The sequence below is a fragment of the Crocodylus siamensis genome, chromosome 2, assembly GCF_052110815.1.
Source record: "Crocodylus siamensis isolate JL-2025a chromosome 2, ASM5211081v1, whole genome shotgun sequence".
NCBI classification, from domain to species: Eukaryota; Metazoa; Chordata; order Crocodylia; family Crocodylidae; genus Crocodylus; species Crocodylus siamensis.
In genome coordinates, this window is record NC_143396.1 from 163,945,055 (window position 1) to 164,016,101 (window position 71,047).

General features: G+C 46.9%; 2 protein-coding genes across 2 annotated transcripts; one reads left to right on the forward strand and one right to left on the reverse strand.

Annotated features, from left to right (window-relative positions):
• Positions 1-8,683: 8,683 nt before the first annotated feature.
• Positions 8,684-39,131, forward strand: LOC149871030 (low-density lipoprotein receptor-related protein 2-like). Its single transcript, XM_090034543.1, has 33 exons — positions 8,684-8,822; positions 10,975-11,088; positions 12,538-12,657; positions 13,756-13,983; positions 14,841-14,954; positions 15,077-15,196; positions 15,661-15,786; positions 17,002-17,208; positions 17,681-17,849; positions 18,195-18,363; positions 19,002-19,227; positions 19,975-20,100; positions 21,869-22,093; positions 22,510-22,821; positions 23,701-23,913; positions 24,798-25,124; positions 25,915-26,130; positions 26,705-26,943; positions 27,365-27,494; positions 28,293-28,471; positions 29,436-29,622; positions 30,527-30,745; positions 31,778-31,961; positions 32,798-32,999; positions 33,092-33,256; positions 33,998-34,195; positions 34,650-35,196; positions 35,573-35,701; positions 35,960-36,064; positions 36,317-36,553; positions 37,099-37,594; positions 38,416-38,536; positions 39,102-39,131. Exons 1-33 carry the CDS (start codon positions 8,735-8,737, stop codon positions 39,129-39,131), a joined length of 6,468 nt encoding a protein of 2,155 aa, XP_089890669.1. The 5' UTR covers positions 8,684-8,734.
• A 17,890-nt stretch (positions 39,132-57,021) lies between these two features.
• Positions 57,022-61,907, reverse strand: CLDN23 (claudin 23). The gene has a single exon (XM_090032025.1). It carries the CDS (start codon positions 61,737-61,739, stop codon positions 61,083-61,085), a length of 657 nt encoding a protein of 218 aa, XP_089888151.1. The 5' UTR covers positions 61,740-61,907; the 3' UTR covers positions 57,022-61,082.
• Between the last annotated feature and the right edge of the window lie 9,140 nt (positions 61,908-71,047).

Below are 71,047 nucleotides of genomic sequence, written 5' to 3' on the forward strand. Positions count from 1 at the left end.
ATCTGGTCTCATTCCAAAAAACACCTGGAGGTGTGGAACTCCTGCCTTCAGGGCTAATTACGTGGAGTCATACCATCCTTACATGCCCATGCCTCATAGATTTCAGATCTTTAGTCAGATGAAACACTTGTCCCAGCATGTCCAGGTCACTCTAGACCATTCCTATTCTCTTTTGTTAGGGCTTTAGCCTTCCCAGCTTCCACCCCTCCATTCTGGCTGGCCCCTCAGCCCAAGCTCACTGCTATAGGCCTGGTTTCTTGGGCCTAGCCCCTGCCTCTCACTGCACCTTGTCCTCTCTGTCCATTCCAGTCTCAGTAACCACCCAGGCTTTGAGACTGCCCCTGGCAGGCTTCAAAGCTATCACATGCCCCACAGGCACTAATGGGACCTCCTTATACCACCCCTCACAATCCCAGCCCAAACCACCAGCATTCCCTCTAAACCATGCAGCATGCATAGCCACACATGTACACCTGGCAGCACAGCATGAGCACACCTGCACAGCCACACACATCACACAGCTTAGAGGGAACACTGCAAGCCACCAATTTAAAATGCAACATAAATGCTAAGCCCCTGGGCTTTAACATAAAGAAGAAAAACAATAAAGGCAGCATGCCTGTTTACCAAGCATCTTTTTCTCTCTGAACCACTCTATCCTGTTCCCCAGCTTGTTTTCTTTCACTCTCCTGGGCACCCAGCAACCCTTTACTCCACCATAAACAAGACAGACCTCTATCTCAACCAGCTCAACCCAGGGCTTACATAGCTCTAGCCTGAATTCTTTCCTGGTCATGTTATGGCCTGAGTCAGCTGATGGGCCCCCAGGCCTACCCTTTAACCCCTGTTCTGCTGGCAGGCTGTGGTCTGGAAACTCTGTCCTTAAAGGGGCCGCCCTGCTTTCTAGTAACCCTGTTACATGCCCCTTAGTACCTGGAAAGGTCGGGTGTGAAATGCCTTGTCCCCATCTGCAGCCACTGATGATCAGACAGGCTGAAGGGTTCCTCTTGAGTTTCACAAAGTATAATTGCAAATGGAAGCTGAATGAAAACAAGGTGGGGTCAAGGAAGGGAGAGGGGAAATGGGCAGGGAGAAGAGAAAGCTAGAAGTGGGGTGCCTTTTCTGCTGGGGCAGAGGGAGTCACCAGGCAACTGGAGAGTCCTGAATCACAGTTGTGTCTCCACCCAGTCCCTTCCTCTGACTGCTTTCTGTCCCCTTCATTGGCTTCCTATTCCCACTCCCTCTTGTGATTTCAAGAACCATTCTACACCCTGGTCTCCTCCGGTGCCCAGACCCCAAATCATGTAACAGCTGTAACATTAGCTGTAGACTACTGGCTTCATGACAACCCATCTCATTACTTTCAAAGAAAAGCCTAGTTCCTTGAAGACACATGGACAAAAATCTCCTCACTAATTAGAGAAAAACATGTGCAACTGGTACCTAGGCAGAGGCATTAAAGGGAAGACAAAATTATTTAGGGGAAAAGGATCTGTAGTTTATATGAATGAACAGCCATCAACACTAAGGCAGACTACCCACCATTTATATATCATAGCTCTATTTCATTTTGTATACTGTTATATGACAATAAGTGGGGCATAACATGATCTCTGTCTTCACTGCTGGCTAATCTGGAGGTAGGGGTGGTTATAAACTCTGCTCTTTGTGTCCTGCTCACTAGAATGTGATGACACTGTCTAATTCCACCTGCTGCTATTGCCCATCATCCACAATAACACCATAACTGGTCACAAGGCACAACGCAGCTACCTAGTTCCTTGTCACAGTGGCACCTTGTCCAGCATCCATCTGTGCTCAGTGTTAGAGGGTAATGGAGAATGATTTTGCCTGCCAACCTTGGGAACCATGAATAGAAATGATCTAGGACTAGGAAATTTGTTTCGTGGATAAACTTATGAGGCATGCTTCTGTGCTGAAGGTATAGATCCCGCTGGGACTAGCCTAGCGGGTTTTGACTTTTTTTGGTTACAAAGAAAAGGTGCCAAGTCCTTCAGAGTTGGCTTTTTTCACAGAGAAGATAGAGGCAGCAACCTGCAGTTAAAGGCAGAACAGGCAGCACCACATGGAGGTGGAGAAATGGACTCAGTTGCTGGTGTATTTCATGACAGAACCTCCTACTCTGTACAGCCCATTTCTTCTGGATCTGTACCACAGGCACGGAATGGTAGCACTACATTGTCCTGCACATATACAATTTGCCCCAAACTTTCCTGGCTTACTGCCAGAGCTGACCCTAGCAGGGTGCAAGGTCCGGAGCAAATCAGCCTGTGTGCGACCCCTTTAACACTGTGTGGGGCCCCTTTAACTCTGTGTGGAGCCATGGGACCCCCACAAAGGCAGGGCACGGCAGTGCCATAGCAATGAAAATTGGTGCCTGGGGCCAAGCAGATCCTGTGCACCCTGGATGAGCTGCTCTTTAGTGGATGCAAAACCAGGGGGGAGGGTGTGAGCAACCAGATGCCTCTTCCACAGCATGGGGCTGAACCACCAGCTCCAGGTGGCCCATGGGATGGGCCACGGCCACTCCATCCAGCTCCACAGGTCCCCACAAAGCATAGGGCCCAGGGCAGTCACCCCGATTCGCCCTACCCAAGGGACAGCTCTGCCTACTGCTGTTTGAGGCACTCACCCTGGCCCTTTGAGTAACTGGACACAACAAAACAAGGAGCAATGGTCTCAAGTTGCAGCAAGGTCCTCACTAGGAGGGTAGTAAGACAGAAACAGTCAGTTGCATAAGCACCCATGTCATGAGCTTTGTCTGTCTGCAGCTAGGGGTGCAGGGCCCCAGAGCCCAGAAGCCCCTGCACCTATTTCCTTGACAGCTGGCAGGCTTTGTGGCCACAGCAGGGGCTACCATCCCTGCAGCTTTCACCCTTCTGTGCCTTAACACACACAGTGTCACCCATGTCACAAGTTTTGCTTGTCCACAGCTTGAGGTGCAGTTCCCCCCAAACCCATGCACTTATCTCCTTGAAACTTGGCAGGCTTTGTGGCCTCAGCAGGGGCCACTACCCCTGCAGTTTTCACCCCACTGTGCCTTAACACACACAGTGTCACCTATGTCATGAATTTTGCTTGTGAGCAGTTTGAGGTGCAGTTTCCCAGAAACCCCTCCACCTAGCTCCTTGAAACTTGGCAGGCTTTGTGGCCTCATCAGGGGTGACCACCCCTGCAGTTTTTACCCTACTGTGGTATAACATGTACCTGTGATATGAGTTTTGCTTTCAAGAACTTGGGGTGCAGTTTTGCCCAACCCCTGCATCTATGTCCTTGAAACTTGGCAGACTTTGTGGCCTCCACAGGGGCTACCATCTGTTCAGTTTTCACCCCACTGTGGCTTAACACACACACGTGACACGAGTTTTGCTTTCAGGACTTTGAGGTGCAGTTTCCCAGAAACCCCTGAACTTATCACCTTGAAATGTGGCACATATCATGCTCTCAGCAGAGGCTACCACCCTTACAAGTTTCAATCTAAATCAGCCAAAAGGCATCAAAGTTATAGATTTTTCATTGATTCCCCATTATACTGAATCTACGAATATTTTCCGAATCTTTTCCAAATCAATTCAGAAGCTCCAAATCGATTTGGTAAGCCTAAAGCTTCCAGCAATTCAATTTGGATTCATAGATTCAGCCTCCAAATTATCCAAATTATCTCCGAATCCAAATCATGATCCAAAGCTTTGCACAGCCCTATCAGTCATGATCCCCACCTCACTACGAGGAGCTGAGACATAAACAACATACTAGAGACATCTACAATTGTTGGAGAAGTATCATCAATGCTGCCTGCGGAAGATCCTGCAAATCCTAAACACACCAACGTTAGCATTCTCCTGCAAGCAAACAGCATGAGTATTGAGGTGATGATCATCCAACATCAACTCTTGGTGAAGTTGGATCGGTTGCGTTCCTTCCCGACCTCCATTAAGAGCTTTTCTGATTCAGGAGGTGTACATTCCAACCAGAGGAAATGTTCTTCTAGACTTGGTCCTGGCCAAAGGAAACCATCTGGTGACTGACTTAAACATACAGGGCAGCCTGCGTGATAGTGACCATGAAACCATTATATTCATGGTCCATTGCAAGGCAGACAAATCGGATAGCAGGCTTGAAGTTTTGGACTTCAAAAATGCAAACTTCAACAAGCTCAGGTCACTAGTAGGGAATGTGCTGAGGGACAAGGGACTGAAGGTGAAAGGAGTGCATAAAGAGTGGTCATTCCTAAAGGACATGATCCTAGAAGTGCAAAGGAAGGCCATTCCCATGCAGAGGAAAGGTAGCATAAGGTCTGGAAAGCCCTCTTGGCTAAACAGGGAAATCACGGTCCTCTTAAGAAAGAAGAAGAGGCGTACAATCAATGGAAGCTAGGGACAGCCCCCAAGGAGGACTATATAGCAATGGCCCATACTTGTAGAAATCAGATCAGAAAAGCTAAGGCAGTGACTGAACTAAAATTAGCAACGGGAATCAAGGGCAACAAGAAGTCCTTTAGGTATGTAAGGAGTGGGAGGAAAATGATTGGGAGTGTGGGGTCATTGCTCAACAACTCAGGACTGCTAGTCACCAGCACTCAAGAGAAAATTGAACTCCTGAATGACTACTTTGCTTCAGTCTTTCACCAGGCCAAGGGGAAAAGCATGCCAGCTAGGGTAGAGAATGAGCAAGGTGTAAATGACAGCCTTCCTATTGTAGCAGAAGCTCTGTTATCCGGCACCCAAGGGGAATAGGAGGTACCAGATAACCAAATTTGCCTGGTTGAACAAAGATGCCCCTCCCACTGCATCTGGGGCGTCCACATCTCAGATTAACTGCGTCGCTCCTCCTGCCCTTTCCCTGGTGTCACTGTGCCAGAGGACAGGGAGGGGGGCTCCATGCAGGCTGCTTTACCCAGCGCAGGCTGCTTTGCCATGGGCTGTGGCCTGAAGTGGGACTCGGCGAAACCAGAATTTCCACTTTTGGTTTTGCTTTTGCTTTTGCTGCGTCGACCGGTGTCAACCGGCATGCTGGTTAATAGAGCATGCCGGTTAATGAAGTGCGGGATAACGAGGCTTTTACTGTATTGCTGTAGAACACATGTGTGATCAATTAAAGAAATTGCATGTATGTAAGTCAGCAGGAGAGGATGAACTTCATCTGAGAGTGCTGAAGGAGCTGGGTGATGTTGTTGCAAAACCTCTGGCGAATCTCTTTCAAAACTCATGGCACTACGGGGAGGCCCCCAAGGACTGGAAGAAGGACAATGTTATGCCCATCTTCAAGAAGGGGAGGAAGGAGGACCCAGGTAACTATAGGCCAGTTAGCCTAACTTTTATCCCAGGGAAAATCCTGGAAAAATTCATTAAGGAGTCTATGTGTGATAGGCTTGTAGAAGGTAGGACTCTGAATGACAGCCAGCATGGCTTCATTGTGGAAAGGTCTGGTCTTACCGACCTTGTCTCCTTTTACAATCAGGTGACTTACCACTTGGATAACAGAGAGGAGGTTGGTAGTATATACCTTGACATCCAAAAAGCTTTCTATCTGGTCTCCCATGATGTACTCACGAGAAAATTGGAGACTGTGACCTTAACTGCGAGACAGTCAGGTGAGTAGGAAACTGGTTGCAGGGCAGGACCCAGAGAGTTCTAATGAACGGATCTGTGTCATCTTGGTGGGAAATGGCAAGGGGTGTCCCACAGGGGTCAGCGCTTGGTGCAGTGCTATTCAACATCTTCATCAATGATTTAGATGTGGGGGTGAAGAGCCCACTGGCCAAGTTAGCAGATGATACCAAGTTATGGGGAAATGTGGTCACGCTTGAAGATAGACTGCAGATACAGGCAGACCTAGACAGGCTTGCAAGGTGGGTGGACCAGAACCAGATTAAGTTCAACGCTGAGAAATGTAAAGTGCTCTACCTAGGGACAAACAATCCCCTGCACACCGAGAGGCTTGGCAATGCCAACCTGACCAGCATTATGAGTGAAAGGGACCTGGGGGTAATAATAGACAACAGTATGAACACGAGTTGGCAGTGCGATGCTGTGTAGCCAGCAAGGCTAACAATACTCTGGCTTGCATCAATCGATGCATCTCCAGAAAAAGAAGTGATTCTCCCACTCTACTTGGCATTGGTGAGACCACAGCCAGAGTACTGTGTCCAGTTCTGGGCCCTGCAGTTTACCAAGGATATGGTAAAGCTTGAGAGAGTCCACCATCAGAGACTTGCACAGCAAGCCATACAAGGAAAGGCTGAGGGATCTGGGACTCTTCAGCCTGAAAAAAAGAAGGCTGAGAGGGGACTTGGTGGCAGCTTACTGCTACATCAGAGGCATACATCAAGGGCTTGGTGAACAACTGTTCACCAGGCCACCCTTAGGGAAAACTAGGAGTAATGGTCACAAACTCTTGGAAGACCATTTCAGGCTCAACATTAGGAAAAACTACTTCACAACTAAGATGTCTGGACTGTGGAATAAACTCCCTCCAAAGGTGGTGCAATCGTCTACCCTGGAAATCATCAAGAGGAGACCGGACAGTAACCTGACCCAGCTGTCTTTCCTGCTTGGTGCAGGGGGCTGGACCCGATGATCTTCGCTGGTCCCTTCCAGCCTTACTATCTATGAATCTATGAGCATCAACTTCACTAGACCAGCCATGTCATCTGGATGTCCAACTCCAGACTCCCAAAGCAAGTTTTATTCTCTGAGCTCAGCCCAGATGGCAAGAGGAGGGCAAAGAAAGCTCTTTAGGGACATCCTCAAGGCCAGCTTAAAAAAATGCACATGGATGTCACCTCATGGGAGACAATTGTCCAGGACAACCCCAAATGGAGGAAAAGCCTGCTGCAGGGATCTCAGTATTTTGAAACTTCATGACAAGAGGAGGTGAAAAAGTGGGAGCAGCAGAAACAGCATGTTATGGACCAAATCAAGAATCCAGCTCCACCCACCCCACACAGAATAATATGGCCGAGCTGCAGTAGAGTCTGTTGATCCTGGGCTCATCAGCCATCTTTGGACACACAGATAGGAGAATCATGGAAGACAATCATCCTGGACTGTGAAGAACTGCTGAAGAAGAAGACTGTCCACCAGGGTTACTAAAACAGAAAATAGCCAGAAAATAAATGTGGAGAGGAATGGATGGGTCTGCTGGTCTGCACAGGTGTAATTGACTGTGCATACTCATCCTGTATCCAAAATAGTTAGGATTTTAAGATTCTGAGCCATGACCATTTCCTCCTTAGCTGCACGTTTTCAGAAAACCAATGGCACTGTACAACTGTAGCATATTTCTGTCAAGCCTAGCAGATGTTTCTAAATCTTCTAATGCAGGGGTGCCAAAGATATGGCCTGTGGACTAGATGTGGCCCATAGAGCCCTGTCATTTCAGGGCTGGGGTCAGCACTCACCGCATGCAGCATGTGGGTCCAGTCCAAGACCCACAGTCACCATGGCTGGCTGGATGCTCAAATGGTCCAGTCTCAGACTGGACCCACATGCTGCATGTGGGGTGCCCTGCCCCCAGCCCTGAATACTGTATGTGGTATGTGGAGCCATTCTGGCCAGACTGGAGTGAAACCCAGCATGTGCAAAAGCAGAACACTGCGGGCCAGGGGAACAAGTCACAGGAGGAGCGCATGAACGTCGTGTGTCCCCCCCGTAGGCGGGGGGGGGGGGGGGGCTGGGTGAGCTCCTGCAGGTAGCAGCAGTGCTGTTGGCAGCAGGAGCATGGCAGTGGCAAGCAGGGAGCTGCCACAGGCAGTCACGGTGGTGTCGGCGGTGGGAGCGGGGGCAGTGGCGAGTGCTGACGGGCAGTTGGCAACCATCTGCAGAGGCTGCTAGCAGTGGCAATCATAGACCGCCCACAGATGCCGCTGGTGGTGTTGGCGGCAAGGGGGTGGTGGCAAGCAGCGACAGCCCGCAGGCGCTGGTGGCAGTGTTGGCAGCACCTTTTTGCAAGGGGTGCATTGCCACACTCAGCGGGTACACATGCACCCACGTGCAACCCTATGCATTGCCAATGTTAGGAGGCCCCTATGAGACTGAGGCACCTGCAGCTTGCAGCAGCAGAATGGGTTGTATGAGTGCAAGTCTGGACACAAGTACCTAACTTCTATCTTAGGCCCATCAGAGGGCCCTCGAGCGAGTATTGGCTCTGGCTATCCATCCTTTCTGGGCATTAGGTGTGGAGGATCTGGCATGGCAACGGGAGCAGGTGCCCTGCAGGACATCGTGGCGGCAGGGCTCCGGACACCAAGCATTAAGAATGCAGGAGCTGTCTTTCTCTGAGCATCATTCGGGGAGGAAGCGCTTCATTCCTTCAGTGCCCTCCTAGGCGCCTTTGCCGCAGGAGGGGCTGGCCAGGGCTGGGATGGTATGGCCGGTGTCCGGGCGCCCCTAGCGCAGCGGGGGAGCCCCCAGGGGCGGCCCGGGCAGGACTGAGCCCCGGCACAGCGGCGCGCCAGACGTGCGCAGCGCCGGCTCCAGCCACAGCTGCAGCCAGGCCGGACAGGGGCAGAGGCCCCAACACCCCCGCAGCCCGCCTGATTGACTCCCCTCTGCTCCCGGCCGCCGCCCAATGGGGGCCCGCGGGCGGGGATATAAGCCCTCCCCGGGTCCCTTTTCGCTAGCGCTTCCTCCGTCTGCTCCACCGCCGCCGCCGTCCCGCTCCCGGCTGCTGACCCCGCCTGCGCCACGCGCTGCCGCGCCGCTCCCGCACCATGGGGCGCCCCGCGCTCCGGCCGCGGCTCCTGCTGCTCCTGCTCCTGGCGGCGGCTCGTGCCTGGGGCCGCCTTCTGCCCAGCGCGGGTGAGCGGGGCTGGGCTGCGCGGGCTCCGGGGCGGGTCCTGCCCTGGCGCTGGGTGCGGGAGGTAGCGGGGCGAGGGCTCCCGCCCTTCTCCTCAGGCTCCGTCCCGGGGGAGCGGTCCCTCTCCCTACCCCAGGCAGGGGAGCAACAGGTCTTGCCCTCAAGCTCTCTTTAGTCACGCCAAGCTGCCGGATGCCTGTTAAGTGTGGGAGCCTCACTGAGGTGGGCTTTGAAAGGCACCAGTGGTGGCTGGCTGGGCACTGGTGTGCCCATGCAGCATAGTTAGCCTGTGTAGGGCCTCCTGCATGAAGCCTTCTGGGGCTGATCATGTCAAGCTAGATACCTGCTTAGCTTGATGGCCTCAATTTTTTTGAAGTAGAAAATCCTCAGATGCCCTCTCAGTCAAAAGTGCCTTGGGGGGGTCACTCATGCCAGTTTTGCTGTGTTTGGCTTTTACTATGACTTAAAGCTGGTGATGGACTACTATGTGGGTGCAGGGTGCAGAACAAGGAGTAACTGCAGTAAGGAAACTTTGGGTTGGATGTCTGTAAGAGCTTCTTCTTTAAGTGGTTAGTTGGGCACTGTAACAAGCTAGCCAGAGAGGTGGTGGAACCTCTTTTGAAAGACCAGTTGAAGAGCAGGTTAGGTAAGTACTTGTGTGCAGGGGTTGAACTAGATGACTACCTGAGGTTGCTTCCAGCCCTATTTTAATGGGTCTATAGTGCCTAGTGTTATGCAACTGCAAGGCAAGTATTACTAACTCCCAGGCACCTGTTCTGGGAAAACTGTAGCTGAAGGTGGGCATGCTGTTCTCTGCTGCTTAATGAGGTATTGGTGCAGCTAGGTAACTTGTCTTGGTACAGGAAAGTCAAGAGAAGCTTCTTCTTAAAGAGTAAAGACCTGAATTTGGGTGTCCCATCAGTCTCATTACACACCTTCAGTCAGTCCCCAGGGGAAGACCAAGTTGGACTGTGCTGCAGTAGTTGCCCTTGCTGGGTGAGTGCTGAAACCAGTAATATGGATTTGAGAAGCCATGTTCATGCAGGCTGTCCAATACTTGAGCCAAATCAGCCACAGCTGTTGGCTGTAACAAACTACTGACCAGAAGTAGCTGTTTTTCCATAACACTGCCTTGCTGTATGTCTGATCAGTAACCATAGGCAGCTCATTGATGACTCTCCTACTGACCAGGGTGCAATGGTCTAGCAGTTGCCAAAGCTCTGCTTGATCACTAGTAACTTGGAACTGGAGACACCCACCAGAGCCTCAGACCTCTCTACCATCCTGGAGCACACAGTATACAAAGTTCAAATGTAATGGAATCGGGTGAGTATGGGGGCTCTTCTTGATGGGGAAAAACTAGCATGGGCCTTAACTTCCAGTAATGCCCTAGCATTGTGTTTGTGCACATTGAACCTCCATTACTTGGTGTTAACATGGAATTGGTATAAATGTGGGACTCTGCCATTCATTCGGAGTTCAACAACCTCTGGTTTCGATCAAGAAGTAATTGGGCATATGCTTGGCTTCTGAGCATATACTGATTGCTAGTGTGACATATTCTAGAACTCTCTCTAGCTTCAAAGTCTACCTACTAGGAGTGATTTAAGCATATAACAAACTGGAGTGGCTTTGTGACTTCTGATTGCATACAGGAGTGTGAAAAGCAGTTGGTCTAGCCTAATTCCCTTCCCTCATTGTGACCAAATAAGATGCTCATAAGGCAATGGAGACTTCTAATGGCTTTGTGTAGAAAACAATGATTTGTGCTATACCTGCACTTCAAATGTGAGGCTTGTTCTTTTATAGAATGCATGTGGTGTACCTGCCACTGCACCAAAGAGAAGGGTGGGGTGGGGGGGAAGGACATCCTGTAATCAAAAGCACTGAATTCCCCTGCAGGAACAAAGGGTTAGTATCAGGCAGAGTTATCAGTCCTTCCCTGCCATGATCCTTGCTACCTCATGTTGTTGTCATTAAAAATTTACCATACTGGTGGCATTCCAGAATGGAGACTATCTGGAAAGCAAGTGTGACCAAGCCTGATTCACTTAGGTGATCCAGCAATAATGGTACTGGCCAAAGCAAGCACTTGCCTGGCAGGTGTTCACACTTGGTGATGCAGCCTTTAACTTTTGCCTCCTTCATTGGCAGATGAGCAAGCTTGTGGTGCTGCACAGCAGGCTGCATGTGGAGAAAAGTGTATTCCTCTAACATGGCTATGTAATGGGGAACATGATTGCACTAATGGGATTGATGAAGATTGTGGTAAGTTCTCTGTCTACTTGAGTGGCTTGCTCCTATAAGTAAACTTTTTTTTTTTTTTTTCAATGGCCTTCTTTCTTCAGGGTGGTATGGCTGAAAGAGGGAGAAGGCAGGACCAGGAACCTGGCTGTTGCTTCAGGATTACCTGACAACGAAGCTTCTGGCTTGCTTGCAACACAAGTTCTAATATCCCTTTATTCTATGGAAGTGCTCTATAAAAATCTTTTTTTTGGGACTGCTGACAGAACTGAATCCTAAATGCCCACTCCAATATGGAGAACAAATACCTATCTACACTAATGTATCTACAGTAGCATGTGCCAACCTCTCTTCCCTGCCTCCACTCTTCTCTTCTCTTTCCCCCCCCCCCCTTTTTTTTTTAATTTAACAAGGTCTCTTTCTTGGGGTGGGGGAAATGCTATTCACTCCTTCAGGTAGGAGAACAAGCAGCTAGCTGGAGAAACAAATGCATGCTGTCATCTAATTACTTCCCACTAAAACAGATCTGCTGTACATAACCCCCATAGCAGCTTTGCTGGCTTCTAGCTGTACTTCTGAAGGGAAGTTTTTTTTGTTTTTAACTGGCAAAAACCTGGAGGATGATGGGACTTCTTAGAGAAACTAAGCAAACCCAGAGCTTGAAGCTTCTTGACAACTTCAAGCCTTGGTTTTACAGAATACTGCAGGTAGAAAGAATTTTATCCCCTATTGCCTACATCTTAACTAGGATTGTGTGTGGTGTGTTTTAAAACCCACTAAAGTGACTCTAGCCTCTGGCACCCACTGTAATAGAGCTGAGATGGAGGAAGATCTATAGAACACAGCTTTTGGCAATCTTGTTTGGTCTTGGATGCTAGCTTGCTTTTTAGGAGAACAAATGGGACTTAGGTTGCAGTGAAGCAAAGACTTAAGTGCAGTTCCACCTTCCACAGAAGCTGCTTATCTGGCTTTTTAAGACCTAGGATGTAGCTGCCATTTGCAGAGCAGGATGGCTACTGCAGCCAAAAAGTCTTACTGCAGCAATAATGGGAATCCATAAATCTGAGGTCAGGAATTCCCCTAAACAAACTGACTTTTAGATTAGTGAACAGCTTCAAAAAATATAGAACTTGAGCACTTTTTTTTTGATAAGTACTAGTTACTACTTGACTTGTGCTTTTCTATGCCATTTAACCTTTCCTTATAAAGTGAAGTAAACACTGGAAAAACAAACTTGCTGTTTTAAAGCTTCTATTACCTCTCCTTGCTCAAGCCAATCTTGTAGCTGGGCAACTAGATCATAGCATTAAACTGCTACTAGTGGTGGTCTTGTAAGTAAATGAATTGGTTGCCTTCTAGCAGAACCATTCTTATCCAAAGGATACCAACACTACACTGAAGTAGCAGTAATAGCTTGTGTATTACTAACAGCTGTGACAACTTAACTTCTATCTTTTCTTGCTGTTTTTGCAGAAGTGGCATGTCATGGTGACCCAAATGCATGGCAATGTGACAATGGAAGATGCATTTCTAGTAGCTGGCTCTGTGATGGTGTCAGTGATTGCATGGATGGCTCGGATGAGAGAAACTGTGGTATGTAAGATATCAAGCTAATTCCAAAAACCCCCAACTATCTAGAAGCAGAATATCTCTAGAGATGTGTACCCAAGTACTCTACTGGCTAACCTAACGATAGGCTGACCAATTGCATGCGCTACAGATGAGAAATCTAGTAGTTCAACTAAATAAACTACTATTGTGGATCATGCACTCAGTTGAGATTAGGAACAGCCCTGGTATTCAATGACAGAAGCTGAGATACTGGGAGTCCAGTTCTCTGCCTATTTCTTTGTGTTCTATAAATTCTAAGTTGACTTCCTGGACAAAAGACATGGCATATTGTGCATGGATCTTCCATACCCACCATGACAGATCTTCTGTCAGAACGCCAACTGATGGAAGATCCCATCACTTTATGGGAGTGTGTGCAGCAGCAGCTTCAGATGGTACCAGCACTGTCTCATAAGCCTTGACAATATATTGCGCTTAAGAACTGAAGTTGGTTTCAGGAGAAGGAATAGATGCATGCTGAGGCAAGTAACTTTGATTTGACACCTAGGCCATGGCTTGCCAGCCAAGTTGGATGCTTCTCTGTCCTGCAGCCTACAGCAGAAATGGCCAACTCCAAACTGGACTTCACATAGCCCAGATAGGTTCTTTGAATGCATTGATTCTCTGAAACTACCTAGTGACAATTTTTTTTTCCCCACTTTATTCCTAAGTAAACATGGCTTACCACAGTCATTTGAACATGCACACACTAAATTAACATGTACCAGTTAGACTACACCTAATTTTTTTTTCCCCCCCTTTCCCTATAAATGGGATGCTGTTCAAGTAAGAGTTGGGTGGTTAAATTACCCTGTATGGCTTGGACACTTAGTAGCTAGATGTGAACACTTAAGTGCCTTTCAAAGGTAGTCTGTAATAGCTTTTTTAAAAGGGCTAATTGGGCTTAGTTGTATCAAGGTAGGCTCAAGTGAAGGGTTCTTTCTGACTGGGTAGTGCTCAGGAAGTGGCGCTCATGACCAAAGAGAACCCTGCATCAGACAAGCCTATAACACTCACTCCTTTAGGCTTTACCTTTTAGTCTACAGACTGTTCCTATAATGCACGTTTATTTTGCCACAGTATGTGGAGAGAAGAAAATTCGTTGTCAGGGAACTTCTCACTGCATTGATACTTGGGAAGTCTGTGACCTCCATGAAGACTGTGAAGATGGCTCAGATGAAGCGGATTGTCCCAAGAGCCACTGTCTGCCAGGACAATGGCAATGTAAGAACAAAGTGTGCATCATGGAGGACTGGAAGTGCAATGGCATCAACAACTGTGGAGATTCTTCAGATGAAGAAATCTGTGGTATGTTACTAGTAACACCTATGATGAGCTTTTTGTGCCCTGCTCTTCCAAGGATAAGCAATTTGTCAGTTGTATGACAACTGAAATTGGGCTGGATCTATCCAGCAAACTAAAATCTGGCAATAAAAACTGTACTAGACACTTAATCTTGCTTGGTGATTTTAATACCTTCAAAAAGGAAACCCAGCTTCTTGATGCTATGGGAACTGGGAGACCATCTTAGCATTTACTTCAATGCCTTGTCACCTATGCCTAAAACTGTTCAGACTGATATTGTTTCACTTCAGTCCTCACTAGAGGAGAATCCAAACAAGCTCCAAAATAAACTGGTATATGTCTGAAGGCGAAACCTGTAGAGTAACATCACACATGTCCTTTTAATAATATCTGATGTGGTACCTGGCCCCTCTCCAAGCTGCACTTTCTAGCTATTGGATGAAAAGCTAACTTGAGGTGAAATGACACTACTTTTCAGCTGTGCTACATCATAGCCAAGTCGAGAAACTTCCATGTGTCAAGTCTCCATGAAACTCAAACCCTCTAACATAGCTTTTTAAGCTCTGTCTTGCATCTGACATCTGGTAAGAATGTAGATGCCTGATGTGCAAGTTGCTGGTTTGTGTGTCTTTTGATAGATGTGTTTTTTTTGTTTTTTTTGGGGGGGGGGTAGGGAGGAAGGAGGCTTGTTTGTGAGGGGTTTTCTTAGGCTGTTTCTCTGTAACAATGCAGACCCCCAGAGTTGTGGGGAGAAAGAGAGGGATAGCTTATGGCCTCCAATACATTGATGTACTTAATCTGCTCTGTGGCTAGTGTCCTATCCAGCTCTGGAGTAAACTGACTTTTTTCCTCTGACACAGCATCCTGTCCAGAAGGCATGATCCAATGTGATGAGGGGAAGTGCATTATGGAGTCACTTATGTGCAATGATGAGAGAGACTGTCTAGATGGAACAGATGAGATCACTACCTGTGGTATGTAATCATGCCTGTCTCTTTAAATGGAGATGACATGCTAGTTACCCATACACCATATAGTATGAACCTCAAACAACTTAAACTATCAAGATTTCTTATTCCTTTTTCTCTCCCCCCAGGCAAAAACTGCTTTGTAAATAATGGAGGCTGTGAGGGAAAATGTACTGGAACTCACTGGGGTGTAAAATGCTCATGTGGTGCTGGCTGGGAGCTTCATGTTAATGGACAGAACTGTACTGGTATGACTGCATCTGGATCTTAATATCCCCTTTTTTTTTTCTCTCTCTCTCCTCTCTTAAGAAGGAAGCCTGTGTGTGGTGTGTGGTTTTTGTTTTTATCCCATTTTGCAGTAATGGGAAGATTCCAAGTTGGTCCATATAGCTTGTGTAGAACTTGTCTAGCCATCCTGAGGCATGGGCCTTCTGGCTGAACTGCAGTAGGCTTGAGGTATGAGGGTGGAGGTGAGGTGTACAAACATAAGAACTAACTAACCACCTCCATATAATAAGCCTAAACCTACCTGAGTTCCAGCCCACTGAGCTCGGCATTCTGGCTAAAGAGGGGGTGGGGGGGTGTGTTTTGTCTGTGTTGGGTGTTTTTTCTTTTAAAAAAGAAACTATTTACAGTAGATTATCTTGAGGCTGTAAAGTGTGCTTAGAATAACTACTATTCAGCTGCTTGGCCTTTTTGTGTCTCCTTACAGATGTGGATGAATGTGCCCTGGAATATAATCCCTGCAGCCAGCTGTGTCAGAATACCATTGGCTCTTTTACATGTGGCTGTATGCAGGGCTACTGGCTCCACAGTGGGACTACATGCAAGGCTGCTGGTATGTATGGTAACCCACATGCAAATAGGGCTGTATTCCTTTCAGCACTAACTGCTGGAGTCCAGCTCTAATGAGACTTCCTATAGGAAATGAACCAAGAGACCCTAACTTACTAGATGACAGTAATGGCACGATGGCTTGGTAGCTGTTGCTGACATTGCCAGCATCATTATGGAGGCTGACAACTAGAGTACTTTTAATCTTTCATAGATGGACAACTACAGATGTCCAAACAAGTGCACTTCTTCCTATGGGGAAGGGGAGGGATACTTCTGGACTAGCTAGTGCTGAACTTCCATCTAGGACTAGATGGACAATCTCTTCCTTCTATCCCCTTGCCAAAAAGGCTGAATCCTTAAGCTAGAGTAACAATTGGTATCCAAGGCCAACTTGTCTCCTGACATAATGGAGGTGCTGAAAGGCTGTGAGCTCAATCTCTGCCATCTGCATTTGTGGTAATGCAGAAACTACTATCCTGAGCCTGTCTAACAAGGCTGGCTTTTAATGCCTTAGCCTTGAGTTGGAAGTGCTTGTGCTCCCAGGACTAGACCTTGCCCCTGGGAATGCCAACTATCAAACTGGTGAGGAGAGAGACTCTCTCTAATCTTGCTTTTCAAGAAGGCTTTGTCAAAGTTGCTGATCTTTGCATGGCTTTTAAAACTTTGAACATGTTAATCTCTGTGCAAACTGCTGCAGCTCTAGTGAATGTACACTGTCTCTGCATTACTGCTTTTAAATAACACTCTTGTGGTCACTAGAACTTGGACTCCTAGCTGGTACTAACCACTGCTCTAGTTGCAAATATATAGTAGTGTAGTGACTACTGAGAGTAACTAATTCCAAGCCCCACTGAGTAGCTAAGGGGATGGGTCCATAGCATAAACACCAGCAGTGCTGCTGCTGATCATGCAGTAGCTTCTAGCACACTCACTACTAAACTCTTCCCCTCTTACTATGCCAATCAACAGCCAACTCTGGTATTAAACCAAACCTGCTCCAGGGATGGGCTTCTTTCCATCTATCCACTCAGCCTCTGGCCTATTTCATGTATGTCTCTAGCCTAAGGCTACTGAAGCTAGAAGGCTCCAGCCACCACAATGTCAGGTTGAAGTGGGTGGCACCATACTTCTTCCATGTCCTTTATACTCTTGGAGGGAGCTGCCCATAGCTATATCAATAGAATTGTAATTGTATTAACTTCATCTTCTATTGTAGACAATGCCACACAAATCTTGCTAGCTGCAGGCCATGGCCTTGCTGTGCTGAATGTGAGAACTCATAACTATCAAACCCTCATCTCCACAAAGACTACACTTGAAGCTATTGCTTATGACTGGTTGAGAGAAACTTATTACTGGGTGGATGAAAAGAGAAAAATGTATATCTATATGCCTGGGAAGAACAGTACACTATTCTACCCAGGTAAATGCCTCTATAACATGGTACTTTTGGCCTGTTGTGTGGTGGTGTTTGTGTTTTTTGTGTGAAGTGATAATGGGGATCTTTCTCTGAAGAGAAGAAGCTAGGACACTAAGATCTCTGGGGTGGTCCTTTTTCTTTGTTTTGGTTTTTAATTGGATAAGACCAATGAATTGTACAGGGGTTTACCCACTAAGAGCTGAAGAAAGCCATTCCAGATTAAGGGCCCTTTAGTTGCACTTGGCAGCTTCATTGCATCTCTAGTAACACTCCTAGTACTAACTCCACTACAGCAAACTTAGCCAAGCAAGGTTTAAGACTTTTCAGACCAATAAGGACAAGTGGGTATAACTGGCATCATTTTCATAAATACCTATTCAAATGAGCCTCTCCCTGAGCTGAGCAACCTTTATTTTTTTTATCCATGGGGACAGGGCTCACATGCAAGTCCTAACAACCCTCTTATGTCTCCTAGATGTTGGAGAAGTGAACAGCATAGCAGTGGATTGGCTTACAGGACAGCTATACTGGGCCAGCAGCCACCCTCACATGATCTGTACTGGCTTAAGTGATAATCGGGGATATGTGAAAGTCTTGGAAAAGAAGCTGGTACCAGAGCAACTGACTCTGCATCCAGAGAAAAGGTGAACTAAATCATAGGCACAACTGCCAGAAGTGTTTACCACTAGCCTTGGATGTTTTCTAAAAGCACTTGTAGTAACTTGGGTCCTTCTGGCTAGATGTAGCAAGCAGAATCTATCATCTAAATCATCTTTTTAGACTGAATTACCACTTGCAGTCATGCACAGAATGCATTTTGGAGAGAGGTTCTGGGGCTGAGTTGCTTGGTAAGACCTACCCCACTCTAGTAGGGGTGGCAGCTGAATTAGTCCTGACTTGTTCTTTTCACTCATACACAATAAGCTGGAAGTAGCTGCAGAAGTACATGTTATGTGGCTTTCTAGCATCTCTTGTAACTGCCCTTGCAGGTACATGTACTGGGTGAATCGTGGTGACAAGGGCAGGACTCTGATAGAAGCAGCAGGAATGGATGGCTCTGACAGACGAGTGCTTGCTGCTGTCCCCATGGAAGAACCATTGGGCCTGACTCTCGATCCAGTAACTGGCAGACTATACTGGATCAGTGAATACAAAGAGGTATAGTGAAAACCATAGGCAGTCTCCCACATGATGTGGGAGGCTTACTTTTAACTAGCAAGCTATGCTAATTAAAAACACCTGATCACATGTATGGGTATCCTCTGCACTAAAAAAAATGGTGGCAGGGCACTTTGAACTAAAGCATGCTGCTGCTACTTCTGAACATGGGGATGCTGATGCACATGATGCATGGTTTTTATTTTTGTGTTCCCAGCAGACCCTAATTATGCAGGGAGCTTGCTCTGACATCCAATTTTATAGGAGTCTCATATTTCCAATAGCAAAAATGTTAAGCTGTCTTGTCCAATCTGCCCTTGTTACATGGCATAAAGCCTATAGTCTTGGAGATGGAGGGGATAAAAACAACTTGCCAATTGGTATCAGTCTTCCAAAAGCTCATACAGGCTGTCCTTCCAAAGCTACTTTCCAAGGCACTCTGCCTTGCTGCTTTGGTCTGGTGCCTCTCTATACAATGTGACCAAATCAAAGCAAAAACACACTTACTCTGAAATGGCAAGTAAGATCCCTTGCCTCCCAAATCAATCCTTCCTCCTATACTACCCATTCTGCCTCCCCAAACATGCCAGATCCCCAAACATACCAGATCTTCTAACCTTTTTTTCCCCTCCTTTCAGTCTATTGAAACCATAAAAATTGATGGCAGTGGGAGACACACTTTTCCAGAGATGCTCACGAGTCATCAAGACCCTGTGGGACTTGCTGTATTTGAAAGCACCTTCTTCTGGGCAAATGAAGACCATCTTGTGTCTGTTTCTTGGGACTCCCTAGAGAAAATGGAAGTGCTGCTGAATGCCTCCATCTCTGCCTTCACAGTGCTGCATGAGTTGCAACAGTCTCCACGTGAGTTGCCTTGCTTTCTTAAGTATGTCCTTGCATCCTGAGAGCAAGAATCCCAAATGGGAGGGAACAACTTATTGTAGCTGCTGTGGCACTTGATGTGCAGCTGCACCCAGTCCCTATACACTGTCACCTTGAGCAATGTTGCTCCAACTCGCTTCCATGGCTAGTTAAGTGTTACTCCATACAGTGCCTCTAAGCAAATAGTACTTGAAAATACTAACTAGTAGCTCCAGTCCTAGGTCACTTCTTTCTCTTTCCTAGTGGATGACACTGAATCTTCCATCCTCCAGCTAAGCAAAAATTGCCTCTTGCCCACTTTTTAGCTAATATTAACTTAATCTTGGATTGCTTGGTTTTTAAACAATTAAGTCTCCAAGAGCTTTATCTTACTCTAAAGCCCTTTTATGCAGCTAGAGGAGCTGCCTTTGGTAGAAATAATACCAAAGATGGTCAGCATTGGGTCTCTTACTAGCCTAACATCTTGTGTATAGATGGCATAAGATGCACACTATTATGATAAAGGCAAGAGCCTGAGTGACCCAAGGGGCAGGGAGAGCTTTTTGGATTAAATAGGGAGAGCCTAGCTCCAGAAAAGGCTGGGCATCCTTGGAACAAGAAGTTGGCATGCTCTGGTTGGCACCAGCAGAGTACAGAACCAATTTAACAAGAGTTTCTCATGTCTGTTCACCAACATTTATGATAGTTCATGACTCATGAACTGCTACCCCTAACCTCTTCTCTTACTAGGGAACACTACTACGTGTACTCCAGGATCTTGCAGTCACATCTGCCTCCTGTCACCTGTCCATCCAAAAGGCTACAAGTGTGCTTGTCCAGAAGGCATGTTCCTCCTACCTTCTGGAAAATGTACAGGTAAGCCTAGATGCATGTCTTGAGGCTGAGGTGTGTGGCTTTTTTGTTTTTAAGCAGTTTAACCTGCCAAATCCCTTGGAATAGGAACAGTATCCTGTGGATAATGGAGCATATCCCCTCTGCATTCTGGATAGGCTATAGGAGTCCTGATATTCAAAGGTGAATGTAGGATTAGATGAGGCTATGCACAGTGGCTCTTACTCCACAGGCACAAATGAATGTCCTTGACTCTCTGAAGTAGGCCACTTAATACATGGAGTGGGGGTTTTAAACATGCCTCATCCTGAAACCAGCCACTATCTGTTACTAGAATATGGCCAAATCTGTCCCAATTTTAAGAGCTAACAGTTGGGTGATTTGGCTTTCATACTTCAATGACCACATACCTAGCAGCTGGGCATCCATTCACTTGCAGGATTATTGTAACTTCCATTTTGAGACTACTAGATGGAAAGTGCCTTCTAAAGTGTAGCCCTGAATGGACTTTTCGGCTAGGAAGCCTGAGCAGCTGCTGCTCATGAAGCCAGTATCACTGCACTCATATTTGAATCATGGGCCAGAAGGCCAGCAACAGGTAGAGTAGTCAATGTCTAACTCCTAGAGTGCCTAAAGGAGGGCCATAAAGGCCATTGTGGATGATGTGGTGGTTGACTGTCTGACCTTGAGCACCACAGCTGCAGGCAGTATGAGATGCCCCCTCCCTGAGTGCTTGCCTTAGCCATTTCAGAATGGGTGTGGCCTGGCTTAAGAGCAGTCCAGGCTCCACAAGGCAGCTGCTGTCCTGAGGGGTGGAAGCTGGTATTGGGGAATCTAGCTGCAGTTTTTCAGCCTACTTACTGTTCCAAAGACGGAGTAGGAAGCCTAAGCTGTGCTACATAGACTAGCAACCACAATAAGCTCTTTTTTTTTTTTTTTTGTTTTCACATGTCTGGCTCTAAGCTGAGTTAGCTGTTGGGAGGTTTAGCAAATTCTGCTAAGCAGCTGTGCTAAACACTACTACTGCCTGAGAGCTACAGGTAGTTTCAGGATCTCTCCTTCCTGATCTGAAGGACTAGATAGTCCTGGGAGAGGCTTCAGGAGGCTGTTTTGTCACAATCTCTAAGCACTATAAGGCTACAGGCCACTAGCTCTGTAAAAGACTGATTTGTCTTAAAAACCTAGACTTTATATCCACTAGAAAACACTACTGCAGGCTGCTACAGTCTTATAAGATGTGGGTCTTAGGTGTGTGCAACACCTGCACATGGCTTGATGGGTCAAGGACTCTAACAGCTGATCATGCCATACTCAAGTGGACCCAGAGGTTATTTTGATGCTATACACAAACAGCCAGCAGAAACTTTGTTCTACTTGTTTGTCTATAAACAATAAGATCTTGCTGTCAGCCTGAAGTATCCCCATCCCATGTGACAACTGCATCTAGAAGCAAGTGAGTGACCTAGCCAAGTAAGCAGGCCTCTCTTTCTTGAGTCCATGTTCACTTTCTCTCCTCAAAGGCAAACTCCAGTTTCACATGCACTGTTGCCCTAGTCCTTTCTGAAATCGCATCTTGCCTTGGTCTGATGTCCAGATTAGCCAACCAAATGCACAAGATGGTGACCTCCAAAGCAATTGGTACAGACCTGGCTTGACCTTCACTTTTTTTTTCCTTAGCCTCCTCATTAATCATGGCTAAAGTGGTAGTCACACCAGGTTATTACTAGTCCAGCCTGGTCACATAAACTGATCACCCCTATTTTTGCATAACTTGTGGCATTAACCTCTGCAGAGTTGACACTTGTATATACAACTGGTAAAAAGATCTACTTCCTGCAAGTAGACCCCAAGGGTCTGACTTTCAACAAGACAATGGCTCAAGAGCAGTGGGAAAATCTCCATCTGCAGGATGTGGACTGGAAGAGAGACTTCACTTATTGGACCAATAACAAAGGGACACTAATACGCTTCACTGGGCACCCAGGAAGAGGAGAAACTATCCAAACTGGATTACCAGGTGAGAAGCTGACTCTCCCATCCTAGAGGAGCATGAACATAGTGCTTGCAAAGCCTAATGGATCAAATGATGTTGATGTCTAAAATGTGAAGCCTGTCCTGAATGACCCTCTCAAAATTAAGAGAACGAAGAAGCTGGGCAGGAGCTTAGACAGTAGTACCCAGACTTGAAGCTGAGGGGGTACTGTTGGGAGACCAAAAGTGGTTGTCTTGGTTTTTGCAGACATAAAGCTCCAAAGGCCATAAGCAGCTCTGAGTCCATCCAGACTGCAACAAGAAAGGGTATATTGATCCTGTCATGCAACAGTCTTTGCATGCACAGTATGGGGTGACTGCTCTTGTAAATGAACATAATCTAATAAAATGGACTGTGCCTCTAAGCTCCTAATTTATTATAATTTTTTCTTCTCTCTGCAGTCTGTTCTGCTAAAATTGATGTATCATCTGGAGCCATATACTGGCTAGCTTGTAATAGGAATTACATTAAAGTTACCAGACTTGCTGACATGGTCACAAGTACACTCTACCATACGGAGAGCATCATATGGCACCTCTCTCTAGACTGGCAGAGGGCATCTCTCTACTGGCTTGAAAGTGGAAAACCTCTCAAGAAGATGAACCTTACTAGTGGTAGTATGCAGGATGTCTGGAACATAACCTGGTCAGATGACCTTCATATTACCCTAGATGCAGGATCATTCAGCTTTCTCTGGAGTTCAAAAAACTTGGGTAAAAAAAAATATATATATACTAGAGTGATATCATGCATAAAGGCTTGATGACTTGCTGTTCCTCAAACAGCTCTGGGGGAGAAGATGGAAAAAGGACATGGCAACAATTTATTTGTATGCTACTTGGTTTTCCACTTTTAGTACATGAGTCCCTTCAGTGCTCATAGTGGACACTCTGTATGCTGGTAATAGCCAAGCAGTCTGGGTCACCAAGTTGCCTTGCTTTTGGTGGTACAGAGTCTAAATCCACTCTGGAACACCTAGATGGGTTTTTTTTTCCTTTACCTTTGTAGGTAGAGACTAATCCAACACTAACCTGAGATCTATTTGTTGCCTGGAGTGGTTGTCTCGGCTGATCCAAGCCAGGCCTAATTTCTGATTTTTATAAATGCACTTGGAGCAGGTTGAGTCCACTAGCCTTCGATTCTTCTTATTACCTCTGGCAGATGCATTTTTGGCAAACCATCCATTCAAAATGGAGCAGCTAGGAGGGTTGGGCTTGGGATTCTGTGCTGCTGACTAATAGGCTGGAGCAAGAAACAATGTTGGATTGGAGTTGTCCTCTAACTTTTTAACATAAGGGCATCTGACTATTAAGCTAAAGTCCTGGTAAACTTGTATGTTGCAAGACAAATGTAATGAGACTTGGCCAAATATTGTCTTCCTGACTAACAGTTCTGGTACACTGTGACAAACTATTGCACCTTGAATGCTCACAGTAGTGCTCCACAACCTGTGAGAAGCCAGGGCTACTCCTGCTCTAGTGGGGTTGGAAGGGTTGTCAGACAGATGACTTCCCTAGTATTGAGGCATACCATATTGAGTACCTCTCTACATTTTACATGTCTCATGTGCAAGAGCCTTATTGTTCTTACAGGTCTGCAGGCTCTGAGCCTTGCTAAGAATAAAGTGGACACACTGAAGAAAAGCTGGCTGCATGGGGTAGTAGCTGCTTATGAACCCTACCTGGTGTCGGTCAACAAAACTGTTCTCCTGCTCTGGGACAGAAGGAAGATGGAGGTCCTGACCAGCATGGAGGAAGCCAACATAAAGGAAGTACTTGTGTTCTTGGCCACAGAAGTGAAGACTGGTAAACCTTCCATTGCTCTGCAATAGTTGTTCTTAATGTATGCTTAGTGCTGGCTAAGCTTCAAAGCCAAGTCTTTCTGACTTGAGTAGGGGTACCCCATATAGTTTTCCCCCAGACCTGCCCTGCTCGAGGTATTATTAGACAGCTTTGGTAACAAAGATGTGTAACTTGAGGGGGAGGGATTTATTTTAGGACAGGCTACATAATAGTCTTGAAGTTGCTATTCAGACCTCTTTCAGGATCAAGGCAACCTAATATCCCTGTCACTAGGGTCAGGAACTTGGCTGTAGGCAGAGGGACTCATCGCTCTCAGTTGAAGTAGAGGAAAGGGTAGCACCTCCAAGCTAAAGCCTACTGCTGCCTGTCTAGAGCATATTCAGGGGAACCCTACATGGAGGACTCTAGCCAGGGGCACAATTGCAACACTCTGAAATGCTAAAAAGTACCATCTGCATCAAGTGAGGCTTGGCAGGTGGGATGCTGCTAGCTGATCAGTAAAGTGCTTAAACTGGCTCTCAGAAATGCTAATCATGGGCATCTGGCTTTCTGGCAATACTTGGCTTTGAGCCTCTAGAAGTCACTTAACTTAGTCTAGTTTGGTCAGGTGCTGGTGAACTAGAAGGGTCTCACTTATGCCAGTAGTGGAGCAAATAGCTTGGGCTTCTCAACTTAACTTGGCTGTTGTCTATAATTTGAGTTGATCCACCTGCTTAAGCTCTGGATTGGGGGGTGGGGGGGTCTCTAAAAATTGAGAAGGGAATGGGGATTTAAGTGAGGTAATCTACAGACTGCTGATGTTTCAGTGTCACTTCTAGTACAAGCTGTAAAACTACTTCTTGGGGGGTTTTTTTTTTTTATTCATATATATATTTTTTTATCTGAAGTGCCAGAGCTGGTGACTTCTCCAAAGCCAGCTGTCAAAGTAACACTTGTACCAGTGACTTCTTCTCCAAAGCCAGCTGTCAAAGTAACACTTGCACCAGTGACTTTGAAGACAACAGTAACTACTACCAAAAAGAGCACAGCAGCTACCACAACAGTAAAGTCAACAACCACTTCAATTGCATTAACCCTTCTGTCTTGTCCTCGGACTCTTGTACCCTGCCAAGATGGGAAAGAGTGCATACCAAATGAGTATTGGTGTGATGGAGAGAGGGACTGTCAGGATGGCTCTGATGAAGAAGACTGTTCTCAGTTCTGTAATTCTCCAGGTATTGTATACACATGTTTGTTTAAATGTTGGATACTCAAGCACTACTAGTGCTGTTAAGGTAGGGAGATTTAATGGCCTAAGCCTCAACATTCTTTTCAAAAGAGACCTTTATTCCAGGCATAGTCAAAATAAGACCTACTTCCTAGTGTGGATAGGCAAAAAAAATTCTTGGAAGCATGTGAAACTACAAATGAGGCTTGTCCCTTGAATCCTTTCAGCTTAATATTTAAACACTAACATCTTGCTATTGGTTTCTAATAGCCAGAACTAAACCTAGAAAACTGCCAGCATTGCTTTGTCTGCCCACTGGCTTTAAAACAAAGAGCAAATCTGCAGGAAGTGGCTCTAGACATGAGCCATAAACTTGTCTCTTGTCTGGCTTACTTGTGACCCAACCAACTAGTAACCTACCATCTCTAGTTGGGTGTATGGAGAATCCAGTGGCTCTTAACAAGCAAGAACAGTGTTGCATGCCCCTGCTCACATGGGCTAACTTTCCATGTGCATAACGGCTTACCACCTGCTCTAATACTACAGCACTTGTAGGTTCTGAGTAACTATGGAACTGTGGGGCCTGCATGCCCCTCAAGTCCAGTGTTTCCTAGGAAGAAACCTCCAGCCCATCCTCTTCCTCCCGCAGCACTGGATTTCAGTGCTTGCTAAATAAGGTCACTCCTGAATAGGACTTCATGGCCTGTTTTTGGCACCTCCCCCTCTCTCTTTAAAAAAAAAAAAAAAAAAAAAAAAAAAAAAGTGAAAGCAGCCTGACAGTACTGCATCTATTCTAGGAGTCTTCAAGTGTCTGAGTGGGAACAAATGCATTGAGGAGAGCGAGCACTGTGATGGTGTACAACAGTGTCCTGATGGTTCAGATGAGTTGAACTGCTGGAAGCCCACACAAGAATGTGCTCTGCGTTGTGATGGCAACATGCGCTGTGTCCCAGAGAGCTGGTTGTGTGATGGCAACCCAGACTGTCTTGATCAAGCAGATGAGCAGGGATGTGGTAAGACCAGTATAAGTAGACTTGAGTTTATTTAGCCCATGTAGTGAGGGGTGGTTGAGTATGAACTTTACTTTTAAAAAGTGAAATTTTTAAAAATTTATTTTTTAGATTGTCCCAGGGCTATGAATCCCTCTGGGAAGAAGGGATTCTCTCCAGTAGCCAACAAGCAGTGAAGAGCTTAAGCTCAAATCTTTCACCTTTGTTTTTGTGGCATGGGTGGGGGTCCTTTTAACCTACTTGCAAAACTAATGGCTTCACCAAGCAGAAACACTTCTTACACTACCCTAGGCTGAATGACTGAGACAAGAAACAAAGCTGCTTCTGAGCCAGTAAACATGGTTGGGGAATCCCAGGCATGGGGATCTATCCATCATAATGATGGATGAGTATGCTAGCAACAATACTGCTCTTAAACTAGAATTATAACCTGCCATATGTGCTTCCCTAAATGGCTTGCTGGAGGCACCTTTTTGTTCTTTAATGCTGCCACTTCAGCATACCAAAACTTCATTGCAGCCGAAGTCACTTTTACATTTCCCATCTTAAACTAAGCAGAGTCTCTCTTCTCCTCCAGTTCATGAAGAGTGCAGCAAGACTGAATTCCAGTGCAGGAGTGGCCAGTGCATCTCTTACTCCATGCACTGCGATGGGGACTATGATTGTAAGGACCACTCTGATGAAGAAGACTGTGCAGTCCCCAAGCCACTGCTATGCCGATCAGGAGAAGTTATGTGCCCCAGAAGTGGCGAGTGTGTCCTGAAAGAATGGATATGTGATGATGACATAGACTGCAAAGATGGATCAGATGAGCAGGTATGGAAAATAGTAACTTGCAGGACTTACTGGCCAGTGGGTTCTCTAGATTCACTTTAGAATCCAGTTTTAGAGCTGTAAGTGGAGTCTGTCCTGGTTATGCCAGTTCTGAGGCATACTAGATTGTGAACTAACACCCTCATGTCCTTTCTGAGCTCTAAAAGGTAGCTTGTAGCAGCTGAGAAGCAAACAAATGTCAAAAGACAAGCTCTGAGATCTATTGGAACTTTAACATCAAATGCTGTGGTCCACTTGTCCATGGAGTAGCAGGTCTCTTCATACCTCAGTTCTTAGGTTCTTTCTTAATGGCTGTGCTGCAATATGTACTGTTCTTGCCAGGAGCACTTGGGTAATGAAAGATATCAATCCATTGTAGCATGCATCCAAGGTACTATAACAAAAAGCTGTTCTCTATCCACAGGACTGTGAGCATGAGAAACCTGAATGTAGTTCAAAGCAGTGGTCCTGCACTAATTTCAAGGAGTGTGTTCCAGATGTCTGGCATTGTGATGGGGAGAGAGACTGCAAAGATGGAAGTGATGAAACTGGATGTAAGCAAGCTCTTAAGTTTCCTCTAGTGCAATTCTAAGACTACCCTTCTTTGAGTTTTTTTTGTAGAAAGCAATCTTTCGGGTCTAGGCCTTGCACACAAATGGTACAAAACTTTTTTTAATTTTAGGTTTACTATATCTTCAACTTTATGCCTAGATGTTCCTTTTTCTCTAATAGACTTGTCTACTGCAGCTGTGATCTAGTCAAAAACAGTGAGACTTCCCAAAATCCAGATGAGAACAACATAAATACTGCAGTGTCTGGTCCTAAGTTTGGGGGTTTTTTGTTTGTTTTTGTTTTGGGGGGGTTTTGTGGCTTTTTGTACTATGAAATAAACTGCACTAAAATTGCACCTGTAACAAACTTGGTGCAGAGCTAATCCCTAACAGTGCTTGGCTAAAACTAGCATTCTTTGCTTGCATTACTAAAGTAGCTGCTCCCACCCAAGTTTTGCAGAACTATTTCAAAGGAAGCGGAGCTTGGCTCCTTAATCTGGTAGATCATAGGCCTTGGTGCTCACTCTTACCTGCTCTGGAAACCCTTGCCCACAGTACAAGCTTCTGGCAGAACAGAACTGACACTCCTTTTTTTTTTTTTTTTTTCTATTGTAGTAGGGGGGAAATAGGATGTACATGGTTTTTAGCCAATAACTAAAGAATTGAGAGCTACTTAATGATGGGGTAAACCTGAACTCTTATAAACTTGGGTGACTGCCACCACTGTTGCTGCTATACAGCAACAGACCTGTCTAGCCCCATCCCATGTGGGGCAGTCCATAAACACAATTCTGTCCACAGGTCAGCCTGCAAAGTGCTCAAATAATGAGTTCCAGTGCAAAACAAGTGTCTGCCTCAACCACACCCTGGTCTGTAATGGCAGGAAAGACTGCACAGATGGGTCAGATGAAGGTGATAAGTGTATTCTGCCATGTCAAAAGCCATGCTCTCAAATCTGCTACCAGTCACCTGGAGGACCTGTGAGTAAAAGGGAAGCTGCTTCACCCAACCCCTTTCCCTCCCCTCCAAAAGACCAAAACCCACCTTTTTGTATTTCCAGTGCTTTTGGTCACTTTTTTTGATTTTGATTATCAAGCCAAGTGATTCTGCTTGGCTTCTCCCCACCCTCCCAGGTGTGCCAAGTTAAGTGAAAGCAGGCTCCTTCTTAAAAAGATCACCTGCACACCACCTACCTGGCACTTCAGTGTGTTTTTTGGTTTTATATAATTGCCCACTTTACCTGCCTGTCTATAATACATTTTAAGGGAGTACTAATCTGTAGCTGCTTTCCAAGACTGAACCAGCAAGATGTGGCCTGTAAGTGACACCAGTCCAAGTCCTATAAATTCCCAAAAGGCTTATGCCCCCAGATATTCCTGGGGGCAGATCTTGGCTGGTGTGCCACCTGCCAGTAGCTTATGGAACTACTTCTCTGGCACTTGCAAGGTGTGGCAGATCTCAGCTTCCACTATATCTTCAGGCAGTAGAAGCCCACGCCCCTGGGCCCTACCTGCACTTGTTGCACTAAACTAAGGATGCCCTTCTTCCCTCATTCATGCCCTCTCCCTCAAGCTAGAGCAGAGAATAGAGCACTTAAGGAGGCAGGAGATGGCTACTTAATTAAGGAACTGTGCTCTCCAAACTTTGAACTGTCAGCCAAGTTCTTGTTGAACCTGAGGGGCAGAACTCCAGGAGTGAAGTGGGCAGTAAAATGGACAGAGCTGACTTGCTTCCTTGTCTGTAGCAGGGAAGTAAAGCCATCCTGTTTTGCTGCAGGCATGCCTCTTATTCTTCCTTTTTTGAGGCTGTCCAAATGCCCCTCTTAGTCATTTGACTAGCTTTGAACCTCACTTGGTCCAAAATGAGCCCTGAATGACTGACTAGTGTACTGAAGTCTTGTGCTGGCTAAAGGTGAAGTAGGCTGATGAGCTGCTCCTGTTTCAGAGATGCACTTGTCACAAGGGATTTGAACTGCATGATGATGGCCTCTCCTGTAGAGACATCAATGAGTGCCAAGAGCTAGGGCATGACCCTTGTAGCCAGACCTGTGTCAATACTAATGGTACCTACAGCTGTGCCTGCCACCCTGGCTACCTGCTGGAACCGGATGACCACACCTGCAAAGTGACAGGTAAGGGATTTCTGTCCCTTCCTTCCCCAGATCAATTCAGTGCCCAGAACACTGGGGCAGGGGGCTAGAGGGCTATATAGCTCCCAGAAACAAGCTCTCTACCTAGTGCCTAATACATAGAAACACTTGTCAACTTGGCTCAGCCCTTTTTAAGCCTTTTTAGGAAGCCATGCCTAGTTGGGATTGCTCCTCCAAAGGGACCAAATCCATTCTGATCTCAGTGGGCTCTGGCACCTGCTCTTGAAGGTGGGCAGAGGTGGCTACACTAGCTAGATCCTGTCCCACTAGGATTCCTGTGCTTTTGGATTCAAGTTACCGGATGTTCTCCAACTCGATCCAAAATGTTGAGCATCTTTGCTCCTTTTAATCCCCAGAAGCATCAGCCCTTACTTTTTTGGTTAAGTTTTGAGCTCCTCCAGTACCCCAAAGGCTGTAATGTCCATATGATGGAACTGTCCAGGTCTTGACTTGATGGCAGTTGGGCTGTTCCTAGCTTGCCCCACAGCCAGGTGGGTTCTCTTGAGCAGTTAATTTCTCCTTTTCTGGCATCAGTGTTTAATGCAGCACTGGGGCTGTTACAATACTGATATTCCTAGAAAGCTGGGTTTTAGTGCTTGCTCATTCATCAGGGGGGAGCAGCCTCCAAGCCAGAGATGAACCCATCATTCTGCTATAGAATCTAGCTGCCTGGAAGAGGGTTGTTCCAAGTGTCTTGGACCCTTGCAGCAAGGCTACGCTGCTACAGCCAGTTGCTGACCACCTCCCATACTAGTATGCAAGGCCTATGCTTAGTAGTTCAGCAGTACTGTAGCCAGACCTATAAACTTAAGGTGGGGAGAAAGTAGAGGCTGCCTTAACAAGCAAAATAAATTTAATTCCTGCCTATTGGATTCTGTCTTGGCAGGTTCAGAGCCAGTGTTGCTTGTAGCAGTCCAGTCTGACCTATTGCTCTATGGATTGAGAAGTCTGAAAGATGATATCCTAGCTAGCACTGACAAGAACTTGATTATCTTCTCTATTGACTATGACTTGGTAGAAAAGAAGGTCTTTTGGATGGATCTCAATGCAGAAAGTATTAAATGGATATCAATGGATGCCAAGAAAAAGGGAACTCTTGTGAAAGGTTAGTTCTAACTTCATCACCACTTTTCAGGATTTTCCTACAGCTTCCTACTACTAAGAAATGTCTGCAGTGGGAGTCTTGGCTCAAGCAGATTTTTTTTTTTTTTTTTTTTTTTTTTTTTTAGGCTAGAAGATGAGTGTCAGCTTAACTGTTATAGCTGCCCCCACAAAAAAGCAGGAACTAAACTGGGGGGGGGGCCAAGGGAAGAAGTAAATGCAAGTCTAAAACTAGTCTTTAGCAGTTTTGAAGTCCTTAGCTGCTGGCAAAGTGTGCTAGGCTGTAATTGATACTTGCTGTGTTTAGATATGTTCCAGGATGCTGTGGGCACTCTAGTGAGCCATGATAATTCAAAGCCCTTGACCACCTTTTTTGGTATAAGGACACTAATGCATGTAATTTGCTGGAGTACTTAAAGCTCCCTGAGCACTAGTTTCACAAAAGTGCCATGCCACTGCTCTTGGCACGGATGCTAATGTGATTTGGAGCATGTTTGACTTCTGCACTCCAGCAGACTTGACTAATTTTGAGTCTGTGTTCCAGAGTGTTGGACTTCCAGCATGTTTTTTGAAGTAGCCTCTCTGCACATGTATAGGAGCTGAAAGTGGTGTAACATGGATAATGCTCAAGCACCATACCCCATGGGAAACAACAGTTGGCTGAATTCCACCCCCAGCCTGCCCCCCATCCATCCAAAAATACCCTATTCTGAAAACTGCAGTGCTATGGAGTCCAGGATGTGAAACTGAGTCCTGTTGCTCCTTGGGTAAAATCAGTGTCTGTAAAGTCAGGTGCTTGGGGAAGGAACTTGCCTGCCCTCTAAGTGCAAGTAGGGTTCAAATAGGCTGTGTCAATCACTTAGGGCTCCTGAAGCACTACTTGCACAGAAAGCACAAACTATCAAAAGTACCCTGCATCTTCTGACATCCTGCTGAAGTACTTCTTCTATTTCACTACCTTTGTGTTTTTTGGGGTGGTTTTTTTAAAAAAAAAAAAACTCGGGGGGGTAACTTTTTTAGTATCTACTTGTTGCAGGCATCAAGTCGGACTGTATTGCAGTAGATTGGATAGGGAGGAATCTCTACTGGATTGATGGGACTGTAGGGCAGCTGTTGGCCATGCAACTAAGTGCTCCTTGGAAGAGAAATGCTGAGTACACAGTGGTTCTAGATGAGGATTTAGACCAGCCTCGATCACTAGTGCTCCATCCACTGAATGGGTAAGAGCTATAGACCATACCAGCTGTCTTGAGTTTAACTGGTTCACTGAATGTTCCAAACTCTAGCTGAGAACTAGAACTACACCAAGCCCATGACTTCCTAGGTCAGCCTACCCTTTTCTCTACTGTATCTGCAGTGTGTACACCCACAGTCTCTCTTTGTTCTTGAGTTGCAAAGTAGCGGTGATGCACAACAGTCTCTTGGTCTTTTTATCTTTATGAATAGATTAAGTTTTCCCATGGAACAGCTGTGGGGGGAGACTACTACAGCACTGACCTGCTAGGGTCAGTGTTGCCATACTTAAGGCTGACTTTGGAGGCCAGTGGTTAGACATGCCTCTGAACAAATTCCTTCCTGGAAGTAGGGTGTGGGATTTTGGCTGGAACAACGCTTCCAAACAAGTCTGTAGATGGAACCAAACAGCTTAGTGTTGTGTTGGCTGTTTGTAAGTGGTGGTCAAAGCTACACATGCACTCCTAGCTTCAGAACATGATATAGGCCCTTTTTTTTTTTTTAAAGGGAGGGGGGGACAGGCATTTAAGACTTGGTTCTCTAATTTAGGCTAGCCTGAGCACCTTTTTTATATACTGAAATGCTCTTTAATGCCTCTGCACTTCTTGTAGAGCAAAAATGGTACCATTCTCAGTAAGACTACCTCTTGCATGCTGCCACCCCCTTTCCCCTGCTCTTCCTGCCAAAAGAAGAAATGATTGAGAACTGATGCTTGCAGCCATATTGCATACTAACTATCTGGCTGGGGGTTTTCTGTGTTTTGTTTCAAGGGGGGGTGGAGTTTGTCAAACAGTAACTGAACAATCCATTTCTTTTGACCTAGGTTAATGTACTGGTCTGAAATAGGGGGCCAACCTCAAATAGAAGAAGCTGGCATGGATGGCAGCAATAGGAAAATACTTATTGACCAAGGGCTTGGCTGGCCAACTGGTCTGGCTCTTGACCTCCTAAGCTGGAAAATCTTCTGGTGTGATGACAAATTTCACAGCATTGGCTCTGCCAATCTAGATGGCAGTGGCATAAAGGTATCAAAATTGTCTTTTAAAAAAAAAAATTATAGCTACCTTCAAACTTGCTTATTTCACATGCACAACCTTTCTTTAAATGCTTCTCCTAGGTATTCCAACTAAGCCAGATCAAGAGTCCCTTCTCGGTAGTTGTATTTGAAGATGATATCTACTGGTCTGAGATGAAGACAAGGACTGTACAAAAAGTAAACAAAAAGACTGGTAAAAACAGGACTGTATTGATCAAGCGGCATGGACAGCCCTATAGCCTAAAGGTATTACTGAAACTTTCTTTTTTCCCCCACTTAAAACTGCCTTGGCATAATCGCACCAGGTGGTAGGATAAAGATGGTTTGTATGCATATGAAAAACAAGGACATGTCATGGGTAAACAGGCTTCACTCACTATCTAATGGCCTAGGCCAAACAGATTCCCTGTGATGGGGTGGGGAAGGGTTGCATATTTGTAAGTGTCAACACCTAAGCCTTCTATGGACAGTCTGGGTGTCTCAAACAACCTGCTGTTCCTGCCCACCCCATTGCACTTATTTAAGGAGAACTGATGCCAGCCTTCTGATTGGAAACTGTGGTCTAAGGTCTTATGCATTGCTCTGAGCATTCACTTGAATTCTAGTACCCTCTTTTTTTTTTTGCATTTGTACATACAAGTGGTCTTCTAGATGGCCTGTGGGGCCTTGTGGATGTAATGAGCTTGCACAAGGATTGGAATAAAGACTCATTTACTGAGAATGTGACAAACACCACATAGTGCATTGATCAACTCAGTCTAAACTTCTTAATTTATGCAAAACTAATTGCATGTTCTGAAGGCTTGTTTGTTTTTTAAAACAAATTTGGCTGCCATCTTGGCTTAAAGTCTGCCTCCTAACCCAGCTCCTACTTGGCCATGGCTTAAAGCAGTAACATACATGGCTTTGTTTGGGGCATGATTGGAAGATGCACTGCAACTCTCATCTGTTCAAATATAATGTTATGGCTATTTTTAACTATTCTAGGTAATGCATGAAATGTTGCAACCAACTGCACCAAACCCTTGTAAGGAACTTGGCTGCTCCCACTTTTGTCTGTTGAATCCAAAACACAAAGGAAGTTGTCGGTGCCCAATTGAACTAGTGCTTGCTGATAGAAAAAACTGCATTCCTCTTAAGGATTCTGCATTCTTGTTCCTAGTAGCTTCAACAGCTATTACTCAGGTAACCTTCTGCTAAAAATAGGCTGAGTGCAGGGAGACTTCCTTGATCATGCCATGCCTCGGTCTTTCAGTCTGAATCCAAAACTGATAAATGATAACTACTCTTGGAGCCTTTGGCATGAGCCAGGAAATATACTGTAGCCTGAAAAACAACAACCAAGCTGCCTTTTCTTAATACTGCCTCTCTAGGCAAGCAAACCTACAGTGTTTGTATCCTTATGGGGGGGGAAAACCCCCCAAAAAACTGCCAAATGCTGAAGTACAGCATAATGGGGAGATAGCACTTGGATCTTTATAGCACCACTTAAAAAATTTTGGCTTCTACTTGCTATGACAATTCCTGGGTCACCATGCAACTTGGAGTAGGCAGATTAGATATCTGTGGGTCTTGGAAGCCTGCAATAGACTATGAACTGCAAGCATTGCAAAAATATTTTGCCTTTACTGTCTTCCAGGTATACCTGAAAAAGCTGCCAGCTACAATAGGAGGGACAACTCTTCCTGAACATGGTACTCTACCTCTCATCAACCTAGAGCATCTGACGGCAATGGACTATGCTGTGAAAGACCAGTCACTCTACTTTGCAGAGCTGAAAGGTGGTCACATAAGGCTGTTAAGAATCAAGGATTCTGGCAAACTCTACTGGAAGAAAGTAGTGCCAGTGGAAGGCACTGTAATATCTCTTGCTCTTGACTGGTTGAGTGGCAACATATATTGGGTCAGCAGCCAGAACCCATACATTCAAGTAGTAACTTCAAATGGCCGTTATAATCTGACACTGATTGACAAAGAGATCCATAAAGCAGTTGCAATTGCACTGCACCCACCAACTGGAATGATGTGCTTTATTGACCTAGGCTCTGAGACTCGTAGGGCTACCCCAAAGATAGAGTGCTCTGCTATGGATGGCAGCAAAAGGATGGTGCTCTGGAGGAGATCCCAAATTCCTGTTGGCTTGACTTTTGCAGACCTGGGCACTCGGCTCTACTGGGCTGACCGTAGTAAGTACAACAGGCTTGGCTCTGGTAAAATCTGATCTAGACAGTGCTGGCGAAGTAACTTTAATTATTTCTTCTAGCTGAATATTAAATTCCAAATGTGAGGACTGGTATTTTTTCCATCAGCAGAAGAAGGGTATCCTTCTGTCTGAATGAAACTTGTACATAATTTTTTTTTGAGTCTAGCCCTCTGGGACACCAGGATCAAGCCAAGGCTTGGTTTCCTCCTTCCTGGAGGTAGGGTGCAAGTTGCCTGTCATGTCATGAACAGGAGCTTTGGACTGCTAGTTAGCATGTATATTTGCCACTGAAAACTTCAGCACCTGTTTTTTGCACTTCACGTATCACCAAAAGGCTAACAATTCTTTTCCTCTTGCAGTGAAAGGGGTTGTTGAAAGCATTCAGTTGGATGGCTCAAAATACAGAATAGTGCGGGGAGGGCTGCATGGCCTCTTGCTCTTCACAATTGGGGAAGGCATGATGGTCTGGACAACCTCCACTAACAATGGTAAGATCAGTGATGCAGTTAACTGGTGTCAAGGTGGGGGTGGTGTGCAGTCTAGCAACTCAAGAGCCATGTTGGGGTGCCAAGAACAGTTGGCTCACTTTCTAAGCAAATGTACAACTTTGTGCTTAGGAAGGAAGGGGGGAGAAGGTAGACTTGTCCACTGCCAACTTATGGCTTTTGTTCCGAGTTAGATTGCTACTTCTGCAAGGGGGGAATCTGTCTTCCTTTCTAAACTCTCTTTTATATTCTGTCTGCCAGCTACAAGAGTGTGGCACAGCAAACTAGAAGCAACAGAGAACTGGTGGTTTCAAGTGGATGGGAAGATCATGGACATAAAGATATACAGCAAGTTCACACAGCAAGGCAAGTCTAACTACCTTTTCTAAAAGGATAGATCTGGACTAGAATACTTCAGGGAGAGTATAAAGCTTTTCTTTACAGAAGAACAATACATTTTACTCTTAAGTTCACCTACTGGGGTTCTTCCTATTTCTTTTTTTTTAAGCTGGGGGGAGGGGGGGATGGAAGGACATGTGTTCATGCCACCAGTATTTCATCTGGACCATAACTTTGTATAGTGTCAAAACAACTTTAACTATTCTGCCTAACTGTTAGGTACAAATGGCTGTTCAGAAAACAACGGTGGATGCAGCCAAATCTGCTTAGCAACACCACAAGGGAGGGTCTGTAAATGCTCCACTGGTTATAATCTACAGCATGGGACTGAATGCATTGCAACTGTGACATGTCCTGAGCCTCTTAAGGCTTGCAGAGATTTCAAGAAATGCTTTACCAAGGAGCAAGCATGTAATGGCTACTTTGACTGCTTGGATGGCTCTGATGAAAGTGACTGTAAGTAACTCCTTCAGCTTAAGCTAGCAGGCTGGTGTTGCTATTGCTCAATCCTGAGCTGTAACCCAACAGCACATGCTCATGGGGTGGTGGGTAGGATCAAAGTACTGCCAGCTTTTCCCACTTAATGAGTAGACAAGTCCACTTAGCATGCAGCAGACCTTTGGAAGTGCACTATGGAAAATCAACTATATATCGAGCACATACTTTAAGTGGCAATAAAGGGCTTCATCAACTATGGTCCACAAATCACTTGACTCCTTGATCAAGGATGTAGTGTCCCATGAACCTCCTGGTAGTCTCAACATTTCAAACTAGCAAAAAATTGTTCTAGTGTCAGTGGCTCTTAATAGCTGAGAAGACAAGGGCTTGACAAACCCATGAGCACACAGTAAATATCAAAAGCTATTCCTGATGCATAGGCTTGCCTATCCCAATGTAATTGGGGAGTTTCCAAATAATACTTGGAGACCAGTAAAATGATCTTCAGTTTAGCCAACAATATAATATTCAATATCAAATTAAAACTAACCATCTCCTCTTAGGCACCTATCAAGATAAGAAGAAACCCAGCACAACAGTACCACTACCAAAGAGGCCAGGCAAGAAGGAAGAAGTACCAAAACGTATCCTAACCACCACCAAGAGACCCACCACTAAAACCAAATATTTGCACCCAGAGGTGACAAAATATGCTAGAAGGAAGCCTTCAACTGTACAGACTCCTTCCCTACATAGGGAAAACAAGATTACTCCACGTGTATGGGAGCATATAGAGCCTTCTCCATCTCTCGGCATTGAAAGGGTCCTTGGTTCTCAACCTTGCAGTAGTGAAACATGTAATATGAGAGGAGACTGCACCATTGAAGATGGCATGGTGAAGTGCCACTGCATGTTGGGATACAGTGGTGACCACTGCGAAGAGCCAGCCGTCAAACCTGCAGCTGGTCCCATTATCCTGAGCATTCTTGTAGTACTGCTTGTCCTCATGGCAATGGTGGGAGCTTTTATCTACATGAGAAGACAAAGTACCTTGGAAAGGTAAGGATCTCCTGACTAAAACCCATGTAGGCACACCAGCTGGGGATGAGGCAAAAGGGTTGAGACCACAGGTCATGAATCAACAAGACTATCTTCCTGAGGCTGTATTGAGCACTTGACTGTAACCCATACATGATGCATACTTTTTTTTTAAATCCATATCCTTGTATACTTTTATGAGTCTTGTAGAAAGAAGGTTTGACTGAATGATCCATGCTATTACAGCTTGAGGAGGTCAAAGTGACAATTCCATCAAACAGTTGTATAGACCCTCCTAGGAGTATGCAGCTGCTTGCCACAGTTGAACCTGGCTCACCTTTGGGGGAAGGTGGAGGGGTCACAAACCCCCCCCCCCCCCAAACTTGTGGCACTACTCCTTTAAATGGTAGTACTAATGTCTTTGACACCAATGCTTTTAGAGGGTATCCAAATGAGCTACCAAAACCTCTGGTAGGTTTTCTTACTGCAATGGTAGCTTTGATAAGATTATTGTAGCCTGTCTAAACTTAATAGTGTATTGGGTACTAATACTGCTTGGGAGTACATGCTACTTCCCCTTTAGAAATCAGCCTTGCAATTTTTTGGCTCACTTTGAATGCAATAGACTTTTGGCCCATAGTCCCAACGGTAGGAGAATCTTTCAGCAACTTTCCCCTTGTTTAAATAGGATCTACAAGTGCTTAAGTGCAATATGGCTTCAGGAATATATATATATATATATATATATATATATATATATATATATATATATATATATATATATATATATATATATATATATATATATATATATAAAATTTTTTTTTTTTACTCTAATGCAGGACCTCCAGCACAGCCTCCTTTAGGGCTCTGACCTCCTATCACCGGGAAAGTGAACCAGAGGAAGACGACATTGCCACAAATGTCTCAACATTTGTTAATAAAGCCTATGATGGAAAACAGGTGAGGAGTCATCCTAGCCCTAAATCCAGTTTGCAGAGCAGGTAGGCAACCCAGAAGCCTTGAGCAGAGCAGACATGTTCCTTCCCCGAACATTGCATTGCTTCTACCAGCACTAAAGTGGTCAATTTTTTTTATCCTGGCTTTAAAAGCCACCAAGTAGAAGCCCTCTTAAGCTGCTGCTGGGACAAGAAATTTTAAAGCCTCATTAAAGAGCTGCAATGCAGCTGACTCCATTTAAGGCCACCAGACCTAGGCAAGTTGGGACCAGAGTCCTGAACACTAATACTAGCAAGCTGCTTGAGCCCCTAAAATTCATCCTCCAAGATTTCCTTAATGGGGAATATGTAAGGTTCAGAGCACTCCTTCAATTGGCCTGTGAAGTAAGACTTTGATCAAACATGGTGTGATCACAAGCTGTCAAATGGCCTAATGCCATACTTAAGCTGAGTGTGGAACAACTCTCTCTAACTTGGTGCTGGCATTGCACTTGAATCAGGCTACCCTACCTTGCAGTCCATGGATAGTCTCCCTCATGCAAAAAATCTAACTTCATGTTTCATTGCAGGAGCTGGTAACTCCCCTGAAGATGGAATGAGTTCAGCCTTGAAATTAAAGTCTTAGTGAAATTTAAATAACAGCTAATCTGCATGTGTCTTTTGTTTTGATCCCTGCCCCCCTTCCAAAATGGTACAGCTGGGAAGGAATGGTAATAGCTTTTTAAAGCCTTTATTTATAAAGCAAATTTTTGGTCCTTCATTGTATAGCAATGAATTAATCATCGGTGACATCCATAGTCAATGATACCAGTTTGGGTAACACTTCTTCTTTTTGGAGACTAGCCTTGCCTTTTTTTTTTATGATGAATTTTGTTAAGCCTAGCAATTGTCTTGGATTTCAAGTAAATATGGCAACCCTGACTTTTTTTTTTTTCCTCCCCCCTCCCCCCCTTTGGATTCTGTGCATGGGGAAACCATAACTTTTTTTTTGTGCTTTTTAACTATCCATGTATAAAATCTAATCTAACTCTTTAATGGGGGGCGTCTAGCTCTTCCCCTACCACCACTGGGGTGATGGATAATATAACCTGCCCCCCATATCAGCAGGCTCCATCTTACCTTGGCTTGGAGATGGAACTGGGGTTGAAATGCCCCAGGTTGCCATGTGCATGGAGCAAAAGTAAGTAGAGGGAGAGGGACAGGTGGGAAGCAGAGGCTGTAGGGGAGTGGGAAGCTGTGGCTACTGCTCTGAGTAGGAGCTAGAGCCCAAGCCACAGCAGCCACCTGCTTCCCCACCACCCTAATGTTACTGAAAGGCTCTTCCCCTGCCCCCATGACAAATTGGTGGGGAGGGGAGCCTTGTCTTGTCTTGTAATACTTGCTATATTTTACTCAATCCCAGCAGGCTTTAATGCTGCCTGCACAGGGATTGCAAGCCTACACTTGATGGTAGTGGCTGAAGGGTGGCAGCTGTCCTTCTATTCTTGGTTCAATACTCAAGGGCTCTAACAACCTCATGCTCCCTTGAAATGAAAGCTAAGGCTCCAACTCCCAGCTGGACAGGCTCTTGACCTATAGCTACTAGAATCAGTTTGGAGTGCTGTGATTTATCTAAAGAAATCAAACTCCTTCACAACCCCTTGGAGCCAAAACTAAACCTTGAAATAGGTCATGTATTGCTGCTGAGCTATTGGCCCATACTAACAAAGACCAGTTGCATCATTGTTTTATGGGGGCTTGAGGAACAGTTTCTGGAGATGTGCATGTTTCTTCTCAGGCTGTGAACTGTTAGCAGTAAGTGGTAGTGCCTTTCCTAAAGCAGACAGTTGGATTGCAAGTCTCTTTTTTATTCCCATGAGTTGGTGTGTTTTTGTTTTAACAGGCAGGGACTTCCTGGGACATTTTATTGGAGCAGCTATGTAGTGGAGATTTTTTTTTTTTTAAATACTTTCTTGCATCCCAAGAAAAATCCCCCTTGGGCCTCCTTTTTCTCCTTTTTGTGGGGGGGGGTGGTGGTTTAAGCATAGCAAGCTAGCCCCTCTAGGCTGTATTCCCACAAAGTTCTTGGGTACAGCAGACACTAGCAAAAGAAGAAAAGCTGAACACTTAGAGATCAAGCCCTAGCCAAAGGTGGGGGGGGCAGCAGTCTATACTTCCCTATATGAAAAGTATTTTTGGAGTTGACTTTGTAGTCCACTTTTTATAACTTGGCCAATATAGGTGTTCAGTCCTTTTTAGTTCTTGGTATCCAGCCAGCTTTTTATACTTTGTTTCCAAGTTCACCTTCTAGAGTTTGGGTAGATGATTCTCTTGAACACAAGGGTAGTAGGGTCAGACCAGAGTGTGAGTGTCCCCTGGTCCTATCTCCTTCCTCTTTCCCTTTTTTTTTCCCCCCCCCTCCAGTTAGTGCAATAGGCAGACACCCAAATGCCCTCATTGTGTTGGATCAGGTGTATCAGACAATTGACTTCTTTATGGGGGGTGATTTTGTGATGACAGGCTGAATGTTTGTTGGTTGGTTGGTTGGTTGGTTAGTTGCCATGGCAAGGCTGCATACCACTTGATGTCTAGATGATGGAGAGTCTACTTCTGGTAATGGGAATGAAGCGGTAGCATTCCAGGCAGAAAGCAAGACCATGCTGGCCTTAAGTAGCACTATGTTCACCTTTTTCCTAAAATTGCCCTTTGGGGATATAAAACAAAAAAAAAACCAAGCTGATGGAGCCTCTGTCCTTGGCCAGAAGGCATGTTCTTGAGGTGGAATGGAGCCTGTCCAATCCACACTAAACCAAGCACTATGGTAATTCCCCACTGTCAAGCAAAAAAGCAATCCTGGGGTTGCATCAAGCACTTGTGTCTATGAAATCATTCTAGGGCTAGAAGGGACCTCAAGATCATAGAAATCCAGCCCCCCACCCAAAGGGCAGGAAGTCAGCTGGGGTCATAGGATCCCAGCAAGATGAGCATCCAATTTTGCTCTTGAAGGTATTCACGGTAGGTGCTTGAAACACCTCTGGCAGGCTGTTCCAGACCTTGGTGGCTCAGACAGTAAAGAAATTCTTCCTGATACCCAGCCTGAAATAGTCTTGTAATTTATGACTTTGACCTCCATCATCCCTTGAGGTGCTCTGGTGAATAAATGTTCCCCCAGATCCTGGTGGTCACCCCTGATAAAATTTGTAGGTGGCCATCACCCCTGAGCCTGTGCTTTTCCAGGCTAAAAAGCCTTATGGTGCTCAGCCTGTCGTCATAAAGTCTGTTTTTTCCTGACCTCTGATCATGTGCATGGCTCTTCTTGGGACTCTCAAGCTTCTCCACATCCTTTTTGAATTGTGGGGCCCAAAACTGGATGCAGTACTCCAGCTGCAGCCTCACCAAGGCCAAGTACAAGGGGAGAATGATGTTCTGAGATTTGCTTGAGAAGCATCTATGGATGCAAGCCAGCATTTTGGTCTCTTTACTAGCCACAGCATTGCATTGCAGGCTCATGTTCATCTTGTGGTCAATGATGACCCCCAAGTCCTTTCTTCTGTAGTGCTAGCCAGCATAGCACTGCTGAGCCTATAAGGATGCTGCAGTTTGTTTTTCTTACCAAGGTGGAGAACCTTTACATCATCAGGTTCTCATCTGCCTGCTTGCTGAACCTGTCCAGGTCAGCCTGGATCACCTGCTTGTCTTCTGGTGTGGATGCTTTGCCCCAAAGTCTGGTGTCATTTGGAGTTGGGAGTGGACTGGTCAAGTTCACCAATGTCCACATCATTAATGAAGATGTCAAACAATATGGGTCTAAGGATGGCCTTGGGGGACCTCACTCATCATGGGGCACCATGATGATTGACTTCCATCAATTACTACCCTCTGAGTCCAACCATGAAGCCAATTTCCCAGCCAGTGGATTGTGGTGGACCCAAGGCCACAATTGGCCAGTTTCACCAAGAGGTGATCATGGGATACCAGATAGAAGGCTTTTTTGAAGTTGAGATTGTATATGACCTCAATCTCTCCTCCCCTTTTTTATGATGGGTCACCTGGTCATAAAAGGAAATGAGATTGGTCAAGTAAGACCTACCTGTGCTGGCTATCCTTTAGGATATTGGCATTGGCCAGTTTAATAAACTTTTTAAGGATGGCTTCTTTTTAATAAACTTTTTCTAAGATCTTCCCCAGGATAGAAGTCGGGCTGATGAGCCTATATTTAGCCAGATCCACTTTCCTCTCTTTCTTGAAGATGGGCACCACACTGGCTGCCTTCCAGTCTTTGGGCACTGCACCAGAGTGCCAGGAGTTCTTTAAAGATCTGTGCCAGGGGCTGGGCCATGATGCTCGCCAGCTCCTTGAGTACCCTGGGGTGTAGGTTGTCGGGGCCAGCTGACTTAGAAATATCTTGAGAGGCTGGATATCTTCCTCGAGGTCAGCATTGATGGAGGGGAGGGGATCTCCCTCACCCAGATTTCCCTGGTTCAGCAGGGGTCCAAAGTTGCCCTTGCTTGTCCTCTACCTCCCCACATCTGAAAAAGGACTCTTTTTATTGTCCCTGATGCTTGAAGCTAGTTGGAGTTCAGTTGCAGCTTTTGGCTCTCCTGGTTTGCTCCCTGCAGGACTGGACCAGTGCAGAACAGTCCTTGGAGGGGAATCCCATCCTTCTGTAGGCCTTTTAGCCTCGGGAGGTCTGCTAGATCCCTAGAGAGCCAAGGGGGGCTGCTGTCCCCTCTTGCTGGCTTTTCTGAGATGGAATAAAATTAGCTTGTGCATTTTAGAATCACTCCTTTGAGGAGCAATTACTCTTCTTGAACTCCCCTCTCCCTGGAGTCAGTGAGGCCCTAAGGGACCATGACAAGTCTCCTGAGCTTGTCAAAGTCAGCTTTCCTGAAGTCAAGGACTTTGCTGACTAACTTGCCAGCTTTATGACAGATGGTGAAGATGACCAGCTTGTGGTTGCCATCACCCAGCTTCCCATAGATCACTAGGTTGCTGGGGGTGGTTTGTGGTGTTTTGGTGGGTGTTTGTGTTTGTCATCCCCAGTATCCAGTACCAGGTCAAACAGCGCTTCACCTCTCCAGTAGCCCATATACTTTGAGCTGAGCAGAGGTCATCCACAGACTAGAGAGCTTTGTGACCGCTCAGATTTTGCTGAGTGATCCTCCCATGAGAGTTCTGGGTAACTGAAGTCACCCATGACAACCATGGTCCGCTGGAGCATGCAGCCTCAGCCAGTTCCTGGGCAAACTCCTGGTCTAGCTCTTGACTTTGGGTGGGAGGTCTGTAGTAGACTCCCACTGTCCCCTGTGCTGTGTTCCCCACAGATTTTTAACCCAGAGGGTCTCCCAGTCATCCACCCTGGTTGCTGACATCAGCTTACAGGGACATGTAGCTTTCCTTAACAGAGCTACACTTTTTAAAAAAAAAAACAACAACAAAAAAAAAACTCTGCATGACCTTTTAACCTCTTCTAGAGAGAACCATCCTGGATCAAGCAGCTCAAAGCAAAATATTTCTTTAGTAATAATAAGGATCTGGGCAACTACTCTAACTAATCTAAAATTTGTTCTCAAACTTCATGCCACCAGGTCTCTGCTTCCATCCCAAGCAGTAGAGGGCAAGTTTTAGTCGCCTTTCTAGAGCCAGACCTCAGAAGCAAGCTGTACTCTCCTCTCCACCCTCACCCTTCAGGCCACAGTCCTCCCACTTGCATTTGCCAAATAACTGGCTGACTATATCTTCTCCTTCCTTCCTGTTCTCCATTTTTAGTGGCTTGATGGCTTCTCTTCTTTTTTAGGTGGAAAGACTGCAGTCTTCCTCTCCCCACCATCAGTCCCTACTTCCTAGCTCTCCATCTATCTGCTAATCTTTCAGTCCTTACACTCAGGAAATCTTTTTTGTTTAATTTAGCCTTGATGCACATTGAACTGCAAGCTGCTGAAAATGTTGGTTGGCATCTTGGAGTGAGCACTAATGCAACTGCTCCAAATGCAGGCAAGCAATAAGATAAATTTTGACTGTCTGGCTACTTGCACACTGACTCTATTAGAGGCCCGGCAAGCAGGGGTCAAACTAAAAGCTACAACTTTTTTGAGTTGCCACAGAGCTGGTGGGCAAGGACGGGTTTCTACCTCTGTTCTTGGTGGGGGTGAGAGATGGGGAGCTCAGCTGGATGACTGCAGCTTGACCAATTTTATCTATGGGGAGTGGCTACACATTCAATGGAACACTAGCTGGTTAAACATGGATCAGAGAACCCCAGCATAGAGTGGTTTAACTTGCAGCTACCCCCAAAAAAATTTAAAATTTTAGTTTTCAGGTGTTAACATGTGAACAATCTAGGGACTAAAAGCTCCAGGAGCTGCTTAAAAGTAGTGTGTAGCAATGTTCCTAGATCCTGCCCCATGTTCCACTCATTCTCTCTTAGGAGCACAGGAAACAAATTAAGCTGATGTAGGTGCTAACAGCCACATTCTCTTCAGTGTGTGGCACTGCAGTCAGGCTCCATACCTGAAGCCCATGTCCCAAGCAATGTAGGATTCTGTACAAGTCTCCCAAGTATCTTGATATTAACACTTCTTCAGCTCAGCCCTCAAGGCATCCTTGAATCTCATTTGTCCACCTACAGAGTGGTAACCATTAAGCTGGGAGTACAGGACCTGGTTTTGAGAGCTAGTTATTGGGCATCTGTGGAATTTCATTTTATGAAATGGGATTCAGGACTCCTGTATAAAGGACAGAAGGCTTTTTACTACAAGTGGTGTCAGTCCTTTATATAACTGCTGGTAGCTGAGCCAAAGGCAAATTCCAGTACATTTCATTGTACGAGTGAGATGCTGTCACTTTTTTTTTTACAGTCTTGTCAGTTTCTGAGTTTCTGAAGACCTAGATCTCTTCACCAGAAGATCAGCTAGGTGCAGTAGCAGGTCTTGTCCAGAAGGAATGACTTCTCTTAAGTGTGCCCTGTTGGCTGCTGCTCTCATCCCCTTTAGCTCAGTAGCTTAAAAGCATTCTAGTAGCTGCATAAATCAAAAGGAAATCTAAGCAATAATTGACAAGAAAATCCTATTAATCAAACTGTCCACTATTGGCTAACCAGAGTCCCGATTTTTTTTTTTATTTAAATTGCATTCCTTGTGAACAGGAGGCTATCAATTTCTATACAGTTGATTTATTTTCTTGATGCATTTCAACAAGCAGGGAGAAGTGTGGCTGCTTTTTATCTTTTGAAGGATTGAGGAAGCCACTGAGGCAAAACAAGTGAAGTAAAGCAGGAGAAGAGACTTCTATCAACCCTATGTGGAGAATGTTAAACAAACATCAATTAAATGGGAGTTTCTTCATTTTTTAAAAAAAAAAAAAATAGCTGTGTGCAGGAAAAGACAACCAGGCACAGACATTTATGCATCTAGTACACAACTGAAAAGCTTACTTAAAATCATCATACTTAAAATAAGATAAGCTGGAAGTGATGCCTCACTTTCTTTTCAGAAGGTCCTATTTTAGCTCTTGTGCTCAGGTTGGCATAAAGAGAGAGGGGACCTAAGCTTAAGCTTCAGTCATCAGCATCCTTATAACATCCTGTCCAAAAGAGCTGCTGTTGTCATAAAGATGGTTTCAATGCTGATGTTTGCTTGAGCCAGGACGCTGGCATTTGTTCTTGTCTTTCTACTTTAATGTAGAAGACATTTTTGTGTTGTGTTGTTTTTTTTTTTCTCCCCCCCCCCCCAAGACACTGCTAATTCAGTAACTTTCCAAAGCTTTCTGGTGTCTTCAATTTTGTTGTCCAAGTTGAACACCTACACAGCAGAACAAGGATGACTATGATAAGAGCCTGGTAAACAAACTTGTTTAGGTCCTGATTGTCACAGTGCTGCAATAATAGTGTAATCAACTATCTTGAAGGTGGCACTACTCCCAGCTGGTCTTCTGGTAAAGAGACCTATGCCTTGAAAAACTAACAAAACTGTACTAGTGAGATGATACTATCACACTTAAAATGGAATGTACTTCAGGCTTATTTAACAGTTAATAGTTGTAGTGGGGGGGAAAAAATAACCTTCTATCCTTCATAGAGCAAGCTGTGTTGATCCTCTCTATACTAGTCTTGAATCCCACTTCATAACTTCACAGATGCCCAACAACTAGCTCTTAAACCCAGGTCCTATACACCCAGCTCACAAATAGTCACTACTCTACAAGTGGGCAAAAGAACTTTGACCCAATCCTCTAATTAATCTAGGTCATTCTGAATCCTAGCCCTACCCTGTAGCATATCTACTACTTCCTCCCCCCCCCCCCCCACCTGCTTGGTGTCATCTGCAAACATGCAAGCTTCCAGGTCATTGATGAAGATATTAAACAAAACCAGCCCCAGGACTGACCCCTGGGCACTCCACTTGATGCCAGCTGCCAATTGGACATTGAGCCACTGATTTACTACTCTCTGAGCCCAATGCTTCAGCCCATTTTCTATCCACCTTACAGTCCATTCACCCAGCTCATACTTCCTTAAATTGCCTGCAAGAATGTTGTGGGAGACCATATCAAAGCCTTGCTGAAATCAAGGTACAACACATCCACTGCTCCCCCTGCATCCACAGAGCCAGTCACCTCATCATAGAGGGCAATCAGGTTGGTCAGGCATGACTTGACCCTGGTGAATCCATGTTGACTGCTCCTAATCACCCTCTCCAAGTGCTTAGAAATGGATTCCTTGAGGATCAGCTCCATGATTTTTCCAGGAAGTCAGGTGAAGCTAACTGGTTTGTAGTTTCCCTAGATCCTTCTTTTCCCCTTTCTTAAATATGGGCCTTGTTTGCCATTTTCCAATCATCTAGGACCTCTCCCAATTGCCGTGAGTTTTCACAGATGATGGCCAATGGATCTGCACTCACATCAGCCAACTCCCTCAGTACCCTCTGGTGCATCCCATCCAGCCCCAGTAACTTGTACATATCCAGCTTTTCTAGGTAGTCCCTAACCTGCTCTTTCACTACTGAGGGCTGCTCTCCTCCCCTCTAAACTGTGCTGCCCTGTGCAGTAGTCTGGGAGCTGACCTTGCCTGTGAAGACTGAGGCAAAAAAGGCATTGAGCACTTTCCTGCATCCTCTACCACAAGGTTGCCTCCCCCATTTAGTAGGGGACCCACACGTTCCCAGATCCTCCTCTTGCTAAGGAAATACTTATAGCAAATGTATCAATTTGTCCATGGATCCAACCTAATTAAGGGAGGGTCATTTTGACCCAAAATGACTTGATACGACATACATGTAGAAACCCTTCTTGTTACCCTTCACGTTCCTTGCTAGCTGCAACTCCAGTTGCATTTTGACCTTCCTAACTTCATCCCTGCGTGCCCAAGAAATGCTCTTATATTCTTCCCTAGTTATTTGTCTAAATTTCCACTTATAATCTTCCTTTTTTGTGACTTGGTTTACTGAAGAGTTCCCTGCTAAACCAAGCTGGTCTTCTGCCATTCTTGCCAGTCTTCTGCACAGCAGGATGGTTTGTTCCTGCATTCTCAGTAAGGCTTCTCTGAAGTACAGCCAGCTTTCCTAGATTCCTCTCCCATCTCAATCTGGCTTCCCAGGGGATCCTGCCCATGAGTTCCCTGAGTGAACTGAAGTCTGCTTCTGAAGTCCAGGTTCCTTACTCTGCTGCTCTCCATCCTTCCCTTCCTCAGGATCCTGAACTCGATCATCTCATGGTCACTGCTGCCCAAGTTACCATCCACTACTATGTCCCCCACCAATTCTTTCCTGTTTGTGAGCAGCAGGTCAAGAAAAGCATAGCCCCTAGTTGGCTGCTCCAGCACTGATACCATGAAGTTGTCCCCAGTACTATCCAAAACTTCCTGGATGGCCTGTGCGCTGCTGTGTTGCTTTCTCGGATGTCAGGGTGATTTGAAGTCCCCCGTGAGAACCAGGGCCTGTAATCAGGAAATTTCCACTAGCTGTTTGAAGAAAGCCCATCCACCATTTCCTCATGGTCTGGTGGTCTATAGCAGACCCCCACCATGACATAACCCTTGTTGCTCTCCCCCCTGACCTTAACCCAGAGACTTTCAACAAGCCTGTCTCCAGCTTCATACTTGCTTCATACTCCATGCTTCAATTGGAACTCTGACCAATCATATGGCTCTTATACACAAAGTGCAACTTCTCCTGCCCCTCTTCCCTGCCTGTCTTCTGAAGTTTGTACCCATCCATGGTATTGCTGCAGTCATGTGAGCTATCCCACCAAGTCTGATTTGCGTAATAGTTTCTTGACTGTGCAAGGACTTCTTCCAATTCTTCCTGGAGAATTGCATAGAGCTTGTTTCCCAGACTCTGTGCGTTTGTGTACAGGCACCTGAGGTAACTAGCCAATTGCCCTGGTTTTTCAGGAAGTATGAGAGGACCCCTGTTGCCCCCTCCTGCTTGTTCTTCCTTCAGGTTGTCTGCTCCCCCACTTACCTCAGGGCTTTGGTCTCCATCCCCTAGTGAACCTATTTTAAAGCCCTCCTCTCTAGGTTAGTGAACCTGTCCCAGGATGTGGGATAACTGCAATATAGATGGAAAAAGAGAGCAAGGATATGCTACTGCAGCAGAACTCAAGGTCTGATAGTGAAGGGGTCCATTTCCAAGCCATTGCTTAGGACAGCTGCAATCATGTCATTGTGAAGAAGTCTGCTGGTAGGCATCCAAATTCCATCATAATCTTCTATGGGGCCTTAATTGAATCAAAGGTCTTGCTCAGGTCAATGAAGGCCACGACAATCTTGGTGTTGCTTGTGGCATTTATCCTGCAGTTGTCTAGCAACAAAGATCATACCTATTTCACCTCTGAGTGGTCCAAAACCACAGTGGGACTTGGGTAGAAACTCCTCAGCAAGGGAAGTGAGTCTGTTTGAAGAGAGAGTTAGTGAGCCTCTATCCAGCTATGCACAGGAGTGCAATAGTACAATAAGTGCTATGATCAAATCTATCTTCTTTCTTGACACTGGTTATGATTCTGGCATCTCTCAAGTTGCTTGGAATCTGGAAACATGAACAGATTCCCCAACACCCCATTAAGGACTGCCTTGCAGATCCACCAATTTACCAGGAGTGGCTGTTTGTGTGCCTGGCTGATAGATAGCTTTGGTTGTGCTGAAGAACATGTGCATGTTATGGCTGTGAGTAAACATTTTTGAATCTCTTGTTTTGTCTGGTATGTTCTGAGGAAGGGTACCTCTGTCGTCTTACTCTGGCAAAGCAATAAATAAAAGTGGTTAATGTGGCAGATTTTTGTCAAAAGAGCTCCATCTAATTTCATAGACATTAGGGCTGGAAGGGACCCTGAAGATCATCAAGTCCAGCCCTCTGCTCCAGGGGCAGGAAGTCAGCTAGGGTCAAAGGATCCCAGCAAGATAAGCATCCAAACATTTCTTGAATAAGTTCCAGAGTAGGTGCCTGCACCACCTCTGGCAGGAGTCATTTCCGGGCCTTGGGGGCTTGGATAGTAAAGATGTTTTTCCTTATGTCCAGCCTGAAATGGTCTTGGAGTTTATGGCCATTGGTCCTTGTTATCCCTCGGGGGACTCCGGTTAACAGACGCTCCCCCAGATCCTGATGCATACCCCTTATGTACTTATAGGCAGCCACCAAGTCACCTGAGTCTGTGGTTTTCCAGGCTGAAGAGTCCCATGATTCTCAGCCTCTCTTCATAAGGCCTATTCTCTTGCCCTCTGATCATGCGCTTGGCTCTCCTCTGGACTCTCTCAATCTTCTTGACATCCTTCTTGAATTGTGGAGCCCAGAATGGGATGCAGTACTCCAGCTATAGCCTCACCAAGGCCAAGTACAGTGGGAGGATGACATCCTGAGATTTACTTGAGAAGCATCTATGGACGCAAGCCGAAGTTTGCTTTGCTTTACCAGCTGCAACATCGCATTGGTGGCTCATGTTCATCTTGTGGTCAATCATGACCCCCAAGTCTCTTTCAGCTATGGTGCTAGAGAGTGTAGCACTGCTGAGCCTATAAGCGTGTACAGGCTCAATGAATGGACTGTGGTGAATAGAAAACTGGCTGGATTGTCAGACTTGGAGCACAGTATGCAAGGGCTGTATGGCTAGTTGGCAGCCAGCATCAAGGAAAGTGCCCCACAGGTCAGTCCTGGAGCCAGTTTTGTTCAATATCTTCATCAATGACCTGGAAAATGGGGATGAAGTTGCACCCTCAGCAAGGTTAGCAGATGACAAAGCTGAGGGGAGTAGTGGATACTCTGGAGAGCAGGGCTAGGATTTGGAGAGATCTTGAAAAATTGGAGGATTGGACCAACAAAATCTCACAAGGTTCAGTAAGGACAAATGCAAAGTCCTGCACTTAGGATAGAAAAAAACCACGGGTTGATACAGGCTGGGGATTGGCTGGTTTAAGAAGCAGCTCTGCACAAAAGGACCTGGGGGCTACAGTGGACAATAAACTGAACATGAACCAGTAGTGTACTCTTGTTGCCAAGAAAGCGAACACCAGCATACTGGGCTGCATTAGTAGGGGCATTGCCAGTAGATCAAGGGAGGTAATTATTCCCCTATATTCAGCATGCGTGAGGCTACAGCTGGAGTACTGTGTTCAGTTTTGATCCTGTCCCACTGCAGAAAGGATGTGGAGAAAGTTCAAAGAAGAGCAATGAAAATGGTTAGGGGGCTAGGGCACGTGACTTCTGAAGAGAGGCTGAGGGAACTGGGCTTATTTAGTCTGGAGAAGAGAAGACTGAGGGGAGACTTAATAGCGGCCTTCAACTACCTGACAGATGGTTCTGAAGAGGCTGGACCTAGACTGTTCTCAGTGGTGGCAGATGACAGAACAACAAGCAATGGTCTCAAGTTGCAGCAAGGGAAGTTTAGGTTAGATATTAGGAAAAGCTTTCTTAGTAGGAGGGAAATGAAACACTGGAACAAGTTACCCAGAAAGGTGATGGAATCTCCATCCCTTGGAGGTTTTTTAAGACCTGGCTTGGCAAAGCCTTGGCTGAGATGATCCAGCTGGCGATGGTCCTGCTTTGAGCAAGGGGTCGACTTAGAGGTCCCTTCCACTGCTAATTTTCTATGATTCTTAGACGGGAGTAAATACAGGAAGATGAATTTTACCTTCATTTAACTTGGGGAAGGGGGGGAAACCCCTTGTCTTGGATTCAAGTATAAGTGGGGGAGGGGGTGTTGCTCTGCAGTTGGGTTGGAACAACCATATGCTCAGTGTCTGAGCTGGAGGGTGTTACCAGATTTGCCCATTACTTTGGGGTGTGCTTATTTATTAAAGGTATGTTTCTAGAGTCTTTGTAATTCTATCAATGTGCTGCTTGTGTTACTTGTGTTTCAATACGGAGCTGTATCTCTCCCTTCTGCAAGTTCTCACCCCCAAGGAAGCTATCTTGCAGGACTCAGTTTCAGTGGGGCTGGGTTTCTCCATCCACCAAATCAGTCACACACACAGACACACCTGACCGGGCTGTGTTGATCAGCATGTACAGGCTGACACCATCATATGCCAGGAATCAGTTCATTAAGGTAACAATAAACTGCAGTCCGACACAAGCAGACAGGTGAACAGAATACCTCTGAATCCAGCTGGCTGTCCAGCTGACACCCTCATGGGGCAGTGTTCAGTTCATCAGGGCATGTCTGAGCCAAACTGGGTCAATCACCCTATACCAGCTGATTTCCTTATGTCTCAAATTTGGCATGTCCTAATCTTTTGCCCTAACTATCCTAGTAGTGGTAGCCTCTTGATGAACAAGCCCCATAGTATTTTTGGGCTTCACAGGGGTCTTTGGCTTAGGTAAAAGCGTTGCTGCAGATCAAGTGGGGAAGGGGAAGTAGAGAAGGAACAATACACCCAGTTACCACCAGTTTGACTATAAATGTTATTTATTGCTAAGTATATGAAATTTATAATGGTACTAGTAGTAATAGCCACACAAGGAAAAACAAACAAAAACAATTACAATATTACCCTGGTTGAATTGAGTATTTGGGGAAACTTAGCTCACCCTTAACTAATAAAACTCAGGTTCAGAAAGCTATGCCTAGAAAGAAAAAGAAAAAAAGAGTGAGAAAGACAGAGAGAGAGCAAGAGCTGGGATCTTACTGTTCCAAGGCACTCGGGTGATTTGCTGACAAGCAAGGTTCCTAGCATGATCATTGAAAGAAGACTATCTGTTTATCCCAGCTTTTTGAGAACAACGGATGGTGTCAGAGAGATTTCTCTCCCTTGTAGCACACTGTTTGCTGCTTTACAGCTTTCTTATACCCTTAGCTCAGCCTCTTCAAAGCATTCTTTCAATTGTGTAAATCAAGAGGGTCCCAAGCCATAATTGACAGAGAAAATCCTGTTATATAAACAGTTTCAATTTCAATGAATTACCTTTTTCAGTGACAAGGCGTTATCTGGTTTGGAACATCTCAAGAAACTGATTAACAACCAGGAAAAACAAATTTTTGAGTAACCAGATACTTAGGAGCCAGCTTGAAATTCTTATGAATATAGAAGATATACTAGAAGGGATACCACATCATTTCTTCTCAGATGCCTAGCTATGCTTGCACTATAAAGTCAGCATCGATGTTTTGTATTTTACCTGTTGTGAATAAGCCTCAGCTTAGCATGACTTTAAGATCTTACTGGAGTCTTTTAACATACTTAAGGGAATTACTTGGAGTATTCATAAACTTTGTGGGGAGGACTTCCACCAGTCATCCTGGGAAAAGTATGACAGCATTTGTGGTCAGGGCTCCAACGGGCTGGACGTTGTGATGAACTATTAACCATTGTTCAAATATTGCCCGTACCCACTCTGACTCGGTCTCTTCCTTCAGCATTCCCTAACCTAGCAACCAAATTTTAGTCAATCAAGGTTAAATAGGCCTCCCATACTGGGCCCCCAGAATGTATGGCCTGAGATGCCTATTAAACTTTTCTTCAGCTTAGTTCTGGTTAGAAAAAGTTCTTTGTATTCCCCCCCACCCCATTCTAAGTCTAGCAAGCTGGATATCAGGGCTCTCTCATGAACACAGAGCTGACAGTTTCATAGATTTCATAGACATTAGGGCTGGAAGGGACCTCGGGAGATCGAGTCCAGCCCCCTGCCCAAAGGGCAGGAAGTCAGCTGGGGTCATAGGATCCCAGCAAGATAAGCATCCAATTTACTCTTGAAGGTGTTCAATGTAGGTGCTTGAACCACCTCCGCTGGCAGACTGTTCCAGACCTTGGGGGCTCGGACAGTAAAGAAATTCTTCCTTATGTCCAGCCTGAAACGGTCTTGCAGGAGTTTGTGACCGTTCGACCTCGTCATCCCTTGGGGTGCTCTGGTGAACAGATGTTCCCCCAGATCCTGGTGGTCACCCCTGATAAACTTATAGGTGGCCAAGGGTAACAAGGGTAAGTGGAAGGGGGTGCTGAAGTGGCAGGAGTGGGGAGGCAGGTGCTGGCAGGGGAAGGCAGCAAGATTTACAAGCACCTGGGAGGGGAAGGGGTGGGCAACTTGCCTCCCCCTAGTGCCTTGTCCTTTGACAGTGGTGGTAGCTGATTTTTAAGATGACCCTCTAATAATTATGGCAAAACGTATACATTTTTCCATAGATCCAACCTAATTAAGGGAGGGTCATTTTAACCCAAACTCAAAATGACTTTGAATTTAAATATGGTACCATCTGTCCCCACAGAAGATTAGACTTTATCAAGTTGCAAAATCTTCTGTTTCATCATACACCTAAAAAATAAAGGTATGCATACTGACTGTTGTGTCTTATCAGTTGATCAGTTGAAGACTAATGGTTATGAAACCTGTCCTGATGTTACTCAGATTCCAGAAAGTCCAGTCAGCAACCTTGGTCTTGATAGCAGAACCAATTCTGTGGATGTATTTGGAAAGGAAAAGCCAAAAGACCAACGAAGGGCATAGCTACCACCATGCTCTGTGAGGTGCCTTCATTGTACATCTGGTCTCCTTGCTATACTTAATGTCAATATCAAATCATGCAAATTCTCTCACCCTGAGTACTGTCCTTCCCTCCAGCCAGTTGCTGTAAGGGTTGTCCATCAGGTGACGGGTGCTCTAGTTTGGTTCATTACTTGATTTGGATTGCAGACAGAATGACCCAGTGAGGTAGAAAGGCAAGCTACACTTTTGGGCAGTGATTGCCAAACTTTTTTGTACTGAGACCCATTTGTAAACACCAATGGCCAGTCCCAACCCAGTAAATTAATTTAAGTAGAAAACAGCCCAACTGCCATGTCACTACCTGTCACTCTCGCTGCATAGACCCCACACCGGCCCACTCAGTGTGCAGGGGAGAGAGTGGACATGTGGGACTGGCAGGGTGGGAGGGGTATGTGCCCCTCCTCCCAGCCTTGCGCACCCACAGTGGACACAGAGTGCAGCCTGGCTGGACTGGCCTATGCAGGAGCTGCCTCTACAGCCCAGTGGGCAGGACCTGGCACAGGAAGGCAAAGCGAGGCAGCAAGACTTGTTGATGCTGCCACTGCTGTGGGGACCCCCCACACCAGCAACACCGCCAGCAGTGCAAGAAGTAACAGGGAGGAGGGCAAAGTGGGGGACAGACCACACCGTTCTCACCTATCGCCACCAGCCACTCGCCTGCCAGGCCACAGCTCTATCCTGCCACTGTGGCCTGAATACTGCCGCTGCTCCTCTCAGGCCATGGCTCTACCCCTGAGGGGAGGTGGGGTGGCAGCAGCATAGGCAACCTGAGGGGAGTGGCAGCAGCCAGGCCATAACAGCAGGGTAGAGCGTGTGAGTGGCTGGCAGCAGGTGGAGGGCAGGGCAGGGCAGCGCAGCACCCTTTCTCACCCGCTCCCCATCTGTTATTCCTTGCACTACTGGTGCACAGCTGGCACAGGAGTCCCAGTGGGGGAGGGCTGCACTGCCCCCCGTGCCAGCTGGAGGGATGTGGGCAGTGGGGTTCCGCAGGGCTCAGTCCTCGGGCCTGCTGTTCAACATCTTCATCAGTGACTTGGACGAGGGGATAAAAAGCACCCTGCTCAAATTTGCTGATGACACTAAGAAGTGGGGGGATGTAGGCACGCTAGAAGGGAGCAATAGGCTACAATCAGACCTAGACAGGTTACAAGGGTGGGCGGATGAGAACAGGATGGGATTCAACATTGACAAGTGCAAAGTGATGCACCTGGGGAGGAACAACCGGCACCATACCTACAGGCTGGGGAACTCCCTTCTAGTCAGTAGAGGCGGTAAAGGATCTTGGAGTCATCACTGACTCCAAGATGAACATGGGCTGGCAGTGTGGGGATGCAGTCAGGAAGGCCAACCGTACCTTATCATGCATCCACAGATGCATCTCAAGCAGGTCCAAGAAGGAGATCCTCCTCCTCTATGCAGCACTGGTCAGGCCGCAGCTGGAGTACTGCGTCCAGTTCTGGGCACCGCACTTCAAGAGGGATGTGGACAGCATGGAGAGGGTCCAGAGGCGGGCCACTCGTATGATCAGGGGGCAGCAGGGCAGGCCTTACGAGGAGAGGCTACGGGACCTGAACCTGTTCAGCCTCCAGAAGAGAAGGCTGAGGGGGGATCTTGTGGCCTGTTACAAACTTGTCAGGGGGGATCAGCAGGCACTGGGGAAGCCCCTGTTCCCCCGAGCACTGCCAGGAGTAACCAGGAATAACGGTCACAAGCTGGTAGAGGGTAGATTTAGGCTAGATATCAGGAGGTGCTACTTCACGGTCAGGGCAGTAAGATCTGGAACCAACTTCCAAGAGAAGTGGTGCTGGCTCCTACCCTGGGGGTCTTTAAGAGGAGGTTAGATGAACACCTTGCTGGGGTTGTTTGACCCCAGTAATCTTTCCTGCCATGGCAGGGGGTCAGACTAGATGATCTACTCAGGTCCCTTCTGACCCTAGAAACTATAAACTATGAAACTATGAAACATACAGTGAAGCACAAGCAGCATCTGTTTTTTTAAAAACAATGCAAAATATGATCCATTTTAAAAATGTGTTTGCGACCCTTTCATATATTTTTGAGACATACACTTTTGAGTTGCAACCCACAGGTTGAGCACCACTGCCTTACGGTACCTTTTCTAGCCCCCCCCTTCCTCACAGTGGGTGAGCCTAGTAGGTCCTAAATAGGCCTGCTCAGTCACAATTGCTGCTGCTGCATTCCATAGGCGTATCAGTTCTAAGTACAAAACAGCTATCATTCTATCTTGCTCTCCATGTAGGTTTACAACTAGGGGTTTCTGGTAATCACTAGCACCTGCACCTGTTGCCACATGCCCATTGCTATAGGGAGTGTCTTAACATCCGCAACCATGCAATACTTCATGGGAAGGAAACTAATCCAATGGCAAGGAAAACCTAGGCAACTGGAGGTTTCTATTCTGCTGCAGCTTTCATCTGCCTTTGCAGCCCTTGTGAAGTATTTTTCTTCATCCACCTGTTCCATCATTGAGTACTTTTATTTTTAGATTGCCAAGTCAAGAGTAACAGTTTCTAAACCTTGCTGTCATGGGTAGGGACATACCTAAGTCACAGCAAGACCAAGGGGTTTTTTTCACAGCCCACTCATGACACAAAGAACCGGTTTTGTGGCAGCCCCGCTCCTTACCACTCATTGGTGGAGGGGCCCTGGCAGCTCCGGCCCTTGTCACTGATTGGTGGAGGGCACTTTCACTCAGTCTGTCATGACTGCTTTTTTGGGGTTGTTTTTGTTGTTTGTTTTTTGCGGGAAACTGAAGCCAATGCCAGATCTCCCTACGATCATGGACAAAGGCTGTTTTGCAGTTTCACAAAATCCACAAAACCACTATTTAGGTAGGTCCCTAGTCTTGGTGATGTTACCAAACTACAGATGGCATCACTCTCAAGGTCATTAGTAGCACATAAGCTTCAGCCATATCAAGGTTGCGATCCTTCGGAGGATTACACTGGTGGCTCTCAACCGTGGTGCTGAGATCCTTCCAGAGGAGCTGTGCTGTGGGTGCAGCCATGGCCACGTGGAACAGCCCCATGTGTCTCCTGTAGAGGCAGATCGGGAAGTGGCCACAGCTGGAATGGCGATGAAGAGACCACATTACACATGCAAGCCCTGGTCTGATGCCAAAACACTTCTCCCACAAGTAGAGGTGCACTAGCATGGTGGGACTGTCCTGTGCCTCTTTCTTGGAGGAGCATGTGGGGTGGGATTGGAAACCACTTTGATAAAAGCATGTGCTCCAGCCATAGCCCTGTGTATTGGAGCAGCCTTTTGCACTGTATGGCCAGAAGACCTAAGCCCATCCTCCTTCCTGCCCCCACTTCCCACACCAGCACACAAGATATTTTTTCCCCTTTCAGTTGCATCCTATGGAGCAGGGGATCACATCTGATATCCACAGCAGAGTCAGAGTAGCCCTAATTTTCTTGTGAGCAGCCCCACACTCCATTGGAGACACTGCTCCTGGTAAAAGTATTGGTGAGGCCACTGGCCATACTGACACCACTCTCTGCAGCAGCAGGGTCTCATGGGATTTGAGGGGGTATAGAGAAGGAAAATTAAGCTGAAGAGGGAACTGAAGTTATTGGGATGTTATTTCCCTCTTCCACTCCCATATGCTGCCTCTGTTGGTGGTGAATTGGGGCAATCACCTAGCAGGGAAGGAAACTGGTAGCTTGTGGTGGCAACTGGGTCTCAAGCAAAAGCCTGCTGGTCTTAAAAGGCTCTATAAGAACCAAAGCCACTGACAAAACCTTGTTCCCTCCTCGGAGGAAAGATTATGGGTTTGTTCGTTTTGGTGGGTGTTTGGTTTTTTGTTTTTTTTTTTTACTTCCCACTCAAAATACAGTACTTGAAAGAACTGTATGTTACAAGATGAAACATAATTCTCTCAAAATATTTACACTTTGTTTCATAACCCCCCCCAATTAATAAATGTCCCATTGGAATCAGTGTCTCCGGTGTTTATTCCAGTAAGCTTCATGCAACAGCAGAAACTATTTTAATAATCAGAGGCATTTGAAAAGGATAAAAAAATTACAGGAGACAGTTGCAGCTATAGTTTCAAAGAATGTTGGCATCAGTTTCTTGTGGTGCAAAGTGACAAATTTTGCTGACACACATGGCTTGATTGCTATTTCTCTTTCCCTCACCTCCCCATTTTTTTAAATTTTTTTTTACCGTGTGACAATGGCTGTAGCTTCTAATGAAACAAGCACTTCTTTGAACGTAGGATATCTCCCTTCTTTGGTAGGTGAAAAGCAATTTAGTTTTAGTTCTTAACTAACCCTCCTGTCTCCCCTACACAATTTGTTTCAATATGACACCTGACCCAATAGGTACCAATCCAGTTATTCTGCGGCTTAAACCAATTCCTATTAACACTTCCCTATGAAGGATTGAGGGGAACAATAAAGGCTCTCCTCTTAGAAAGGCTCCACTCCCTTCCATATATATGCTGCCTCCCTGACCATCCCCTCTCCCCCACAATCATACCGCTCCAATTACAAGTGAGGTGTGTGCACTGACTGCTCAAAAAACTGGATAAGGAGCTAGGCTCTCTGGCTGCCATCTTCAAGAATGCTATGCTCAGAACTCTAGTAACAATTATTTTGGAGAACCCTACCCAATGACATATTGGTTCTGCAGCAATAAATGAAAAGCAGTAAAATTATACTGCAAATTGCTTGAATTCTTAATTCCTGCAGGCAGATCAATTGGTGAAAAGTAACCATTATACTTAACAGAGCAGAAGCATAGTTTAAGGTAATGCTGTGCCATTAAATGCAACAAGTTTCAGTCCTGAAAACAGGAAAGTCTCGCTATGTTGCAGTGCTGTTAAGACAATTTGTGTACCTGCTGCTCTGTGTAGTCTGCCTGTTTCCTATGTTTGCCATGTGGTCTATACGCTCATGCATGAGCTATACAATCTGCAGTTTGAGTTTGTTAACTTAAGCTGAAACTTACAAAAGACCAAGTCTCCCACTCAACTACTGTCTAAAGAAAGGAGTGAAAGCTCAAAGTCGGTATAGGAAACTGAAGTGGGGGGATGTACTGAGTCTTTATGCAGAACAAAAGTGATTAACTGGCAATCCCCCAAGCTACTTTTCTCACTGTTGTACTGTATGTTGATTAAAATCTCAAGCCAAGAACTGCAAAAATTGGCAGTTGAAAGTAAGACACTTAAGTGACCAGTTTGTAAAAGTACTGAATACTCAACAGCTCTCAGTGCAACAGCCATGGGGTAGATCTACAGCTTGTGTAGTTGTACACAAGCTATCTTTACCTACAGCAGCGGTTCTCAAGCACTTAAGACTTGCAATGCCCCTCAAGAAATGCCAGCTCTGAGCTTCCACTTGGATTTTTTGACAACAGAAAAACAATAGAGCGATTCTCACGTGGAGAACTCTGAAAGCCTACAACAGCTCAGAAGGATGCTATGGCATTCCCCATCTGAAATCTCTGGGATTATGTTTGAACCACTTACAGGTGTTTGCACACCTCAGTGCTAATATAACTATGCAGCACACAGGTTGCAGCTTGGAAATTTAGAGAGCAGCAGTGTAGGGACCTGACCAGGGGCCTGGGGAAAAGTGGAAGCAGCAACTTTCAGTTCAGTCACAAATGCATGGCTGCCAGTGCCCGGGGTGGTCGCCCCTACTTCGCTCCCCTCACCCCACCCCATCCCTCCCCTTACATCCAGTAGAGACTCTAACAAGATAGCCACCAGCAACCTGTGGTTTAGCACAGCCTACAAAACCTGCCTGGGCTCCTGGCCACCATTCTGGTACATCAACATTATTACCAGTGCCCGACCTAGCCAATTTAAAGCTAGCACAGGTGTCTGCATGAGTAGGACTATGGGGCAGACTAGACTCAAAGGCATATAAGCTCCTCAATCCTACTGCTAAAAGTGACTCAGGCAAATTTGGAGACTGAAGTCCACTGATTTCCAGTGAGCTTTAAGCTTCTGAAAGACACAGGCATTTCTGCAGAGCTTTATGACTTTTTTTGAACCAACAGCCCCTTGCTATTTAGGCAACTCTCAGGCCTAGGGGGGCCATCATAGAGGACAGTCCAGTTGTCCTCTATTGATACGAAACTGGGTGCCTTTAAGTCCTTATTTTTCCCTTGGAGAGGCAGAAGACATCCATATCCCTTGGTGTCCCTGAGCGCAGTGGAGAATTTCCCCCCAGTCCTCAAGCACAACTGGGCCTGCTGACCATTCGACGCTGCTGACAATCCGACCTGAGGAGTGCTGACTGCGCCCTTTCTCTTGAAGAGAAAAACAGAGGACATGAAGGCACGGGGTGTCATATCAGCCGAGGCCAGAGGAACGGAAACCTGGAAGGTCCTCTGTGACGACCCCCCGACTCAGGCCCCAATACTCTCCCCTCACTCCTTTCCAGCCCGCACGACAAACAGGCCTTGCATCTGCAGTCCCCAAGGCTTAGCCCCGCCACCTCCGGTCCGGCTCAAACGTCCTTCTTGAGCAAGGAGCAGGTCCTTCCCCGGGTGCGATGGGGCTTGGGCCGATGCTGTCCGCCGTCCCGCCGCTGTCCTCGTGTGCGGGGCGGCGGCCCCCGGGCCGGGCTACAGGTCGGAGTCGCAGGGCAGGGCGGGGCCGGGCCTCTCTCCCTCCAGCACGTCCAGCGGGTTGGTGTAGGCGGGGGGCGCGGGCGGCGCCCGCTTCCTCGGGCAGCAGCAGCCGCGGCGGAAGCTGAGGGCCAGGGCACAGCCCGCGAGGACGCCGAGGCAGCTGCCCAGGAAGGCCAGCACCAGGCTGTAACCCGCCCGCGCCGAGCTGCCGGCGGGGGCGGGCAGCACCTCGAGGCTGTGGCCGTACCAGGAGGCGGCCACGAGGCCCAGCAGCCCCGCGGCCAGCAGCACCAGCCCGGCCAGGCCGGCCACCGCGGGCCGCGGCTCTTCCCGCCAGCAGCGCACGCCCAGCGCGGCCAGCGCCAGCCCCAGCGCCGCGGCGGCGAGCGCCGAGGCCACGAGCCCCCGGGCCGCCCGCACCGGCGCCCGCGCGAAGTAGCCGAGCGTGTCGGACAGGCCGCAGCGCCGGGCGCGGGTGCTCTGCGCCTCGCGGCACAGGTCCCACAGGCCCTGCTGGTAGCTCACGTCCGGCGGCTCGGCCGGCAGCTCGCTCAGCTCGCGCCAGTGCGGGGCCAGCGCCGCCGTCAGGCTCAGCACCAGCCCGCACGGGCCCAGCACCAGCCCCGCCGTCATCGCCGCCGGCGTCCGCATGCCGCCTCTGCCGCCCGCCCGCCGACACTCGCCTGCGGCGGGGCGTGGGCTGCCCGCCTCGGCCTGCCCGCGTCCTGCTGCTGCCGCCGCCTCCCCGAGCCAGGAGGCTTCGTGCAGTCCCAGCCCCCTCTAGGCGGCGGCGCACCTGCCGGTGGCTCTTCAGGGCATTCCCTGCTCCTCCCTTCCCCCCGCACCTCCCCTGCACCTACGATGCCCGCCAAAGGATTTGGAAACATTTGAAGCCCCCCCCCCCCGCCGGGTGCGGGTGGAGGAGGTTTGCCCCCTTATTGTCCTAGAGTCTTGCATTTGGAATTAGTTTGGGCTAATTTAGCCAAATTCAATTTAAAAAAAAAATTCCCACCTCCCCCTGCACCAGAACAGGCCTCGTGTAGTCAGCCCCATGTGGCCACCAGGGTGGGTGCCGCCACAGTCCTCAAACCTCTTGGAAGTTGCAGCACATGGGGACTAGGACAGGGGTGGACAATTATTTCGGGCGGAGGGCCGAGTTTTGGGAAGCCATTGAGGACCGTGTGACAGGCAGCCAGGTGTAGATAAGTATTAATTTTCTAAATTTTCAAGGGGCCCTGTGGGCCAGATAGAATGGCCTGGCAGGCCACATTTTGCCCACCCCTGGACCAGGAGGTCCCAGCAGCTCAGCAAGTAACTCAGAGCACAGCCCTCTGCATGGGCGACTGGTGTGTCCAAAGTCTGGGGGGGCAGGACTGGGGGCGGTGCTGCCAGTGGAGGCAGTTTTCAGGGGGCACAAGTGCTGTCTGTGCCCTCCTACCAGCTGGAGCACTTGCTGTCGGTGGGGGGGGCACGTGCCCCCCTCCCCCCCCCCACATCATCTATGGCCCTCTGTTAGGGAGATGGCAGGAGTGGAGTGGTCTTGATTTCATAGATTTCTAGGGTTGGAAGGGACCTATTAGATCAGGGGTGGGCAAAATGCAGCCCACAGGCTGGACGTGGCCCACCAGGCCATTATATCCAGCCCATGGAGCCCCTAAAAATTTTAGAAAACTAATATTTATCTGCTCCCGGCTGCTTGTCATGCAGCCTTTGATAGTTTGCCAAAACTCAGTAAGCAGCCCTCCGCCCAAAATAACTGCCCATCCCTGTATTAGATCATGAAGTCCAACCCCCTGCTCTGGGCAGAAAAGAGCTCTGGGGTCAAGTAACCCCAGCCAGGTACTCGTCTAACCCCTTTAAACACCTCCAAGGTAGAGGAAAGCACCACCTCCCTTGGAAGCCCATTCCATATTTTGGCAACCCTCACCGTAAATAATTTCTTCCTGATGTCTAATCTAAATCTGCTCTTCTTCAGTTTATAGCCGTTGTTTCTAGTAACCCAGAGGGGCACCCTGGTAAACAGATATCCCTTATTCCCTGCTGACACCTCCTGATGAGTTTGTAGATGGCCACAAGATCCCCTCTCAGCCTTCTCTTGTGGAGGCTGAAAGGATTCAGATCCCTCAATCTGTCTTCATAGGATCTTACCTGCAGGTCCTCAACCATTTCAGTGGCCCTCCTCTGAACCCTTTCCAGGTTATCCACATCCCTCTTGAAGTGCAGTGCCCAAAACTGGATGCAGTACTCCATCTACGGCTTCACCAATGCCTCAAAGAGGGGAAGTATCACCTCCCTGGAGCTGCTCGTGCTGCACCTACCAATGCAAGAAACAGTGTGGTTAGCCTTACTTATTGCCTCGTTACGTTGGCAACTCATGTTCATTTTTGTGTTGACTATGACTCCAGGATCCCTTTCCGCTGCTGTGCTACTTTGAATGGTACTTCCCAGTCAATAGGTGTATTGGTGATTTTTTCTTTGAAAGCTGAGAAAGGTAGCAAAAGTGCCGTGTTTTGGGCTTTCCTGCCTTTCACCTTGTGCATGAGCCTTGGTTTATTTTTGTGGTAGTATTTATTCATTTCCTTGTGCAATATGACTGTATCCTGGCTTCAGGCTTTTCACTTAACAGAAAAATATAGATTTTAAAAAAAAGCAGTTTGACCCCAAATCAGTTTTAAGGCATTCACTTCCCCTTAGCTAGAAGCTAAATACTTTTTAAAAGCATCCTCCACATATACACATTTGTGACCTAACTATTACCTTTCACATGTCTTTTTTTGTCCAAGTGTCACTTCCATTCAGTACCACTGGTGCAGCCATCTCTGGGCTGAAGCAAGGCAGGTGGGTAGTACACAATGCTGTGAGCAGGCAGAGGAAAAAAATCTTTTACCCAGGATGTCAAGACCAATGCCAGCCAACTCAGACCATGGCCAGAAGTGCAGAGGTGACATTTATTTTAAGGACAGATTCAGGATCTGAAAAGGCTTAAGCCTTGCACTTCAGAAGTAGCTCCTCGCCTTGAATGCCTCAGTTTCTGAATGCCCACTGGGCTATGTAGGGTGAATTTCTTGTTCATAGCCCAGGCTTGCATAAGAAAAATCAGTATGCTTGCCCATGAAATGCCCTTCTTTGAAATTACTGCTTTCTAGACACAGAAACAGGAAGCAGAGCCACATGACTCCTTTCAAACAGCCCTCTCCCTCTTCACATACTGGTAACTAGGGTTTAGCCCTTAACCTAGTACTTTATACCTGGTGCTGTGAGGAAAATGTGAAATGCAGTGCTGCCTTGTAGCAGAAATCCTCTTTTCTGGGCAATGGATTTGAGGGCTTGATAGGATGAGCTGAAGTCACTCTTGAGAATGAGGTTCAGACAAATCACTGAGGGGCAGAAAGGCAGAGTGACAGTGCCAGGGCTGTGCGAAGCTTTGGTAACTGACCTGATTCAGAGGAGATTTGGCTCAATTTGGCAGCCGAATCTCCAAATCCAAATCAAATTGGGAGACCGATTGAAAAGTCTGAATCTAATCGGAAGCCACCCAATCAATTCGGAAAAGATTCAGCACAGCTTCAGAGATTCGGCCATAGACTAAACAAGCAGCAGTCCTCACCACGCTGGACACAGCTGCCTCCAGCTGGTAAGTCTGCTGTGAGCAGAGTGAGGAGGGAAGGACTGGGGCTGGGACAAGCTGCCCAGCCAGGGCAGCGGGGCATGGGACTTGGGGACAGGGGTGGGGGGCATGGGATGTGGGCACAGCAGCTCTGGGAGCAGGGGCTGTGACCTGCTGCCACTTGCCCAGCCGGGGAGGGGTGGGAGGCATGATGCAGGCGCAGCTCACTTCGGGCAGAAGAGGGCAAGCAGCAGTAGGGCATAGCCCCTGCTCCCAGCACTACTGCACCCCTTGCCCCGCTTGGACAAGCAATGGCAGCGCCCGCATGCCATACCCTCCCTGCCTCAGCTGGGCAAGTGGTGGCAGTGCCCGCATCCCATGCCTGCCTACTCTGGCTGGGCAAGTGTCCCCCTTCTGCCCAGAGCAAGCCAGGTCCAGATTGTGCCCCCCACCCTGGGTGGGCAAGCGGCAACAAGGCAAAGCCCCCACTCTCAGCGCTGCTACGCCCGCATCCCGAGCCTCCCCACCCCACTCCCCGAGTCCCTGGCCCCTGCCACCTCAGCCAGACAGCATGTCCCAGCCATTGCCCCAGTCCCTCCTTCCCCCAAGCCCCTTCCCTCCCCACTTTTCCTACCACAACAAACTGACCAGCTGGAGGCAGCTGCTTCTAGCATGGTGAGGACTGCTGCCTGTTTAGTCTATGGCCAAATCTCGGAAGCGGCGCCAAATCTTCAGATCTAATTTGGCCAAATTGAATCCCCAAATCGAATCACTGTCCCTCCGAATCAGCCAAATCTGAATCCAAAGCGAATACTTGCCACTTTGCACAGGCCTACTTAGTGCTTGGAGTAATAGCTGCACTGTGGAAACTATTTATGATTTGCTGGGATAACTTAGCTGCAGTAGTAGCCAGACAGGCCCAGGGGCACCAGTTATACAAAGGCCAGATTGCTCAGAGTTATATAGCAGTCAACCTGAGCAGGACTGTAGCTTTGTTCAGGACTGGAGCCCTCTGCTATCAGTGTTTCAGTCACTATTGCTCTAGCTGGGTTTGGGGAGAAGAACGGGGGGGGGGTGTCCCATGGGTATTTCAGTCTGTAACCACTATTCTTTGGGAACTCCTGCAGTTGCTTCATTGGGTGCCTGCACAGGGTACTTGCATGAAGGGCCGCTGATTTCTGTCTAAGCATAGATGGTTCAGAAGGCCAAGTCTCCAGTGAGTACCTTCAGGTTAGAAGGTCTGAACCATCTGGCCCAAGCTAGTCAGCATCTCTGACTAGCCATTTCCTAGGCAAGATGCACCTATGGCACACCTGACCTTTGGTTCCTTCTCAGCTCTCACTTCCTCATGCTTGGAGGGCACAGAGAGGTGCAGGCCAGCCTAGGGAGCTGTCAAGGTCAATAAGCATGAGTCACCGTTACTGTAATGAGTGACATGAATGATTGCAGGGAGTGGGGTAGCTTTTGTTTCTGTATTACAAATAGCAGTTTATTCTGTTACAGACTGTGGAAACCACATGCCTGGCGAAACCAATTCAACCTGTTGCCTATCCTCTAACTGGCACTTAGTTAGCAGGCTGTTCTGGAGTGATTGCAGTGGGAAGATGCTTGGGACCTTAGTGCTTGGGGAGAGCAGGGTGGGGAGTCAGCCTGTGGGCAGGAGGCAGGGACATTCTGCCTTTGACATCTGTTCCAGGTAATTTCCCTGTTATGAGAAGATGGGTTGGGGCTTGGGTTTTGACATGAAAAGCCTGTCTGTGCTTCCCTCAGATGCTTCCCTCTCTGTTCTTTCTCATGCTTCTTTCTCTCAGGCCTGCCCATCTCAGCGTGGACAACCTCTTTTTCACCAGGCCTCATGCTCAGGGATGTGGTTTCCAAACCCCTTTTGTTTCCTCCTCCTGTTCCTCCTTTTCAAGCCCCAGACTTTGAAAACAGCCGTTCAGCCAGCAATCTCCTTCTTGCCTATCTCTTTCCCACTGACAAAGGTACTTGGGAGACGTGAGCTCCTAACATTTGTCCAGCACAAACAGCTCCTTCACCTTGATGGTACCCCAAGACACCCCTAGCTGTCCTTTATTGCTGCTGATTGCTCTGCAGCCCCAGATATCAGGTGCCTAGCTATGCATTGTCCCAGTTAAATACTATCCTGCCTCACTCTGAGTGCAAAGTGGGATTTAGTGCCATTCCTAACTGCCTTGGCCATCCATGTAAGTGTGTCAGCAATAACCTCTGAGCTCATCAGGGGAAGAAAGGAGGATCTCAGATAGGGTGGAGCTGGCTTGGCTTCATGGAGGAGTGAGGAGCACAGACAACTGGCTTGAAAATTGGATGTTTCATAGGAAAAATCTCCTTTCTGGATTTTCAGCATCAGAAAATTATGGTTTGCCTGTGGAAAATGAAAACCCCATGCACAAGTTGGCTTTTTGTCCATTTCCCCACATTTTTCTGTTGCTTCCCACCTTTTCCACTGGGGAGGGGAGATAAAAAAAAGAATGCTGAATGCTGTTCAGAGAAACAGTGCCACTCCTTTTGGAAAGGTAATTTGACACTTAAAGGGGAAATGTTATTAACCCTGTCAGTGGTACATATAATGCACTATTACCCAACTTTAAAAAATATTTTTTCTATATAAATTATCATCTTACAAGGTGTCTTACTTTCTGCTGAAGCATCATTTGATCTTAATTCTCTGACCTGCCTCAGTGCTCGTTTCTAAAGAGCTGGGAGCTGAGTCTGGGTCTACATGGCAGAGTTCAGCCAGGAAGATGAAATCACGCCATCCAACCTATGCAGCTACACCTAAGATGCTCCCAGTTCAGACACGGCCTTGCCCACAGCAGAGTATGTCCGTCAGTTGAGCTCATGTCACACAGGGAACTCATGTAGGTATGTCAGAAGAGAAACCCCTTCTTCCACCATCTTTTGTACCTTCTCTAGTGGGGCTTTTTGACACAGCAGGCAAATCTACACAAGATGATTAATACACAGAAGACTAATTCTACTGCACATTAGGGCAGCGGGCAAAACCTGTGCAGTAGATTTAGTCTAATGCTTATTAACGTCAGTAAAAAAGCATTAATCTGCGCTAATGCTCAGTAGCTCCCATCATGGTGCACTAAGTTAGTACCTGTCATTGCAAGTACTAAACTTAATGCGCCATAAGTATGGTGCATTAATGAACACGTAGACACGCCCATCTGTGCCAAATGAGACTTGACACTATGGTTACCTGGATAACAGGTAAACTTGCAGGTTGGTTACTTATAAAAGAGGTGAGAAACAGGTCTACAGTCCAACATTTTATTGTTTGCACCTCAAAACATAAAAATGAAGAGTTATCCCAAAGTGCATCTGGCAGCCCATGATAGCACAACATAGGTTGTTACCTATACCAGTGAGGGAGACTTAAGAAAGGGGAGGAGAGTGGCACACAGGCTGGCAGCAGGTGTTCTTGAATTTGTTAAGTTCTCCAAGTTTCCCTTCAGCTTATATGTATTTGCACTTTATGTAAAAGCCACATGATTGCTCAGAGCTCCAGTATGAAGCTAGAGATTAACCTAGGGACTTTCAACAGATCTGAGTCATAGGGGAGAGCAACAAGGGTGATGTCATGGTGGGGGTCTGCTACAAACCACCAGACCAGGGGGAAGTGGTGAATGAGACTTTTGTCAAACAGCTAGCGGAAGTTTCCCCAACCAGAGAAGCCCTGGTTCTCATGGGGGACTTCGATCACCCTGACACCGGCTGGGAGGGCAATACAGCAGTGCACAGGCAATCCAGGAAGTTTTTGGAGTTTTGGGGTTTTTCTACAAGTATGTCAGTAGCAAGAAGAGGATCAGGGAAAGTGAGGATCCGTTACTGAATGGGGGAGGCAACCTTGTGGCAGAGGATACAGAAGAGGCTGAAGTGCTCAATGCCTTTTTTGCCTGCCTTCACAGGCAAGGTCAGCTCCCAGACTACAGCACTGGGCAACACAGTTTGCAGGGTGGGAGAGGAGGAAAGGAAGGTGAGCAGCCCTCAGTGGTGAAAGAACAGGTTAGGGACTACCTAGAAAAGTTGGATCTGTACAACGCCATGGGGCTTCATGGGATGCACCTGAGGGTGCTGAGGGAGTTGGCAGCCCTGGAGGAGGCAGAAGGAGAGGACGATACTGGGGAGGAGGCAAATCCACGCTCCCCACGTCCCGTGCAGGCTAAAGAAGACAAGCAGGCCAGGAGGAGAAAGTGTCACGTGATCATCATTGGCGACTCCATCCTGAGAGGTACGGAGGGCCCCATCTGTCGCCAGGACCCCTCAGTGCGCGAGGTCTACTGCCTACCTGGAGCTAGGATACAGAACATGAAAGGGATGCTCCAAACCATAATCTAGCCCACTGATTATTACCCCATGGTCCTAGTCCATGTGGGCACTAATGATGCTGCCAGGAGATGCCCTGATTGCCTGATGGAAGACTACCACGCTCTGGGGTGCGTGCTGAAGGAGATGGGTGCACAGGTGGTTTTCTCTTCTATACTGCCAGTGAGTGGACGAGGCAGATGGCATGAATCATGCATCGCGGAGACCAACTGGTGGCTACAGGAATGGTGCTTTGAGGCGGGCTTTGGCTTCCTCAGCCACGACCGGCACATCACGACAAGAGACATGCTGGGATGGGATGGGCTCCACCTTTCCCCTAAAGGTAAGCGTGTGTTCTCTTCTAGGTTGGTGGACCTCCTCTGGCAGGCTTTAAACTAGGCTCGTCAGGGGAAGGGGAAGGGGAAGTTGAGGGTGGAGGAAACATCGGACTGCCAGACCAAGCAACACTCACAACTACAGCCCAGCCTAGACCAACGAGCGAAACGAATAAACAGGTAAGAGACAGGGGCCAGGGCAACACTGGGACAAGGGGGTCAGGAGGAGGAGGAGGCCTCAGGAGGCCTCAAATGCCTCTACACAAACGCTGGTAGTATGGGAAACAAGCAGGAGGAACTCGCCCTCCTGATGGCTGACACCAGCCCGGACATTGTGGGGATAACTGAAACATGGTGGGACTCAACGCATGACTGGTCAGTGAATGTTGAGGGCTATAGGCTGTACAGGAGGGACAGGATAGGAAGGAGAGCTGGGGATGTGGCACTCTATATCAAGGAGGAATACACATCCTCGTCAATTAGCAAGGAGTCAGAGGAAGGGCACTCTGAAGTGCTTTGAGTTAAAGTACAAGGCAGTTGAGGGGAAAGAGACTTAATGGTGGGGGTCTACTACAGACCTCCCAACCAGGGAGAAGAGCTTGACCAGGAATTCTTGGGTCAGCTCACAGAGGTAGTGAAGGCTAAGGATGTGGTTGTCATGGGGGACCTGAATTTCCCAGACATCTGCTGGGAAGAGCAGTCAGCCAGGTCTGAACGCTCACGTAGGTTCTTGGCCAGAGTGCAGGACCTCCATCTAACCCAGGAGGTGCACAGCCCCACCAGGGGGGACGCCTTGTTGGACCTAGTGCTGGCCACGGGTGATGACCTGGTGAGGGGGCTGCGAGTGCTCGACCACCTGGGCGACAGCGATCATCGCCTGCTGGAATTCACCATCCAGTGCAAGGTGGCAAAGGCATGCAGTAAGGCAGAAGCCCTAGATTTCAGGAGAGCAAACTTCAATGAGCTAAGGAGGATAGCTGGAGAAGCACTGAGGTCCCGGAGGGGAGGGGAGCCAGGTGTCCAAGGAGAGTGGTCGCTCCTTAAGGAGACGATCCTCCAAGCCCAAAGGAAGGTAATCCCAACGAGGATTAAAGGGAGCAGGAGGGCACACAAGCCTCCATGGCTCACCAAGAGCATTTGGGAATGTCTCCTTGCTAAAAGGGTGGCGTACACCCAATTGAAAGAAGGGGACATCACCAGGGATGACTATACTGCAGTCGCTCAGGGATGTAGGGAGGCAGTCAGGAAGGCCAAGGCTGAGATGGAATTAGGGCTAGCTTCCCAGATTAAGGACAATAAGAAGTCCTTCTTTAAATACATAGGGGGTAAAAAGAAGGTCCCGGGTAACGTGGGGCCCTTGCAGGACACGTTGGGAAATTTGGTCGTCATACCAGATGACAGAGCTAACATGTTTAACAATTTCTTTACCTCCGTCTTCCTAAGTAGAGACCAGAACAGTCACCTCCCTGCTGGCTCCCCCTCGGGCCCCGGGGGAAGCACACCTGGGCCAAGGGTTAGTGAGGAACTAGTTAGGAAACTTCTGGAGGGACTGGACATATTCAAGTCAGCTGGTCTGGATGATCTCCACCCTAGAGTTCTAAAGGAATTGGCCGGGGTTATTGCAGGACCCCTGGCATGGCTTTATGAGCACTCGTGGTGCTCTGGTGTGATGCCGGAGGACT

Excerpts from the sequence above, each read along its gene's own strand:
- LOC149871030 (XM_090034543.1), top strand. The coding sequence starts at position 8,735 with ATGGGGCGCCCCGCGCTCCGGCCGCGGCTCCTGCTGCTCCTGCTCCTG. Across the intron at positions 22,094-22,509 it reads TATCCAAACTGGATTACCAG|TCTGTTCTGCTAAAATTGAT; the intron begins GTGAGAAGCTGA and ends TTCTCTCTGCAG. Across the intron at positions 26,131-26,704 it reads AGCAGATGAGCAGGGATGTG|TTCATGAAGAGTGCAGCAAG; the intron begins GTAAGACCAGTA and ends CTTCTCCTCCAG.
- CLDN23 (XM_090032025.1), bottom strand. The coding sequence starts at position 61,739 with ATGCGGACGCCGGCGGCGATGACGGCGGGGCTGGTGCTGGGCCCGTGC.